This window comes from Cryptomeria japonica, chromosome 11 (assembly GCF_030272615.1).
Source record: "Cryptomeria japonica chromosome 11, Sugi_1.0, whole genome shotgun sequence".
Classification (NCBI taxonomy): domain Eukaryota; kingdom Viridiplantae; phylum Streptophyta; class Pinopsida; order Cupressales; family Cupressaceae; genus Cryptomeria; species Cryptomeria japonica.
The window spans coordinates 601,119,459-601,191,547 of NC_081415.1; positions in this window are offsets into that span (position 1 = coordinate 601,119,459).

The following is a 72,089-nucleotide window of genomic DNA, read 5'->3' on the forward strand; positions in this document are numbered from 1 at the left end:
ACAAGAAGTATTCAGGGAGATCGGTACTTCATGATTCTTACCGATGACTGCTCAAGAATGATGTGGGTCACATTTTTGAAAGAAAAGTCTGAGGCATTTGGAAAGTTCAAAGCCTTTAGAGAATTGGTTGAGAAGGAGAGCGACAAAAGAATAAAGTGTCTTAGAACCAATCAAGGAGGTGAATTCACTTCTGATGAATTCGACAAGTACTATGAAGAGAATGATATCAAGAGGCAGTTGTATGCCCCAAGGACACCACAAGAGAATGGCATAGCAGAAAGGAATAACATGACTATAGTTGAAGCAGGCAGAACTATGCTGATCCAAGGAAAGGTAGCTCACACTTTTTGGAGAGAAGCAGTGAGAACTGTAGTCTATAGTATGAACCAGGTACTCATCAAGAAAGGTAAAGACAAACCCCTTATGAGTACTGGAATGGGAGAACTCCTAATGTGAGGTATTTTAAAGTGTTTGGTAGTAAGTGCTATATCAGGAGAGGTGAGCATCTGAGCAAGTTTGATGCTAAATGTGATGAAGGAATATTTCTGGGATATTCCACTAAAAGTAAGGCTCTCAAATGCTACAACAACATGACTCAAAAAATTATTGAGAGTATCAATGTCAGGGTTGATGAATCCCTTGAGGAGCTTGAGGAAACCTACATCAAGCAAGCGGAAGATGAACCGGGTGTAGCCTTCTGGGAACCAGTTAAGAAGGAAACAAGTTGCAAACACCAGAAAGACCTCAGTGTGTCTATACTGGTAGAAGCTGCAGCAGGTGAAGAAGAAGATGAAGTGGAAGAAGAAGAGGAAAAGCAAGCAGAACCAACTAGGGGCATTCCTAGGTATGTGAAACTACATCATGATCCAAAGCAGATCATAGGAGATAAAGATGCATGGATACTCACAAGAAGAAAGGTGACTGAAAACTCTTGCATGATTTTTGAATTTGAGCCTAAGACCACTAGAGAGGCACTTATCGATGAAGACTGGATAAAGGCAATGGAAGAGGAGCTGGACTAGATAGAAAATAGTGCAACATGGTCCTTGGTACCCAAACCGGAACACAAGAATGTAATAGGTACCAAATGGGTCTTCAGGAATAAGTTGAATGAAGAAGGCACAGTGGTAAGGAACAAGGCAAGACTTGTATGCAAGGGATATGCTCAGGAAGAGGGAGAAGACTATGGAGAAACCTTTGCCCCAGTGGTTAGACTGGAAGGTGTCCGAATGCTACTTGCATTTGCAACATTCAAGGGATTTAAGGTATACCAGATGGATGTGAAGTCTACATTCTTGAATGGAATCCTAGAAGAAGAAGTGTATATTGAGCAACCAAATGGATTTACTTTGTCAGAAGATAGTAACATGTTGTGTAGATTAAACAAGGCCCTATATGGATTGAAACATGCACCAAGGGCATGGTATGAATGGTTACACTCTCATCTTGTGAAAATAAGATTTTAGAGAACAAGTGAGGACAACAACATATACCTGAATTCTGAAAGTGATTAGATATTGATCTGTGAAGTATTTGTAGATGACATAATCTTTGGAGGAGATGATGAAATGAGTCATGCATTTGTAGATGAAACAAATAAAGAGTTTGGGATGTCTCTCATTGGAGAGATAAAGTTATTCATTGGTCTACAGATTCAACAGATGAAAGAAGAAATCTTCATTACCCAATCCAAGTATATCAAAGAGGTATTGAAGACCTTTGGCATGAAGGAGAGCAAACTGGTTGGAACACCAATGGTGATCAACTACAAACTGACTAAGGAGGATGACTCAGTGTTGGTGAATGAGAAGGAGTACTGGTCAATGATCGGTAAGATGCACTATGGGGTGCATAGCAGACCGGACATTGCTCATGCAGTGGGCATAGTAGCTCATTTTCAGAAGAGTCCAAGAGAATCCCACTTGGTAGCAGTAAATAGGATTCTTAGATACCTAAAAGGGACTATTGACTATGGATTGTGGTATCCATACAATGGCGACTTTTATCCCAAAGTGTTTACCGATGCAAATTGGGTAGGTAATGTGGATGACCGGAAGAGCACAATGAGTGGAGCATTCTTCCTTGGTGGAAGACTAGTCTCTTGGATGAGCAAGAAGAAAAGTTGTATTTCCCAGTCTACAACTGAAGTAGAATATGTGGCAACATTTATGCACTGCACTCAGGCAATCTAGATGAAGCATGAACTGAATGGCTTCAAAGTACCTATATTTGAACTGGTGAGTATTTTCTGTGATAATACTATTGCAATCAATATTTCCAAAAATCCGGTATTGCATGCTACGACAAAACACATTGAACTCAATTATCATTTCTTGAGAGAAAAGGTTCAGAATAAAAAGGTTGTATTAGAACATGTTTCCAGTAAGGAGCAATTAGCAGACATATTCACTAAGCTCTTACTGAAGACTACATTTACCTATTTGAGAGGTGAATTAGGGGTTCTGCCCCTTCATGAAGTAAACTAAAGTTGTGTGCTCCACATCAGTCAGGTACTATAGTGACAAATCTTATAGGGTTGATGTGTTGAAGGATGGTACTCCACAGGGGGAGCAACATAGTGGAGCTTGGAAGCTTGTGCCTCCACTTTGGCATTATTGTCAAAGGGGGAGAAGATATCTGATGATGAAGATATATGGCAGAGTACTCACTGACTAATCCAAATGGTGGTGGTTGTGATCTTTGAACCAGTATATGACAACCGATATATGTTATTGAGCATGGTGCAGATACTGAGCAATGATACACTAAGTATTGCCATCAATGCTAAAGGGGGACATTGTTGGCATATGATGAAGCGGTGACAAAGTATGTTGTCATTGATGTCAATAAGTGCTCAAGCAGATACATCAGTATGAAAATTGGAAGCGGTTTTGGTCAACCGAGATGGAGTGGACCGGTGTCGGGGTTCACTAAGTGTAATTACCGATTGGTAGTCTCTGTTCATTTTTAGGGTTTCCGGTATGGCCTGTGCGGTGCAACCGATGGTGTTTTGTGAATGTTAAAGATAAGGATCAAGATGCCACATTAGCTATGTGCATGTGAAGGATTTCCTTGAGGATTTTACGCATTGAGATCGAATGCATTGAATGCCTACCTCAAGAATGCATGATTTTCTGAGCGGTGTATGAAGAGCACTTGATGGGTTACCATTTTCCAGATGCGGTGAAGATCACACGATGCAGAGTGACTTGAGATTTGTTTAGATCATTTCATTCTATGTAATGTGTTTGGACAATCAGATTTGGACCGCTTGAAATTGTAAACCTAAAATAATTAGGGTTTAGGGTTTATATTACCGACCTAATTTTTGTCTATAAGGTCGATGAGTTTTGATATTGTTGTTGTTGGCAAATGTTGTGTTTGTGTCTACGTGTTGAGATACTTGACAAACCAGAGTGTGAAACCTGCAGAGTGTGATTGCAAAGGAGAGGAGCTGAAAAGGATCTACCTTAGCAAGTAGTGCTGTTATCAGAACAAAGCTTTACCTGTTGACTTCTAACCATTTCAACAGAAGGAAAATCCGTTGACCGGGTAGCTTTAACAGGCTTGTTGTAAATCCTTTAACCAGGTGACTCAAGTTCATTGAGTTCTTTAAATCCTCTAGCGAGGTAACCTTTAACAAGGTATATAGCCATCCCTTAACCGGTTGATCTTTAACAGGATCGGTTCCTAACAAAACCTTATTGTAAAGTCTTTAACCGGACTAGGCTCCTAACAGAGCGGACTTCAAAAGAGTTCAAAACAAGCTTGTGGGTATTCATCCCCACTGTGGTTTTTCCCATTTGGGTTTCCATGTGAAAAATCTATGTGTTATGAGTTGTACATTTTTCATGTAATGATTGAGTATTCTTTGTTTAGGTGATTATGCATGCAGAGCTAATAGTTATGGTATTACTGATGTTAGGCCCAATATGGAAAGCTAATGTACTGAGAGGGGAGGGGTGAATCAGTACTCCAAAAATTCTCTTTAATAATAACCTTACTGTTATGCATAAACAGAATAGTGCAGTAACATAAAATAAAGTTAAAACAAACAGATAACAATCATACATGATTCACTCCATAACACATATATTTTGGTTATGCAGAAACTCTTGGTTAGAGAGAAACTATGGTGGGGATAGCACCCACAACTTCACTACTGCAATAATAAAGAAGGTTAGAGCTACATTTAGCTATTTCTAATAGCTTACCCTGTTAGGAGTAATAAGATCTATTAGATCTACCTTGCTAAAGGATTTCACAACATTTATTCTGAATGTTGCACCTGGTTAGAGGCTTTACACTTTATAGACTTGGTTAGAGTCTTTTACCCTGTTAAAGGTTTCTCTTTCAACTTCACAATATTACAATAAAATCATTACAAACATCTGCAACTTTACATCTGAAATGTTATAGCAGATTCTATGTGCTCAGAATAAGATTACCTTGCTTATAGCATACCTCCGTAACCCATATAGTAACTCGGTAAACCCTTCTGTTTACTTTGTTCTTCGACTGTTCTCTAAAAACCTTCTCGGTGACCTTTGTGTCTCTGTAACAGTCTTCCTTCATACATATATGCACATACCTTGCTCTTAATTCATGCTGTATAAATAGATCTCTTAAAACAGTGATCCATTTCATTACTTCGATCTTACAAACAAGATTCCTCAAATGAATAACTAAACAAAATATTTCATTGGTTAGATTGTCCTTGTAATCATACACAATCTTCTAGTGCAATTTCCAATGTAATAACGGTTAGATGTGCCTCGATCTTGTAACACGTTTTCATATGCATGGCCAGGTTCAATGTATCTAGTAACACGTTTCACTCAGTGAATATCAACTCGGTGTGTTAACTTTATTGCTCGGTAGTCTCAAAAAGATACTCGGTAGATAGCTTCGGTGTATACTGTGTTCTGTGACTGCTTTCTTCTGTAACCGACTAGACTGTGCATAGCGACTTCTCTGTTTATACCGACTACATGATTCGGTAGTGCTAATTGACTAGAATATATAGTATGACTTTGAATATAAAAACTAATGGCAACTTGATAAGTAGTAACAACTGATACAACACATGCATATGTATATTGGTGAAGTAGTTATCAAGTGTTGAATGATATTTGAAGTATTCAATTTTATTGGTTTAGATGTCTGAAGTTTTACTGTGTTTAACCGGTATTTCCATGGTTAAGTTTAGTGATGAAGACAACCGATTATCATTGTTTTAACTTGATAAGTTGTTGAGAAGTTTTTGTCTATACTGATTCACCCCCCCCTCTCAGTACCAGTTAGGGTATTTATTGTTCATCATTATTCATCAATAGGGTCTCAGCAAAGTAGGGTTTTTACGGTCATTTAAATTTATTTTTCAATCACAACCAGATCTCCGATTCATGTGAGGTGTTGGATTATTTGATCCATACCTACATTCAATAGATCTATGCCCATAGATGTTGCATGTTACAATAACCTTCAAATCTCCTAGGCACAAATCTTTGATAAGTATTAGGTCCGTAACCAGTATCAACATTAGATATGCTTCTACAAACATTAGCAGTATGTCTTGGTTTATGATAATTGAAACATACAGGTTTATAAGGTTTCTTACTGGTGGATTTCTGAAGCTTAGGTGCAGGTTTACCTTCATGCATGTTGTCCTTTGTATCAGAAGACTCACCTTTCTCAAATATTGTATAACCTAATCCAGTTGTATCACCTTTCATCCTCTGAGCTTGGATTTGTTCATCAAGCATGGTAGAACTTTTGTTAAACTTTGCAAGCTTCTCATTAGCATCAACGAGTTCTTTTGTAAGGTCTTCATTCCACTTCATAAGAGTCTAAGAGACATTGCCATCTCAAGATCTGCCTTTATTTCTTATTTTTCTTCTTTCTCCTCATGCCAATGAGAATACAGGGTGCCAACTTCCTAATTCAACTTAAAGAGCTCATGTTCTTTTTCTTTGATCTTGTCTTCTGCAGTCCTCCTTGCTTCAAGTTCTTGACTCATTCAAATGGTTTGGGATTCTAACTCTCTCCTCAAATTAGCCTTCTCTTCATTCAATTTCTCAACCCCATCAACCAATGCATCTATGTTAGCCTCTTCAGAAGAGATGCTTTCAGAAACCTCCAACAGTTATTTAGTTAGTTCTTTCCTCCAAGCTTATGAAGCTTTATACTTGCCTGTCAATGTTTCTAGGGCATCCTTAGTTTCTGCAAGTCTTTTAGCCATCTCTCTATAGCTCAATCCTTCCCCCATGTCTGCCTTAGGGATCCCTTCCAAGTGATTAAGCCTCAAGGAAGTTAGGCTCTGATACGAATTGATAAAATTATAAGGCACTGAGAGGGGGGGTGAATCAATGCAAGCAAAAATAGTAAGAATCTGATTACCAACTTAAAATTATTAAAACTTATCAAGCATATAAGAAATATCACCATATATGCAATCACTCAATAAATTAAATTCCACATAACACAAGAGATTTATATGTGGAAACCAAAAATGGAAAAACCATGGTGGGAGTTAATACCCACAATATTCACTATCTTCAGAATATAAATCTTGACCGGTTAAGGTCTTACAAATATGCCCTATTAGGAGCAAACCCGATTAAGAGTCACCGATTAAGGGATTTCAATGATAAGCCTTTTTTAGGAGCTATGACCTGTTAGGATCAACCTCATGCAAGGATTTAGAACTCATATATTGAGTCACCCTATTAGGGGATTTACAATGTAAGGCCTGTTAGGACCTACCCGGTTAGGGGATTTACAATGTAAGGCCTTTTAGGACCTACTGGGTTAGGGGATTTTACTACTGCAAACTGTTAGGAAAACAAAAGTGAAAATATATTCATATAACACCTTCTATGTCTGGTAAGATCCGCTTCAGATCCTCAAAACTTCAACAACACTTCATTACAGAGCTTCCCTAGTTACCACACTTTCACATTCACAATATTCGCTAATGATTTCTCTGTTTTCACACACCGACTTGATACCTCATCACACTTTTTATAGACACTTAATTTTAGTTGGCTACAACCTTGGAACAATTTCCTAGGTTCAATGAATCTAGACAAACTTGCATTGCACTCTTTACTTATGTCAGCCACCGACATATGAAATCAAAACCTGTGCCATTTTACCAATTTAAATGAGTTATATCACTACCGGTTAAGTGTTCTTCCACTTTTACTGCTCTGTACATGAAATCTCACTCATCCAATTGAATCTTCTAATGCGGTTGTGGACATAGCTCCAAATACCTATCTCCAACATTTCTTTGAAACCGTATCACGCAACTCTTCAAGAATCGCCTGTACTGGTTGCTTGAATGTAACACTGTCCTTTGTTTACCAGTTAAAATCCTAATTATTGGTTCTCTGTCAAACTGTCTTCTGTATCGGTTATACCTTACCAATTGGATTCTAAGACTTAGATGACTAAAAAAACATTGTTTCCATCAATGAAAACATAAAAATTAGTCATCAAACATGAATCTCAATCTCTTCAATCTATCATCTACCATTTGCATATCAACAACAATCTTTACTGGTTCAGTGAAATGCCAACACGTGGGTGGCAAGCCTTCAAAATGTTCTCAAGGTTGATGCAGTGTGATGAGGTTTTAACTATCCTTCATGAAGTGGCACGTGCAGAGGTGGGTAGAGAGTTGCGGCCGAGACCCAAGACTGCCCAAGCAATGAAGTAGCTCTCAGAATTCTATGATGACCTGGAGTAAAGGCCATTTCTGGGTTAATCCTGCTATGGCCGGTGGTGTTTGGTATTGTTTGTTTGTATCTTTTGTTCCATGTCCGTTTTCTCCCCAAATTTGTATGTATGAGGGGATGTTTGTTAACAATTTCGGTACGCCGAATTGGAATTTTGGGGTTTCTACATGTAGTAGGGTTTTATTTTTTGTTGGGAATGGTGGTTTTGACCCTTGGGGGTGTTTTTTGCGGTGGTAGAACTCTAGTGGTTTTACTATACCACCTATACTTGCATTTTTGTAATATTTTATTTCCAAGTAATACAATACAAAAATTATTGATAAAAAAAATAAATATCATGCAAGTTTTGAAATTACATATTTAAATTATATATTAAATTCATATTTAAATCCTATTGATAATGGGACAAAAGACAACTGGCAATGGATACTATCGTTTGTTAGATGAGCATGGATCAATGAATTAAGGTGTATTTTGGGCTGAATGTGGGATCTCTAAATTCTTTTGCAAACTTTCACCAGAAACACGTGTCATTGAACACCGACATGATATAAATTTAATGGCCCATGGGACGATGAAGTGTCAGGTGACGTGACATTTGGGTGGCATAAATCCTATGTATAATGGGACTCACGATAATTGACAAAGGATACTATCATCCGTTGGATGAGCACATATCAATGATGTAAGGTGTATTTTGGGTCGAATGTGGGAACGATATACATTTTTTGCAAACTTTTAAGGGAAGACTTCCATAAACGATAAATGTTTAATTAATTATAGTTAAATTCTAAATTTGTAATTGTATACTTAATTAACTGTAATAAGCTCTATTTTGGGTAGAAGTTGTAAAGGATTAAAAAGTCTTCAAAACCATTCTCGAAAAGTGACTTGTGTCTTTTGATGTGGCCAAAAAATGGCAAAAGTCCTGGGGCCCATGACAACTGACAATAGATACCATTGTCCATTGGATGAGCACATATCAACAGTTTAGGATGGATTTCGACCCGAATGTGGGAAGTAAACACATTTGTGAGAACTTTTCCCAAAATCGAACATTTTACATTTAATTAACTATAATTAAGTCTAAAAAGCTTTATTTCGGGTGGAAGTTGAAAATGGTTAAAAAGACTTCTAAAAATAGTCTAGAAAAGTGACTCGATTCTGGTGATTTGATAAAAAAATGGCAAAAGTCCTGGGACCCATGACAACTGACAACATATACCATCGTCCATTTGACGAGCATAGATCAATGACTTAGGGTGGATTTCGGCCCAAATGTGGGAAGTAAACACATTTTTGAGAACTTTGCCCGGAATTGAACTTTTTACATTTAATTAATTATAATTAAGTCGAAAAAGGTCTATTTCGGGCGGAAGTTGAAAATGATTAAAAAGACTTAAAAAATAGTCCGAAAAAGTGACTCGAGTCTGGCGACATGTCCATTGTCCTTAGAATTTAGACTAAAGCAATGAATATTTTGTCCTTCGGCGGCGAATAGATATTAATAATAATTTTTAAAATTACAACAAGATTCTAGAAATTTTTCCTTTTAGGTATTACTTTTGAACTTTTCTTTTTTTTCAAAATAAGTGACTCATAATCGTATTTCATTTCATGGACAAACCAGTAAATCCAGGGAGATTCAGAAATGACTACTAGATTGAGGAATGGACCTTCAAAAGGATTTGACAACCTTCGATTCATACTAGACTCTGCGTGTGTCTCACTTTGTTGGTTTCTTTGAGAGCGAGTAACAGGCATTTTAGTAGAAACTTTCAGTGACGAAGGGGACAAAATCCTCGTTGATATGTTGCTTAGGAGTGGGTGGTTCTAGTCAAGGTGTGTTATAAGTGATACACTTGTCGGGCAAGAATGCTAGATTGATCTTTCCTTCGCGGTTTATGATTTGATTAAAAGCGGACTTTTGACAATATGCTCTTGTTTTTAAAGGCTCTTTGTCAAATTCGTTGGATTTGTTTTGGATATAATGTTTGATGTGATGAAGGAATACCCGATGAGATTTGAAGAGTTGACGATTGATGTATAAAAACTTATTTCTCTTGATGAATTTAGAAAAACTAGGTTGTTGTTTCTTCAACGTGATGTTACGATAAAGGTTCTTTCTTCTCAGAATATGGGGATTAGTCATGCATGAGTGATCAATGGTTTCCTTTGATTTGTTTGGATTCAGTTGATCTTGTTTGGAAAATTTCAAGTCTTACTCTATCAAAATGAAGGTTTAGATGCCCCTTCACAACAAAGCGTATCAAATGATATGGATAAAACCCGATATGGAGACTTGATTTGACAACCTGGAATTATTAAACAAGTGTTTTTGAGATGAAATCCGTAAGATGGTAAAGGATTCTATTGATACTTATGATGAGGTTTCCGGATTATGATAAGATAGATATGTTTTATCGTGTGATCAGTTTTGGATTTTTAGAACGTTTGTTTTGACACAAACTTAGCTCAAGAAATAGCTTTTAACGGTTTGTTTTCGCTACTCCGTTTTGATGAAAAATGTTGTTGATAAAAAGAGGCTTCTAAAAATGTTTTCAAAAAAATTTAAAATTCCTCACTGTTTTGTCCCCTGTCTATATGTTTTTGGTCATGCACTAAAACAGGGACAAAATGTGCTACCAAAATTACTCCACGCACTAAAAGAATGACCACACGTGCTAGGCTGCCCCTAGATACATGCTAAAGATTTGACTGTTCAAAATTTGTTTTCTGCCTGTTTAAAAAGCCACGTGCTAACTTGGGTCTATGACGCACTAACTTTTAAACCTGATGAGCTAATGTTTGGTTGCTAAGTGCTAAGATGATGCTTTCACGCACTAGACTGTTTCTGTGATGCGCTAAATGTTTTAACACTGGTTTGATCTTGGGATAAAACGCTATTGTTTGGAACATACGTGCTAACTGGATGGTTTGATGCTCTAATTGAATTACTCTATGCGCTAAGGAGTTGTCCGCACATGCTAATCTACCCTGTTTTTTCCTTCAGTTGGTTTTTCTGCAAATTTTGGTTTTGATAGCGAGTTTTTCAGTCTAGATGGATGATTTTCTGAAGTAATAAATGTAAGCACAACACAAAAAGTACAACCATTTTGCCTAATCTAACAAAAAGTGTATGTTCTGCGAAGATGTGTTCAAATCCCCAATGTTTCAACAGGTTTGGATACGAATAATACACTTCAGAAAGACTCTTTATTCAAAGGTCATAAATAACATCATAGCCCACTAGTCTTGATACTCAGTCAGCTCAAACAGTCATGTCACACCCTAGAGGGCGCCCATTTTTTTGCCTTTTGCTAGAAATTAACCCAAAGTGAATCGCTTCACAGTTGAGTAGTTATCTTGGGAGATATATGGTGAGTAATCTTGGGGGCGGATTCTTCCCCACCCTTGCACTATGATGTTATAAATGTTTGGTTACTGACTCAGTTCAAAGTTTCTATTTCTATGGCTCGTAATCAAGCTTCCTATTCGGCCATCAGTGATAAACTCCCTCAGGAGGCTTCCCAACCTTTAGAACAAAGGCTTTACGTATCTCGAGGATACTGGGGGAAGACTAATCGCTGCACGCAACCGTTGAAAAGGACTTTCATCACTTTTCACTTTTGATTATAGTGGGTTGGAATACTTGGCGTCAAAGCCGTTCCCCACTTAGGTCGTTCCCTTCACACTAGCCATAAACGACTTTAAGAGTTGATTTCAACTCCTCGGGAAGGCAGGCCTGCTAAAGGATGTAAATGCTTTTGAAGGAAAGAAAGCTTTTTAAGAGAGGTCTGGTTTTTTGGATCACCCAGTTAAGGGGAGAGTATATACCTTCCTCTTTTGGTTCAAGGCAATCAAAAATTCTTTTTAAACCTTCAATTCAGTGATTTGCTAATCTCTACTTGGAGATGTTGCTCCAAGAAAAGCATGGTGTTCCTTTTAGTTCCTCAAAGCAATGATTATTTAATCTAGTGAAAGAATCTAGTCAACAAAGCAAATTTATCGATGTGGTCAACAAAATAAAATCGAAAAAGGGGAATAACTTCCCTCTTTTGATTTTGAATAAAACTTCGTAAGTGAGGTTCTTTCCTTTGAATTTTTTTAAAAATGAATCTTTTTATGCACCAAAGGATGGTGAGGTTCTTTTTAGAGCTAAGTTTGCAAAAATAAATTTTTGTGTTGTTCTTTTTAGAGCTTAAAATAAAGGTTTTCTCCTATGAAAGCAAGAAATTTTTTGATAGTGGTTCTTTTTATAGCCCAAAAAAACAAGGTGAGTTTAATTTTAAGAAAAGAAAAATCAAATTTTAAACTAACCTAGGTAAGTTAGTAAAAATCTAACTATCTTAATCTTAAGATGAAGCTCCTATCTGCAATGAAGTTGTTAGAAACCTACAAAATAACCAGTTAGATACCTCAGTGGACTTCTACAAGTCTAATTTTGAACTTTCGGTTACAATGTTTGTTTTTCTTATTTCGGTCTGTTATGCGCTACAGAACAAACTGTACGTGCTACAAAATCACAGTAATGCACTAAAATAAGCCAGTGACGCTCTATACTATCTCTAGGATGCGCTACTCTATGTACTAGAAACGTTGCTTTGTTTTTCTCCCGTGCCGAAACCTACAGGAAAAATTAGTATTCTTAGGCGCTGATAAATGGACTTTACGCGCTAGGTGATGGACCCCATGCGCTGAATAGGGAACTGGATGTGCTAGGCTATTATCCAGATGCGCTAGGGAATAATTCCCACGTGCTGATTTTCATTTTCCGCGGACCTGCAAAAGTGGACATATTTCAAAACCGATTAGATATATGGGGTAATGCCCCACTGTGGGCGCCAAAAATGTATGCGAGAAAAGCGGGTCGATAGAACTCAATATGCAAAAAACGGAGCTCTAGGGAGCCTTACTCACACACCCACAGGACTTCTTGGTGCAAGCTATGGAGTTATGAAGCATAACTCAGCTTCCCAAGGTGGGTCCCATGGTTCTATCTTACACGGTCCCTAACCAATGTTTTTTCTCTCAGATCACTGAGGAAAATGGTTTAGGGATGACAAATGCAAGAACGGGGGATGCTTTTGTTGATTTTAATATGAGATGCCTCCTAAGCTATGCATGATTCTAGAAATGCAATAATCTAATTATAAGATGACAAGGTTAGTAAACAAACTATCCTAGCATACTATATTAGTTAATGATTTAAGCTAATGATAATAGAAATACTCTAAAATGCATATTAGATTAATTCCTATTTTAAAGAGAGGCTTAAATGATGAGCATAAATGGTATATGAAAGCTTGAATGTATTTGAGCATAAGTATGATGCTACAAACTTGGATTCTTGAAAATGGAGGGATGAGAGCTCTATTTATAGCAAAAATAGGGCAATGGATGGTCAGGATTGAAAGAGTTAATCAAGGGTTGAGTTTGAAAGTTGGGAATCCATGTTTGCAATTTGCACCAATGAAATGATGACAAATGTCAACATAAGACTGGTTGAGAAAAGGGGTTGGAGACATTAAATGCCTGAGAAGACCTCATGGTTATCTAGAGGGTAAGGGTCAAGCTTAAGTTAAGATTACGCATTGGATTAAGTTTTAATCCAAGGATAAACTCTTGTGCAAATGATTAAGGGATAACCATGGTCAAAGAAATGAATGCTTGATGAGACCCTTGGGTTATATGGAGGTTGAGTTTAGAGAATGTCTCTAATCATGCAAAGGGGGTTGAGTTAACCATTAATGGTTTGTAAGAGAAAGTTGTTGGAGACTTGGAGCCTTTAATGGTTATTGAAGACTTTGAGGGTTTGAGAAGTGACTTCCCTTTGTTTAGGGATGTGACAAAGTTTAGAAGATGGGTTAGGTTAATTTAGAAGTGATTAGAAGGGTCTAGAAGAAATTAGGAATAGGTTTTAGAATGCAAGTGGGAGATGTAGGAGAATGCAAGTGGATGGAGGGATAATAGGATTGAATTGAAATAAAGTTAATTTAATTCAATTTGGTTGTAATCAAATAAATTAGATTTATTCAATTTAGGATAAACTTTTTAATTAAATTTGAATTTAATTAAAAGTGGATAGAAGAGATTTAATTGAATAAAATGATTTATTCATTAAATGGTAAAAAGAAGTCTAGTGAATTTAATTTAAATAAATTGAGTAATTTACTTAATTTAAACAGAAGAATGTGGGTAATTTAATTAAATTGGATTTAATTAAATAGAGAAATGAACATAAAATATTCATTTAGGAATATGGTCATTTTTATATGTCTACACTGGTAACCTCTGATAAACTTCTGATAAAACATCATAACTGATGTCTCATAAATAATGCATGAAATGAAACATAAACAAGAACATCACATGAAAAAAATTCCACACATGAACACCATAAGTTTTTGACTTGGAAACCCAAATGGGAAGAACCATGGTGGGAGTTAGTAGCCACAATAATTTGTACTCTTTTGAAGTACGCCCAATTAGGAGCTTACAATATGCCTTGTTAGGAGTCACCCGGTTACGGGATTTGCCTAGCAGCCCGGTTAGGAGCTTGATGACCTGTTAGGATCAACCTCATGAGAGGATTCACCACAATTTTTGAGAGCTACCTTGTTAGGGGACTTAATTGTTTAAGGCCTATTAGGACCTACCTGGTTAAGGGATTTAATCTGCTGCAACTGTTAGGGAACAACAATGAAAAAGTGATATGTTACTTGCACTTCTCAGCTTGCTAAATCAGACCCAATTATGCTCAACACTCTGCAACTCTTAGGAAGATCTCAAACTACTCTTGGAAAACTCAACACATTCTTCTAAGACCACCGACATCATAAACATCAATTGTGCCATCCTAAATAGCCATCTCAACTAGGTCGACCACTAAACCCTAATTACCTCATTAATTTACAATTAAAATCATAAGAGATCATCTCAAATCAATCATACATGATCATTACATCAAATTATAATACAATATCAACCATTGGTTGATCGTAACTCATCACAAAAATCTTGATCTATAACAAAGTGTAGCATCCTAAAATTGCGACACTTGCAATTTCGACTGCATTTGGGTCTTCACGATGGCAGCACAATGTTGAACCTGAATGGAGACCCCAAAACTTGCTTACGACACCAAAAACTGCATATTTCTGCACCTTGGCCTGATCCTTCCTTGCACCCTGTTGTCCCGGGAGGTGGGACCATGGCGCCCAGCACCCTGGTCCCTGGCCCTATTTTGGGCCCAGTCTCTTGTGGGCATCGGGTCTTTAAGTTTGCAATTCAGAAAATGATGTTTCTAGGTCAGCCTAAGGTCGGAAAAATCAGTCTCTCAACCCTAATTGACAAGTATATAAACTACTTTTCCTCTCCTAGAAGAGGAGGAAGGAAGTAAGCAAGAGCAAGATGCGGAAGCGATATTCAAACATTCAAACATTCAAGCATTCAAGCATTCCTTCAAGCAATTGAGCATTCTAAGTCTCCATTCAAGGCTAAGTGTTGCATTCAAGACAAGGATTCAACCATTGAAGAGGAGATCACTTACAACATACAACATACAACATTATTACACCTTCGCATGTAAGAATACAAACATTCTTACAACAATGTATCAGTACTTGTTTACATTACAAACATTTACATTTACAACATTCTCATTTCTTGGTTAATTCCAAAACTGGGGTTTGACCTAAAGGCAAACCCCTAATCCCTAACCCCCCAATCATCCTCTCTTTTTTGTGTGTAGGTTGCAGGTACGCGGCTGTAATTGAAGATCTGGAATCCTTGTGCAGAGATGAACAGATCCCCCTTCGTTTCGCAGATTTTTCGGAGGACCGTGTGCACTCCGGGCGCCATCGTCCTGTCAACTTTCACTCAAATTTGCAGGACAACATCATCTTGACATTTTACTACTAATTCCAGGTCCGTAGCTTCATCCCGTATCCTTATCTCTGTCTATAAGCGAATCTTTCCTACTTTACATGCATTCCTAGTTCAATCATTCTATCTACATTCTTTACAAAAGAGGGTATCCTTGATGTCACAACCCTTGAAACTCATCTAGAATTCAATCTTGCATTGTGTGGGATTGGATCTTGTGAGTTTCAACCCCTCTTTTGAATGTAAAGTCTCTCCTAAGTGAAAACCGTCAACCCTAGTGACCCTCCTTTCTCTCTCCTTGGAGTGGGGGGGGAAACACCTAGGGTTCGATTTTTCCGCTTTACATTTTGGTGAACCCGATGTGAACATCCTAATTCTGATTATTCATGGTTAGATCTGAAAATTTTGCTTCCTTAATTACATTTCCATGTTTGATCTTTTGCAAATTTTAGAGGTTAATTGCATAAAAACCCTAAATTTTCTTTTTAGTAATTGAGCTTGTGAAATGTTTAATGCTTGTTTCAGATCTACCCTTCTATTGCAAATTGTCAATTCATATTTGTGCTTTAATTCTGAAAATTAAGTGGTTAAGTGTCAAAACCCTAATTTTTAAAGCCCTCTTGATTCAACCTTTGACTGATAATTTCACTGATCAAAACACCTCCAAATTAGCTGTAACTTTGGATTCCGCAACAAAATCACAATATCTTTCATCCCTGAAAATTTCAAAAAAAGTTGCGAGGACCGTGTGCACCCCAAGCGCCATCGTCCCCGACATTTTTTCCAATATTTCGGGAGCTAGATCTTACTGTATTTTTCTGCTAAAATCCAGAATTTTGGCTGATTTTATCAATTCTAACACTTTCAAAATTAAAGTCAAAGTTAGTCTAGTGATTGCTTGGGTTAAGGCTTATAATCATTCAAAAATTGTTGAAATTGAAATTTGTATCAAAATTGTGTTTCTTACTGTCCTAAATTTGAAAAGTGTGTTGGCATTCATTCGAAATTTCAGTGCTTTATTCAAATTTTTGCAGTTTGTGACTTTTGAAATTAAGTGTTTAAATTACAACAACCTTGATTTCCACTTTCAAAATTGAATTTTGCATGAAATCGAGTCAACTTTTAAATTTCAAAGCTTGCATTGCTTTTGGTATTCCCTCTAAAATCATAAAATTCAAAATTTCAGTTTCCCTCTCTTTTTCAAAATTCAAATTCTGCATTTTTTTCAACAATCTTGGTAGGGTTCAATTTTGAGATTGCAACTTTAATTTGGCCTATCTACAGATCGTAAAATTGCTCAATTTTTTCAGATTAGCTTTAAAATCACCATAGCTTTCTTCCCTGAAAATTTTGAAAAAAGTTGCGAGGACCATGTGCACTCCGTTCGCCACGGTCCCTGACTTTTTTTCCGAAATTTTGGGAGATTGTCCTGATTGCATTTAACAGCTTAAATCTAGGAGATTGGCTGATTTTATTGAAATTTGCTACCTCTAAAATTCAAAATCTTCTCTCTCTCTTTAGTGCATGAGTTTTACAACAATAAGCCCTACTTACACTATTCCCGTTATATGAAGCCTTAGAATTAAGTCTTTCCAAGGTTTAATTATTGAGGAGATGGAACCTAATTTGAATGGCCTTTTTAACGAGGACATGGGTAATTCCTCTAATCCTCTTAATGATGAAGAAGCTCTCCATGAGGTTTCTGTAGAACAACTTTCGAAATTGGATAACCAATTTGATGATTTTTGACAATGGATGTCTCAAGAATACCCTGATAGTGAAGCTCTTTCATTAATTGAGGGTCTAAAATGTATGGTTCAAAGTGATAAGAATGGAATTGATATTTTGCGTAGTATTGCACACATTGTGGATTCGAATGTGATGCCTATGAAAAGTTGTGCCGAAACTTTAGGTTATACACAAACCTCCTACTCAAGTCAATCATTCTATTCCTTTGACAACTTCTATTGCTAGTATACCTACTTTTACATCAAACATAATGACTACTTCAATACAAGACATTCCGCCTATGATCACTAGTCATGGGGGCAATCCTTCTTCTTCAATCAATCCTCTTCCTTCCTTCAATCCAACTTCTTCATTCATTCCTTCAATGAGTGTCCCTATTACATCTCCACAAATAAACACGACGCAAGGGGGCAATTCATTTAATTATTCCATTCCTCCTTGTAGTGTTCCTCCTTTCCAATCATCTCCTATGACTAACTATCATAGTGTCCCACCACCTTACTCTCAATCAATGCCTTCTTTCAATAACATAATACCTCCATCACAATCTAACACATCTAATATGAACTCTTCGACTGAAGCGACCATTAACAATCTTGCACAAACTGTCTCTTCTTTACAGCAACAAATTGCCTCTATGAATCAATCTAAGTCTAGTGTGCCCACATTTGATGTTGCGAGCCCACTTTCTCTTGACATTGTTTGAGCTATCCCCCCTAAACATGTTGAAATCCCGCAATTGGAGCTTTATAATGGTAATGGTGATCCTCTAACACATGTTAAGACCTTTCAAACAATATGTACCGATTTTGCTTATGACCAAAGGTTGCTTGCAAAACTGTTTACTAGAACATTAAGAGATAAAGCCCTAAAATGGTATTGCTCGTTGCCTTCTTATTCTATTACTTCTTTCAAACAACTGGCAAATGCTTTTATTCAACAATTTCAAAACAATATAAGTCCTAAAGTTACTTTGATTGATTTAATGCATTGTAAACAAGGTGTTAAAGAAAAAGTGACTGATTTCATTGGTAGATATAAGCATTTGTATGCTCAAATTTCTTTTCCAGTACCTGACAATGATATTCAAAGAATCTTTATTTCTAATTTACAAAAAGATATTAGAGAAAAACTTCTATTTTCTGAGTTTACTTCTTTCCAACACTTGTGTGCAACTCTTCACAATTATCAATTGACTATGAGTCAAATGGAACAAGCGAATCCTATGGCTCCGAGTGATAAGGGTGATAGCAGTCGACAACCATTTGGGAAGTTTAAACCAAACAGAGAGTCCATTAAGTTCAATGAAAACATCATCAACAACAATGTGAATGTAGCATCAGGTGTGCCTCCTATTTCTATGTTTTTCAAGAAAGAAAGAAAGTTTACTCCTTTGAATGAATCATTGCATAGTATTGTGAATAAGTTATTGGAACAAAATGTGCTTACTCTCCCTCCTATAAGGCAAATAGATCCTGTGAAGATTAATTCACCCTATTTTGATAACAAATCTTTTTGTCAATTTCATCATCAACCTGGGCATGATACCGAAAAATGTTTTGCTTTAAAGGGTAAAATTCAAGATTTGATTGATAATAATACTATCTCTGTTTCTGGTGTGAATGATAAAGGCAACACATCTGTAGCTCCTCCTAACCAAAATCTTAAGATTTTTATTGATCCATTACCTTCTTATACCTCTAATGTGGTAAAGACTAATGATTCCTCTTTCTCACCTGATAGTCTTGTGTCTATGACTCTGAATGTGATTAACTTTGTGGAACAGCAGAAAATCCCTAAAGAACCTTCTATCACATTTGATTCCAGTGAAACTATCAGGGCACCTGATGGTCTGTTATATATAGTTGCAAAAGTCAAAAATACACCTTGCCATGGAGTGCTTATTGATCCTTCTTGTATGGTTAATATCATTACTGAAGAATTTCTTTTTACTTTGCAATTGAATCAAGTGATCTATGATGAAACAAATGTGGTTGTGAAGTTATTTGATGCATTTTCTTCTCCTGCAATTGGTTCTATTACATTACCTATTGAGGTCCATAACAAATCCCTTGATGTGGACTTTGCTATTATTCCATCGTCCGAACAATTTCATGTGAAGTTAGGCTATCCTTGGCTATCTTCCATGAAAGCTATTGCTTCTCCTATTCACAAGTGTTTGAAATTTCCCCATAATGGTGAAGTTGTTACTATCAATCATAGTCTCTTTAAACCTGCTAAAAGAACTTCTAGCTTTCCTATTGATTATTTTTGGCCTAAACAATTCCAATCTCTTCCACCGCGGAGTGATCATCTTTTCAAATCTTATCAAAAGTGGAAAAAAGATATGATCCTATCTCTAAGTGAACCTAGAACACCCAAACTTGATATTCCTATCATTCTTGAGAAGGAAGTTCTTCCTTTGAAAGATAAAACTAATGTCTTTCCTCAAGAAGATTCCCAACCCATCCCTATGAATGTGACTATGTCTATATCTAATCAACTTCCTAAAAGTAGACCTATACCTCCTCGTCATGATGGACTTGGTCTCCTTCCTAAACCAAATATTCCTCCTTTATATGGAGCAGTTCCTCCTCCTTCCTCTTATGGAGAGAAGAGACCTTCCTCTTCTCCTATTGTTCAACCTAAGAGACCACAACCTAAACACCCAAGTGATAAGGATGAGAACATTCCTCCTCCTCAATCTTCTCAACTTCCTACTAAGACTAGATGAAATTGTTTTGCACTGGAACACCGACGAAAGCGTTGTCTTAGAGCTCAGGGAGCTGCTTCTCAAACTTTGCAATCCCCAAAAACACCTTCAGCTAGTATTATTCCATTTTCTCCTTAGCCAAAAATTGAGCCAAAATATCCTAAACATAAGATGCATGATGGTCTTGATCCTGTGTGAGTTAAAGATCCTATTTTTATAAATCTTGATGATGATATAGATGAAAATGTTATTCATGATGAAAATGTTACTCCTCTTTCTTCTGATAGTGAGTATGAATATGTTGATGTTGATAACCATTTATCTAATGAATTTTCTAAAGCACTTATCCTAGCTCCTAGACAAGAACAACGTGGCGTGGAACATGAACATAGCCCTTGTTTGGATCTTGTGATAGCTCCAATTGTTGTGTTGGATGTTCCTCCTCTAGCGTGTTTCCTACCTTCCCAAAATATTGATCAGCAAGATCGGGGGGTGGATGACGTGCTAGACTAGTTTCATTAGCATAGTAGACTCTCTCCTCCTCTCTTGATCTCTTTTGTTACTTCTTCTATGTGTTATTCTCATTCTTCTATTTGTTGTCCTTAGTGTTGTCTACTTGAGGATGATGCAAAGCATTGAGATCTCTTTTGGTCTCTCTCATGTTGACTCAAAAGACACATGTGTTCCCTTCTTCTAGGTGACCTTCCTTGATTGGAGAATAAAGAACAATTATGCATACATACATATGATATACATGAATTATCATACAACATACTGACCCCAAGGAAAGCAAAGTCACCTCGTGCTTTGTGTTTTGTGTCTATTATCCTTTGGGTTTATCTCACACTTGGGGGCTAAATCCTTGTGATAACGTGCTCCTTTCCCTTCTCATTTCTTATATGTATCACTACCTTAAATCAATCACCCCCGATGAGGCATGTGCGATCGCTTTAACGTAGGGGGGCATACACCCCGTTCATATCTCTTCAAGATACTTGAAAATTTCTTGGTGAACTTAGCTTTGCCTTGAAAATTTTTGGTATTTTTCTTGCATGACTCATAGTGAGGGAACCTTACTACTGATAGTCATGGTTCTCCCTTGTGATCTTCCCTTTTACTTTGTCAATCAAAGTTGGAAGATCCTTAGTCCACTGGTGGCTTGGTGTATCTTGCCTTCTTGACGTGGTGAAAGTCTTTCAATGTTGTTTCCTTGTACTTTACCAAAAGTATTGGCGTACGCTTATACTCCCTCTAAAGTGGGGGCTAAATGTAGCATCCTAAAATTGTGACACTTGCAATTTCGACTGCATTTGGGTCTTTACGATGGCGACGCAACGTTGAACCTGAAAGGAGACCCCAAAACCTGCTTACGACACCAAAAACTGCATATTTCTGCACCTTGGCCTGATCCTTCCTTGCACCCTGCTGTCCCGGGAGGTGGGACCATGGCACCCAGCACCTTGGTCCCTCAGGACCATGGCGCCCAGCGCCCTAGTCCCTGGCCCTATTTTGGGCCTGGTCTTTTGTGGGCATCGGGTCTTTAAGTTTGCAATTCGGAAAATGATGTTTCTAGGTCGGCCTAAGGTCGGAAAAATCAGTCTCTCAACCCTAATTGACAAGTATATAAACTACTTTTCCTCTCCTAGAAGAGGAGGAAGGAAGTAAGCAAGAGCAAGATGCGGAAGCGATATTCAAACATTCAAACATTCAAACATTCAAGCATTCAAGCATTCCTTCAAGCAATTGAGCATTCTAAGTCTCCATTCAAGGCTAAGTGTTGCATTCAAGACAAGGATTCAACCATTGAAGAGGAGATCACTTACAACATACAACATACAACATTATTACACCTTCTCATGTAAGAATACAAACATTCTTACAACAAGGTATCAGTACTTGTTTACATTACAAACATTTACATTTACAGCATTCTCATTTCTTGGTTAATTCCAAAACCGGGGTTTGACCTAAAGGCAAACCCCTATTCCCTAACCCCCCAATCATCCTCTCTTTTTTGTGTGTAGGTTGCAGGTACGCGGCTATAATTGAAGATCTGGAATCCTTGTGCAGAGATGAACAGATCCCCCTTCATTTCATGGATTTTTCGGAGGACCGTGTGCACTCCGGGCGCCATCGTCCTGTCAACTTTCACTCAAATTTGTAGGACAACATCATCTCAACATTTTACTTCTAATTCCAGGTCCGTAGCTTCATCCCATATCCCTATCTCTATCTATAAGTGAATCTTTCCTACTTTACATGCATTCCTAGTTCAATCATTCTATCTACATTCTTTACAAAAGAGGGTATCCTTGATGTCACAACCCTTGAAACTCATGTAGAATTCAATCTTGCATTGTGTGGGATTGGATCTTGTGAGTTTCAACCCCTCTTTGGAATGTAAAGTCTCTCCTAAGTGAAAACCATCAACCCTAGTGACCCTCCTTTCTCTCTCCTTGGAGTGGGGGGGGAAACACCTAGGGTTCGATTTTTCCACTTTACACAAAGTCAAACCCGTAGAAAACTCTTCTAAGTGTTTCACTATTTCCCAACAAATTCCTCCATCATTCTCACCAAAACAACATTTAAATCATTCATGCGGGTTGTGCCATGTTACCACCAGCATGTAGACTCACTGTCGATCACCGCCAAATAAAAAATCATTACCGGTTTGATGATTTCTTGATCGGTCCTTAAACCCTACTAAAACCCTAGCAAAACTTCATCATAAATTTGAAACAAGTCTTCTGGTAGTCATCATAAGATGCGGTTTTGGTTAGATACTCCTTCCCATGATAAAAGCTTATATTCCAAACAAAAAATCACCAATAATTACTGATTGGCCGATTTAAGAAAACATCTATGTTTTACTGGTTGAAGTCTTATTTCACAGTCTTTTATATATTGCTGGTAAACCAAATCACTTAGATGACAAACCAAACATTAGAAAACACCAGTAATCATCATCAAACATTAGTTCACATCAGTTGCCATCAATGACAACACAAATAACTGATCATGTCATCTAACCATAAAATCGTAGTCTTCTATCCTCTACTGGTTCAGACACCATCCTTCAATTGCATCGCCTGCATCATCTCATCTGCATTAGTTATGCCAAAAGACAACATTCTCCCCCTTTGGCATTGATGGAAACTCCAATTAGAGTAACATCATCATCTGCACCTTTCTTGCCGGTATCACATCATCTGCCTATTCTCCTCCTTTTGTCTTCTTGCCCTTAACCAATTCTTCTCTCCATCTGATCTGTTTTCTACTTCTCCTCCAATCTAATCTTCAACTTCTCCCGTATCTAATTTTCTTTTCTTCTCCCCCTTTTACAACAATGCCAAAGGTATAAATGCATCACTTGTCTTTAATTCTACTGCTGCCTCTTCCATAATCTCTGTTAATTATATCAGAGCATTAAATCAAAACTTTTATATCCGAGCTGCTCCCCCTATGGAGTAGCCTCCACCTCATCAATCCTTAGTGAAGAATAAACATTAGATCCATAAGACCGATGAATCTCCATCATTATAGTTCTTCTGGTGTAGGGGTCTAACAGCTAGTTGACCTCTAAGGAACTCAAAGGTAGTTTTTGGTAAGGGCTTACTACAGATATCAGCTAACTAATCTTTACTCTTCACATATTCCATCTTCACCTCTTTTTCTTGAACTCTTTCCCTTAGGAAATGATACTTCAATTCAATGTTCTTGGTTATAGAATGAAGTACATGATTCTTAGAAATGTTTATTGCACTTCAATTATCACAATAGATAGTCACCTATTCAGACATATCTATCTCAAATCCTTCTAGCACAGGTCTCATCCATATGGACCGCGTGCAATTCATGGATGTAGCTGCATACTCTGCTTCATCTATAGATTGAGAAACACATGTTTGTTTCTTGCTCATCCATGCCACTAATCTTCCACCAAGTAGAAAGGCTCCACCGGTTGTGCTTTTTCGGTCATCCACATTTTCTGCCCAATCTGCATCAGTAAAGACATCCAAAGTAAAATTTCCTTTGCAAGAATACCATAGACCATAGTCTACTGTGCCTTTAAGATATCAAAAAATTGTCTTCACAGAAACCATGTGACTCTCCTTAGGCTCTTTTTGAAATTTTGAACCTAATCGAACAACATGAGCAGTGTCTGACCTACTATGAACAACATAGTGTAGCTTGCCAATCATAGATCTGTACTCTTTTTCACTAACATCAGGGGAATCATCTTGCTTTGATAACTTGTAGCCTGTTACCATTGGTGTTCCTACCAGTTTGTAGTCTTCCATACCGGAGGTCTTCAACACCTCTTTGATATACTTGGTCTAACAAATAAAAATACCACCTTCTAGTTGTTGGACCTATAAGCCAATAAAGAACTTTACTTCACTGATTACAGACATTTCAAATTCCTTTTTCATCTTTTCAAAAAAATTCATACACATATCATCATTGCCACAAAAAATTATGTCATCTACAAACACTCACTTCTGCTATCAGCATCCCAAATAGGGAAAAACCACTATGGGATTTTGGACCCACTAAGAAATATACTCTTCTAGAGTATGCTCAGTTAAAAGCAAATCCTATTAAAGATTACAAACACATTGCTAGATGTGACCTGGTTAATGGATTTCCCTTAGATCTGTTAGGATCTTCACCTTGTTAGAAGTGACCTTGTTAAAGGATTTCAAACACTCAATCAGAATGCCACCTTGCTAGAGGGTTTTACAAATAAGACTGTTAAGTCCACTCGGTTAAGAGATTTTCTGTCACTTCACAAAATAACAGTAATAAAAATCTATATGCAACTTCACATCTAAAATGCTAAAGAAGATTCTTATTTGCTCAATACAATAGGACTTATCTTGTCCATCTGCTGGGCTCTATACTCTATTATTCAAATAGGTCTTCAAGCTTCTATGCTTGGTAATCACTATGTAGCATCCTTGTGCATACACTTGCCCGCATACATTGTTTATCAACGGTTCCTTTTTTATAAACATTTCGCCAACCGCTTAATCTCCTTGATCACATTTCCCATGTTCAATCATAGCCATCAAATCTTCAAACTTGACCAGGTTTAATGTATCCTTTGATTTGAAAATGTTTTACCCTGCCTTGGAACTTGCATACATTTCTTGGAACTTGTGCTAGGGTATTGCAGTTCAATCTGAGCTGTAGATCTTCCTGTCGATTTTGCTTTGCCATAGATTCTTTAACAAACTTCATGCATGACATACAAATCATTTAATCATAGCCAGCTCATCAGCTTCCTTCATTAAATAATGCTTTTATTCATTCAATGCATTCTGTTACTACTCAGTTGCAACTCAATAAATACTAAACTTCGCTCGATAGACATTCTGCCTTCATTAACTGATAGCGATAACCTTAGGGTTTACCGACTAGGTTCTTTACTCGGTAACATAGTATAGTATTAACCTTACAATCAATAACATATGCAAGACATCAAAACAATCTAAACATCATGATCTTATCATTGTCTAACTCGGTAATAGTTTCCCATTGAATAACTTATTCATCCCCTTATTCATCACATTCTTTTTGTGTCTTTTACTGACATCTTTATACTCATCAAATCATACCTTTTAAGATATGGAAACATCATACTGAATTAGAAAATCAATTTCTTGACATCAATGACAAAATAATAATATTAAGACAGTAAACATTCTTAATCAGTTATATCCATAATCATCAACAACCTTCTCAATATCCTTATTGAAATGTCAACAATCTCTTATTGTGTTATAATGCCAACAATCTCCCCCTTTGGCATTGATGGCAAAGCCAATTGATTTGACCTAATTGATTCAGATTGCTGTGAGATTCTGAAATGTTGAAATTCTCTCCCCCTGTCATCAGTCTTCTCCCCCATACATTAGTATCCACTCCTTTTCTCCAATCTTCTCCCCCTTTGATAACAATGCCAAAAAGTAAAGAACTAAAACATGATTTCCTACTGTTGAGTGTCAATTTAGTCTTGGTCAGAGCATTTTGTCTTTAATTCCTGTTCCCTGTATTGTTTCCTGCACACCTTTAGAAAACATCCTAAAGTGTGTAAATCAGCATCAACTCCTAAAAGATATTCTGTAGAGTCATCGAATTGATGCTTTCACTGAACTCAGTCAGTGAGTAGAAGATAGGGGTAGGACCCCTAACTTACTTCTGAGATACTCAAAAGTGTCCCTTGGCAGTGGCTTGGTGAAGATATCTGCTATTTGTTCCTTTGTGCTAACATACTCCAACACCACTTTCTTCTCTTGAGCTTCTTCTCTAAGATAATGATATTTGATAGAGATGTACTTTGTCTTAGAGTGCATAATAGGATTCTTTGAAATGTTAATGGCACTAGTATTGTCACAGAATATAGTTACTGGCTCGGTAACTTTCTCCTTTATACCTTCCAACAGTTGTTTGATCCATGCTATTTTGGTACAATTCAATGCTGCAGCAACATATTCAGCTTCTACTATTGACTGTGAAACACATCCTTGTTTCTTGCTAAGCCAACTCACTAGTCTTTCTCCTAAAAAGAAAGCTCCTCCACTTGTGCTTTTCCTATCATCAATGTTGCCTGCCCAATTAGCATCAGTATAAACTTTTAAATCAAAGTCATTTCCTTTCTGATATACTAAGCCATAATCCTCAGTGCCTTTCAAGTATCCAAAATTCTCTTGATTGCTGTCATGTGTGTTTCCTTAGGATCTGCAGAGAATCTTGCAACTATACCTACTGCATGTGCTATATCTGGCCTGCCGTGAACAACATATTGCAACTTTCCAATCATGGATCGGTAAAGTGTCTCATCAACAGATGCAAATTCATCATTCTTTGATAGTTTATAGTTGGTAGTCATAAGAGTACTTACTGGTTTTGAATCCTCCATTCCAAATTTCTTCAAGATTTCCTTTATGTACTTGGATTGAGTAATGAGAATCTCATCTTTCATTTGTAGTATTTGTAAACCTGTAAAATAATATATCTCACCGATTAATGACATCTCAAATTCTATGCTCATTTCATTTCCAAAGTTCTTGCATAGAGAATCATTTCCACAAAAGATAATATCATCAACAAATATGGCTGAGATCAGTATTCCATTTTCATCATTCTTCATGTACATATTGCTGTTTTCACTTCTTCTTATAAAACCAATCTTGATTAAATAAGAGTGCAATCTTTCATACCATGCTCTAGGAGCTTGTTTCAGACCATATAAAACTTTGTTCTATTTACATACCTGATCTTTATTCTTGTCTTCAACAAATCCTTCAGGTTGTTGAATAAAAAATTCTTCTTCTAATATACCATTTAGAAATGCAGATTTGACATCCATTTGATATACCTTGAAATTCTTGTAAGCAGCATATGCCAACAATGTTCTTACTCCTTCAAGTCTTGCCACAGGTGCAAAAGTCTCACCATAATCAATTTCTTCTTCTTGGGCATAACCTTTGCAAACTAGTCTTGGTTTTTTTCGAATGACCTCACCTTTTTCATTCAGCTTGTTTTTGAAAATCCACTTTGTACCGATTACATTTTTTGTCCTTCGGTCTTGGGACTAGTGTCCATGTGTCATTCTTCTTGATTTGATCAATCTCTTCTGTCATAGCATTTATCCAATCTTCACTGTTAAATGCCTCTTTCACTATCCTTGGTTCAAATTCAGATATCAGACATGTGTTATGTCTCAGTTTGTTCCTTGTCATCACTGGATCATCCTTATCTCCTATAATCTGACTTGATGCATGATGTCTCCTAACATATTTGGCTAATACAGGCTCTGTATGATCTTCTTCATCACTCAGTAACTGCATATTCTCTTCATTTCCTTCTGCAGTTTTCTCGGTAGGACTTGTCGGTTGAACATAGACAAATTCATCATAACCTTCTGGTTCTTTGGAGTTTCCTTCATCATTTCTTTCAAAGATTTTAAAATAACTCACATTAAGTTTCTTGTCATACTAGATTTCATATGGTGTCTTCAAAGTTCCTTTCTTTAGTTGTACTCGGTTCAGGGTGTAAACTATTGTGCTTATTGCTTCTCTCCAAAATGTTATTGGCACTTTCTTTTCAATCATCAAGGTTCTGGCGCAATCCGCAATAGATCTGTTTCTTCTCTCAACAATTCCATTTTGTTGTGGAGTTCTCGGTGTAGATACTTGTCTTTTTATACCATGATCATTGCAGAATAAGTTGAACTCATCAGATGTGAACTCTCCTCCTCTATCTGATCTAAGACATTTCAGTTGTCTTCCTATTTCATATTCAACTCTTGCCTTATTCCATTTAAACATTTGAAAAGCTTCTAATTTTTCTTGTAAAAACATAACTGACATCATCCTTGAGTAATCATCCACAAATAATATGAAATATTTATCACCATAATAACTTTGAACTTTCATAGGACCACAAAGATCAGTGTGCACAAGATCTAAAATCCCCTTAGAAGTGTAGGACATACTTGTAAAGCTTGATCTTGTCATTTTACCCATCTGGCATCCTCGACACATAGCATTCTCAGGTTTTTCAAGACTCGGTAGACCTCTTACTTGGTGTTTCTTGCTTATTTTGATCAGATTATCAAAATTTACATGACAAAACCTTTTATGCCATAACCAGGTATCATCTATCTTTGCATACAGACACTCGTTCTGAGTTGAGTCAAGGTGAAATGTGTTACCTTTTGTTTGTGTCCCGGTAGCAGCTAACTTTTCATGCTTGTCATAAACTTTGACAATTCCTTTTTGAAATTCTATTCGGTATCCTGTATTGTTTAGCTGTGCTACACTTAACAAATTGTATTTCAAACCTTCAACTCAATAAACATCAATGCATCTTGCATTGCCAAGAAGTGTTATAGATCCTTTACCTTTTATCGGACATGGTGCATCATTACAAAATATTACATAGCCTCCATCATAGTCTTCCAACATAACAAACTTGTGTTTATCACCTGTCATGTGATGTGAGCATCCACTATCTATGATCCAAGAATCATTAGTATTTATGTGAGATATTAGGGCTTTTTATTCATACCTTTTTTCATCTGATCCATCTTTGATAGCTACATAAACTACTTCCTCTATATCAGTTTCATCTGATTTATCATCATTGGATTCCTCATTGGCTATTAAGCATGGCTTTCTATCTCTTCTTCTGAAGTCTCAATGTCCTCTGTAATGATTATCTTTCTATCTATTATCTTGGTAATCTCTCTTTTCAGTAGAATCTTTGTCAGGACAGTTAGAAGCCATATGTCCTATCTTATCACAATTGAAACATTTCAAAGGTTGTTTTCCTTTATACTTACCTTTGCCTCTTGGTAACCTTCTGGCTAATAGTGCTTCAAACTCTTCTTGCTTTCTGATTTCCTCATACAGTTTGTGTACTTCTTCCATGTTCTTGCGAAATCTTTCACATGCTCCACTGTGATCCACTTTAGTGTACTTACTCATTCTATCATTGTAATCATTAGATTCACCAATATGAAAAGAACTAAATGTAGATTCAACTTTATTTACCGATGATCCACTGTTATCAAAGTTACTTAACTCAAATGCATGTAGCTTACCAATAGTAGCATCTAAAGAAACTAGCATATTGGGTACAGACCTTAATTCATTGATTGCAGAGACTCAGATTGCATAAGCCGGTAGAAGGGTTCTTAACAACTTACTTGTTATATCCTTTTCTTCAATAGTTCCACCAGCTCCTTTGATTTGATTGACAATCTCCTTTAGTCTTGTACTATACTGGGTTATGTTCTCACCTTCATTCATCCTCATAGATTCAAGTTGTCCTCTTAGACTATCCACTTTTGGTATTTGAACATGTTCATCTCCACCATACACAGATATGAGCTTGTCCCACATTGCCTTTTCCTGTTAAAGATTACAAACACATTGCTAGATGTGACTCGGTTAAGGGATTTCCCTCAGATCTGTTAGGATCTTCACCTTGTTAGAAGTGACCTTGTTAAAGGATTTCAAACACTCAATCAGAATGTCACCTTGCTAGAGGGTTTTACAAATAAGACTGTTAAGTCCACTCGGTTAAGAGATTTTTTGTCACTTCACAAAATAACAGTAATAAAAATCTATCTGCAACTTCACATCTAAAATGCTAAAGTAGATTCTTATTTGCTCAATACAATAGGACTTATCTTGTCCATCTGCTGGGCTCTATATTCTGTTATTCAAATAGGTCTTCAAGCTTCTATGCTCGGTAATCACTATGTAGCATTCTTGTGCATACACTTGCCCGCATACATTGTTTATCAATAGTTCCTTATTTATAAACAATTCACCAACCGCTTAATCTCCTTGATCACATTTCCCATGATCAATCATAGCCATCAGATCTTCAAACTTGACCAGGTTCAATGTATCCTTCGATCTGAAAATGTTTTACCCCACCTTGGAAATTGCATACATTTCTTGGAACTTGTGCTAGGGTATTGCGGTTCAATTTGAGCTGTAGCTCTTCCTGCCGATTTTGCTTTGCCATAGATTCTTTAACAAACTTCATGCACGACATACCAATCATTTAATCATAGCCAGCTCATCAGCTTCCTTCATTAAATAATGTTTTTATTCATTCAATGCATTCTGTTACTACTCGGTTGCAACTCGGTAAATACTAAACTTCACTCGGTAGACATTCTGCCTTCATTAACCGATAGCGATAACCTTAGGGTTTACCGACTAGGTTCTTTGCTCGGTAACATAGTATAGTATTAACCTTACAATCAATAACATATGTAGGATATCAAAACAATCTAAACATCATGATCTCATCATTATCTAACTTGGTAATAGTTGCCCATTGAATAACTTATTCCTCCCCTTATTCATCACATTCTTCTTGTGTCTTTTACCGACATCTTTATACTCATCAAATCATACTTTTTAAGATATGGCAACATCATACTGAATTAGAAAATCAATTTCTTGACATCAATGACAAAATAATAATATTAAGACAGTAAACATCCTTAATTAGTTATATCCACAATCATCAACAACCTTCTCAATATCCTTATTGAAATGTCAACAATCTCTTATTGTGTTATAATGCCAACAATCTCCCCCTTTGGCATTGATGGCAAAGCCAATTGATTTGACCTAATTGATTCAGATTGCTGTGAGATTCTGAAATGCTCTCCCCCTATCATCAATCTTCTCCCCCATACATTAGTATCCTCTCCTTTTCTCCAGTCATCTCCCCCTTTGACAACAATGCCAAAAAGTAAAGAACTAAAACATGATTTCTTCCTGTATGAAGTGATTTCCTGCTGTTGAGTGTCAATTTAGTCTTGGTCAGAGCATTTTGTCTTCAATTCCTGTTCCCTGTATTGTTTCCTATACACCTTTAGAAAACATCCTAAAGTTTGTAAATCAGCATCAACTCCTAAAAGATATTCTGTAGAGTCATCGAATTGATGCTTTCACCGAATGCAATCAATGAGTAGAAAATAGAGGTAGGACCCCCAACTTACTTCTGAGATACTCAAAAGTGTCCCTTGGCAATGGCTTGGTGAAGATATCTGCTATTTGTTCCTATGTGCTAACATACTCCAACACCACTTTCTTCTTTTGAGCTTCTTCTCTAAGATAATGATATTTGATAGAGATGTGCTTTGTCCTAGAGTGCATAACAGGATTCTTTGAAATGTTAATGGCACTAGTATTGTCACAGAATATAGTTACTGGCTCGATAACTTTCTCATTTATACCTTCCAACAGTTGTTTGATCCATGCTATGTAGGTACAATTCAATGCTGCAACAACATATTCAGCTTCTGCTGTTGACTGTGAAACACATCCTTGTTTCTTGCTAAGCCAACTCACTATTCTTTCTCCTAAAAAGAAAGCTCCTCCACTTGTGCTTTTCCTGTCATCGATGTTGCCTGCCCAATCAGCATCAGTATAAACTTTTAAATCAAAGTCATTTCCTTTCTGATATACTAAGCCATAATCCTCAGTGCCTTTCAAGTATCCAAAATTCTCTTGATTGCTGTCATGTGTGTTTCCTTAGGATCTGTAGAGAATCTTGCAACTATACCTACTGCATATGCTATATCTGGCCTGCTGTGAACAACATATTTCAACTTTCCAATCATGGATTGGTAAAGTGTCTCATCAACAGATGCAGATTCATCATTCTTTGATAGTTTACAGTTGGTAGTCATAGGAGTACTTACTGGTTTTGAATCCTCCATTCCAAATTTCTTCAAGATTTCCTTTATGTACTTGGATAGAGTAATGAGAGTCTCATCTTTCATTTGCAGTATTTGTAAACCTATAAAATACTTTGTCTCACCGATTAATGACAACTCAAATTCTATGCTCATTTCATTTCCAAAGTTCTTGCATAGAGAGTCATTTCCACAAAAGATAATATCATCAACAAATATGGCTAAGATTAGTATTCCATTTTTATCATTCTTCATGTACATATTGCTGTTTTCACTTCTTCTTATAAAACCAATCTTGATTAAATAAGAGTGCAATCTTTCATACCATGCTCTAGGTGCTTGTTTCAGACCATATAAAGCTTTGTTCAATTTACATACCTGATCTTTATTCTTGTCTTCAACAAATCCTTCAGGTTGTTCAATAAAAAAATCTTCTTCTAATATACCATTCAGAAATGCAGATTTGACATCCATTTGATATACCTTGAAATTCTTGTAAGCAGCAAATGCCAACAATGTTCTTACTCCTTCAAGTCTTGCCACAGGTGCAAAAGTCTCACCATAATCAATTCCTTCTTCTTGGGCATAACCTTTGCAAACTAGTCTTGCTTTGTTTCAAATGACCTCACCTTTTTCATTCAGCTTGTTTATGAAAATCCACTTTATACCGATTACATTTTTGTCCTTCGGTCTTGGGACCAGTGTCCATGTGTCATTCTTCTTGATTTGATCAATCTGTTTTATCATAGCATTTATCCAATCTTCACTGTTAAATACCTCTTTCACTATCCTTGGTTCAAATTCATATATTAGACATGTGTTATGTCTCAGTTTGTTCCTTGTCATCACTGGATCATCCTTATCTCCTATAATCTAACTTGATGCATGATGTCTCCTAACATATTTGGCTAATACAGGCTCTGTATGATCTTCTTCATCACTCAGTAACTGCGTATTCTCTCCATTTCCTTCTTCAGTTTTCTCGGTAGGACTTGTCGGTTGAACATAGACAAATTCATCATAATCTTCTAGTTCTTTGGAGTTTCCTTCATCATTTCTTTCAAAGATTTTAAAATAACTCACATTAGGTTTCTTGTCATACCAGATTTCATATGGTATGTTCAAAGTTCCTTTCTTCAGTTGTACTCGGTTCAGGGTGTAAACTGCTGTGCTTATTGCTTCTCTCCAAAATGTTGGTGGCACTTTCTTTTCAATCATCAGGGTTCTGGCACAATCCACAATAGATCTGTTTCTTCTCTCAACAATTCCATTTTGTTGTGGAGTTCTCGGTGCAGATACTTGTCTTTTTATACCATGATCATTGCAGAATAAGTTGAACTCATCAGATGTGAACTCTCCTCCTCTATCTAATCTAAGACATTTCAGTTGTCTTCCTGTTTCATTTTCAACTCTTGCCTTGTACCATTTAAACATTTGAAAAGCTTCTGATTTTTGTTTTAAAAACATAACTGATATCATCCTTGAGTAATCATCCACAAATAATATGAAATATTTATCACCATAATAACTTTGAACTTTCATAGGACCACAAAGATCAGTGTGCACAAGATCTAAAATCCCCTTAGAAGTGTAGGACTTACTTGTAAAGCTTGATCTTATCATTTTACCCATCTGGCATCCTCGACACATAGCATTCTCAGGTTTTTCAAGACTCGATAGACCTCTTACTTAGTGCTTCTTGCTTATTAAATAATGCTTTTATTCATTCAATGCATTCTTTTACTACTTGGTTGCAACTCGGTAATACTAAACTTCACTCGGTCGACATTCTGCCTTCATTAACCGATAGCGATAACCTTAGGGTTTACCGACTAGGTTCTTTGCTCGGTAACATACTATAGTATTAACCTTAGAATCAATAACATATTTAGGATATCAAAAAAATTTAAACATCATTATCTCATCATTGTCTAACTCAGTAATAGTTTCCCATTGAATAACTTATTCCTCCCCTTATTCATCACATTCTTTCTGTGTCTTTTACCGACATCTTTATACTCATCAAATCAAACTTTTTAAGATATGGCAACAACATACTGAATTAGAAAATCAATTTCTTGACATCAATGACAAAATAATAATATTAAGATAGTAAACATCCTTAATCAGTTATATCCATAATCATCAACAACCTTCTCAATATCCTTATTGAAATGTCAACAATCTCTTATTGTCTATTATAATGCCAACAAAATGTAGCTGTCCTCATTGGTACATTGGAATCCAATTTTAATCAGATGTGCATGTAATCTCTCATACCATGCTCTCGATGCCTTCTTAAGACCATACATAGATTTATGCAATTTACACTCTATGTATTTATCATCAGTCAAAGAAAATCCATCCGACTGTTCAATGTAGACTTCTTCTAGAATCCCATTCAGAAAGGATGATTTGACATCCATTTGGTAAAATTTGAATCCCTTATAAGCAGCAAATGCCAGTAGCATCCTTACTCCATCTAATCTAGCAACTGATGCAAAGGTCTCTCCATAATCCTCACCTTCTTCGTGCATTCCCTTTTTAGACTTACCTCGCCTTGTTTCTTTCAACTTTTCTTTCTTTATTCAACTTATTCCTAAAGACCCATTTTGTTCCAATCACATTCTTATCCTTTGGTCGAGGAAAAAGTGACCATGTTTGATTCTTCTCAATTTGATCTAATTCTTCATCAACCCAATCATCATCTTTTAGTGCTTCCTTTACTATCTTGGGTTCTATTGTAGATATCAAGCATGGGTTTTCTTTGATTTTCCCCCTCGTTTGCACACCAACATTCTTATCACCAATTATTTGCTCTTGGGAATGGTTTGATCTGACATATCTAGGTATTTCCTGTGCTGGTTCTACATCTTCTGCATCAGGTTCTTCATTTTCTTCCTCACTGTCATCGCTTACTGATTGAGCATTTGATTCTCCATTTACTGGTTCTTCATTGTTTTGTGTTTCCGATTCAATAATCACAAGTTTCTCATCATCTTTATCAGGATCAGATCTATTGGTACCTTTTGAATTATCAGATAGATCATCAAATTTTACATTAGCACTTTCAATGATCTTCTTAGTTCTCTTATTATAACATTTATTTGCCTTACTCTTAGAAGAGTAACTAAGAAAAATTCCTTCATCAGATTTTGCGACTCCCAATTTTTTTGAAATAACTTACACAAGGAGTTTTTCCATACCATAGCTCATATGGTGTCTTATTGTTACCTCTTTTTACTAGTACTCAGTTTAAAGTGTATATAACAGTACTGACTACTTCTCTCCAAAACATTTTAGATACATCACCCTATAATAAAATGGTTCTAGTAGCATCAATTATTATTCTGTTCATCCTTTCTGCTATGCCATTCTGTTCTGGTGTCCTCGGAGCTGACATCTATCTCTTGATACCCAGTTCATCACAATACTTAATAAATTCATCAGATGTGAATTCACCTCCTCGGTTTGATATTAAACATTTCAAGTTCTTATCGGTCTCATTTTCAACCAGAGCTTTAAATGATTTAAATTTACTGAATGCTTCTGATTTCTCCTTCAAGAATGTCATCCACATCATTTTAGAATAGTAATTGGTAAAAGGCATGAGATACCTATCACCATAATAACTCTTTGTTCTCATAGGACCACAGAGATCAGTATGTATAATTCTTGCTTTTAAAAGAAATAGAGATCATCTTACCAATTTGACCATCTTTGCATATCACATTATTTGGTTTGACAATTTGTGGCAATCCTTTTACAACACTTGACTTACTTTAACAAATTATCAAAATTAACATGACAACATCTTTTATGCCACAACCAACTGTCTTCCATTCTAGCAACCAGACAATTATTAACATTACTATTCAAATGGAATAAGTTACCTCTAGTTTGCTTTCTGGTAGCAATCAGTTCACCATTACCTCCAAGAATTTTGCAGACTCCACTTTTAAATTCAAGCAAATAACCTTTTATCATTGAGCTAACCAACACTTAAAACATTATGCTTTAGACCATCAACCCAAAATACATCATCAACAATACTATTCCCATTTAGAGAGATTGAACCTTTACCTTTCACCATGCAGGGAGAGTTATTTCCAAATCTAACAACACCACCATCAAATTAATCAAGAGATGAACTTATTTTTGTCTCTAGTCATGTGGTGTGAGCAACCATTGTCTATAATCGATTCATCACTATTCTCCATATGAGATACCAGTGCCTTTTCATTTGACAGTTCCTCTTTCATGGCTAGAAACACAATTTCCTCATTGTCACCTTCTTCTGATTCATCATCAGTCACACCTTCATCCACTATAACATAACAATGTTTCTTTCCTTTTCCTTTGAATTTCTTGAACTTCTATTTCTTGTCAGTATTAGGGCAATTAGCAGCTATGTGTCCAATTTTACTACAAGAGAAACATTTGAAGGGCAATTTACCTTTATATTTTTCTATTTCTCTAGGGAATCTTTTAGCCAATAATGCCTCAAGTTCCATCAGATTCTCTTCTTCATCACCATCGCCTTTGCTACCGCCATGACTAGACCTGTAGTCATGATTATAACAAATATATTTTCCTTTCCTCACTGATGTACCGGTTATAGAAGCTTTAAAATCAGATTCAAAAGGTTTAGAAACACTATTATCAAAACTATTTAGTTCAAATGCGGTAAACTTTCCAATAAGAGAATCAACAGTGACTTTATCCTTTGAAATAGATCTAAGTTCTTGAATTGCAGATACTCATAACATACTAAGGTTGAAGAGTTATAAGCATCTTAATTACTATTGCATCATCATCTATTTTACCTCCAACACTCTTTATGCCACCAACAACTTCTTTGATTCTCTGACCATACTGTGCAACATTTTCTCCTTCAAGCATTCTCATGTCATCAAACTTTCCTCTCAAGATTTCCTCTTTGGTTCTTTCTACATGCTCATCTCCTCCATAGATTATATCTAACTTTTCCCAAACCTCCTATGCAGTTTCCAATCCTTGAACATCAATATATTTGAATAAGATAAAGTACTTACAATAGCTTCTAAGGCTTGCATGTTTTCTTTTCTACTCTTTGAGTTCATCCAGTGTCAAGGGAGTAGTTGTAAGAGAAACATATTTGTTTTCCACATGCTTCCAATATTGTGCACCAAGACCTTTAATGTAGATCTTCATTCTATCTTTCCAGATCTTGTAGTTATCCTTGTTGAACTTAGGAACCTCTTTCTTCATCATCTTGTCTTCTTCAGAATCTTTCCCTCAAGCGGTTAGGCTTTCTGCATACAAAGGACCAAAGCTTTGATACCAATTGTTAATCCTATAAGGATCTAGTTAATACTGAGAGGGGGGGGGGGTGAATAAGTAATAAGACCAACATAAACTTTAAACCCAAAATCAAACTTATATCAGATCTGAAACCATTTAACAAATATGCCAACTTCTTTAATTAGAGCTAACAACCTCTTGATTAGATTTTCTTAACACATTAATCAAATCATTTACAACTATCAATACTTTCACCACTTAAGCAATCATATCAATTTGATCATATAAAAACTTATCAACCTTATCAATCAAATCAAATACTTTTTCTAACAAATTCTTATTAGTATCGGTAACCTCTGATAAAATTCTGATAAAACATCATAACCGATGTCTCATAAATAATGCATGAAATGAAATGTAAACAAGAACATCACATGAAAATATTCCACACATGAAAACCATAAGTTTTTAATGTGGAAACTAAAATGGGAAATACCACGGTGGGAGCTAGTACCCACAAGAATTTTTACTCTTTTGAAGTATGCCCCGTTAGGAGCTTAGCCCTGTTAGGAGCTTACAATACGTCCTGTTAGGAGTCACCCGGTTAAGGGATTTTCCTAGCATCTCGGTTAAGAGCTTGATGACCTATTAGGATCAACCTCATGAGAGGATTTACCACTCTTTTTGAGAGCTACCCTGTTAGGGGACTTAACGTTTAAGGCTTGTTAGGACCTACCCGGTTAAGGGATTTAACCTACTGCAACTATTAGGGAACAATAATGAAAAATTGATCTGTTACTTTGCACTTCAGAGCTTGCTAAATCAAATCTTGTTATGCTCAACACTCTACAACTCTCAGGTAGATCTCACACTACTCTTGGATGGCTCAACACATTCTTCTAAGACCATCGACATAATAAACATCAACTGTGCCATCCTAAATATCCATCTCAACTAGGTTGACCACTAAACCTTAATTACATCATGAATTTACAATTTAAATCATAAGAGATCATCTCAGATAAATCATATAGATCATTATATCAAATTATAATGCAATATCAACCATTGGTTGATCGTAACTCATCACAAAAATCTTGATATGTAACAAAGTCAAACCCTTAGAACATTCTTCTAAGCGTTTTGTTGTTTCCCAAGAAATTCCTCCATCATTCACACCAAAACAAAATTTAAATTATTCATGTGGGTTGTGCTGTGTTACCACAAACATGTAGACTTGCTGTCGATCATTGCCAAATCAAAAATCATTACCAGTTTGATGATTTCTTCACCGGTCCTTAAACCCTACTAAAACCCTAGCAAAACTTCATCAAAAAATTGAAACAAGTCTTCTGGTAGTCATCACAAGATGCGGTTCTGGTCAGATACTCCTTCCCATGATAAAAGATTATATTCCAAATAGAAAATCACCAATCATTACCGATCACCCGATTCAAGCAAAACATCTTTGTTTTACAGGTTAAATTCCTATTTCACAGTCTTCTGTATATTTCCGGTAAACCTTGTCTCCAATAAAAAAAATCACTTAGATGACAAACCAAACATCAGAAAACATTAGTAATCATCATCAAACATTAGTTCACAACAGTTTCCATCAATGACAACACAAATAACTAATCATGTCATCTAACCACAAAATCTCAGTCTTCTATCCTTTATCGGTTCAGACATCATCCTTCAAATGCATCACCTACATCATCTCATATGCATTAGTTATGCCAAAAGCCAATAGGGAGAATTTTCTCATTTTCTGAACCTAGGGTTTGAAGCACAAAACTCAAATGCCTACATTGACCTAGGAAAGTTGGTAGAGAAATATATGAGTCTCAATCCAAGTCATAGAGATTCATTTATCAAATGTCTAATAATGCTTGGTACTCAATTGGATCGGAATCATAAACCTCCTTATGATTATAAAATTTTTGTTCCATGGGTTCAGGATACTATTTCCTTGGTGAAATTTTTCCTGGGATTGGAAAATGATAGGGAAGTGGGTGCTAGCCTTCTTGAAATGATTTTTAATATCCATTGTGTAAGTCAACCAGTAAAATTTAATTTTGTTGAGCATGTTGTTCAATCCATGCAAAAACAATTACTAATGATAAAAAAAGGTTCTCGTAAGACATTTAGGTTCTCATCCTACTTGTTCTATCTTCTTCTATCCAAGTATCGTGCAATATTCGAGGCTGACAATCTTCACATTGTAAACTATAAGATTGATGAGAAGACTCGGAACATAACAGAGTGTCCAATATATGAATGGATACCTAAGATAAGGATGAATGATAACATAAAGAACTACAACCATTTTGTAGACTTTTTTTTGGCACCAATGTATAATGAAATTACAAGCACTCCAATGCCTAGATTGCCTGTGTCTTGTAGAGACTGCATTCAACTGGGAAGTCAAATACAATTGGTTGACTGGTTCTTCATGGAAGAATACACTGTGTTAAGGTTCTACGGATCAATAGTAAAATCCTACATACTTACAATACATATGACATAGAGGGTATTTGTATTGGAATATGTATGGTAGTTGGAGAGCACATATAGGCACTTTTATGGTCAACAAAGGAAGAGCATATTTCCTTCCTTGCCTTTCTCATGTGGAGGGTTCACATTTGAGAGAAAAGCATTCAATATGGCACATGATTTTTTGACAATTTTTAGCTTTGGTGATGAGGGTCTATGACAATATGATCCAATCAGTGTAGTTCAAGCAAGGCTTAAGAAAAATGGGAACTCTTCAGTGTAATGTCAATATGAAAGTAAACCATTGCTAGAAAAGCTTAGAAACATGGACTTCTGGGATGAGGTAAAAAAAGAGATGGAGAAAATTGCTGCTGATAATAACATTTCAATAGAAGATTTGTTATCACAAATTATGACATTGCACACATAGAGGAAAATAGAGAAGGGCATCCAAAATAGGAGGTCCTCCAATTTCTACCAAAAATATGCTAATCCATCTAACAAATATATTCTCAAAACAATTCTACAAGAATGTAAAGACAGTTGTTGGACTCAAACCAAAATAAATGATTTTTGGACTGTGAGGTAGAATCTCGGTGAACCAAAGACTAGTGCAGAATTTGAGTCCATCGATGAGGATGAAGAGTTTAGCAAACTGTGGAATATGGAGAATCCCACAATATCATATGACAAGAGTGATGATGAAAATTAGTATTAGGTTGAGGCTACTCCAACAACTACTACAATCCTTGCAATATTTGGTGGAGTCAATGAGTCCATGAAAGAAAAATATAGCAAAGGGGCAAAAATTGTGGAAAAAATGGGTTTTGAAGGTCATATTCAAAATTAAAAGCTCCTATTAAGCTAGTCATTGGACTTGATTTGTTAGATTCATCATGAAAAGGTACTACTCATTACCCTCCAGCTCCACTTGCATTTGTTAGAGGTTCAAATCCACAACCACCACCACATCATGGTATTCCTATTGGTGGCAAATCAAGTGCCACTACCACTGGTGGGGAATTTGGGGATAGTATTCCTATCAGTGATCAGTCAAGTGCCATTATGATTGGTGGGTTTGGCATGGGTACTAGTACCTGTTAGAGTAATCTTTTATTAGCTAATAATTATTTATTTAATTACTAGTCTATTACACTCTATGCTTAAGCTAAACTTAGGAATCTTATAATTCTTTAGGGTTTTCACCTTTAGGGTTTCGAGTATCCTTTTATAAGGAGTCTCTCTTTGTATTTTCATAACAACTGTAATTATTGAATTGCATTCTTGTTGCAAAATCAATATGAATCCTCTTTTCTGGATCTCTGAATTTTGGCCTCCATAGCTTTTTTGATTCTCTCCTTCTGTGACAAGTTTGCATGTAGGTGATCTTTGGGAGCTTTAAAGTTGATTTTTCCTCAACTCCAATATGGTATTAGAGCCTACATCTGCTGCTGCTTGTTCCTGATTTTTCAGAAGATTTTTTGGAGGAGGGTTTCAAGCTTTTTCAGAGTTTTTTTATTGGATCTGGGGTAGCTGTTTTGTTTTTGATCATTTTGGGCTCAAATGGACCTCACCGTTGAGCTCAGAATGCTTGGAAACCCTCCATTTCCACATAAAATTTGTCAAATTTGGGTTCTGGACTTTTTTTTTGGCACAAATTTTGAGAAATTCATTTGAAAAATCATTAAAAAATAATTTCAGAGCAGTTTGGGCCAAAAAGACCCCACCATTGGCTTCCAAAGGTCATTTCTAGTCATTTTGATATATAATTCAACGTATTTCGGTGACAAGGGCATCTAGGCCATGATTTTTTCATTGGCACATTTTACGAGGCAACAAAATCCATACAGCTATACCTGCAAATGTGTCAATTTTTTTTAACCTTCTTCATGCCCTACAAGAGGGGTTTTTTCTTTTGGTCGTAACTTGGGCAAACAGAGTTAGTTTTTCAAAAATGAATAGGCACCACAAAGCTCTTTTTGAGCTCTACTCAGATCTGGAGGTTTGAACTTTTGATTTTGCTTTTTTGATGGTGTTTTTTTTTTTTTTTCTATCCAAGCTAGAGGTTCTTTTTTGCACTCCAAGAGACATAACTTGAGCATCCAAACTCTATTTTTTGAAAAATTTATATTGTTGGAAAGCTTGTTCTATGTACTTTCCAGTCATATGAGTTTTCTTTCCAGATTTTTCTTGAGGTATATTTTATTCAGTTTTTTTTCTTTTCAACACTCTGGTAAATATCTTGGATGTTTCAAGTCCTGGGATCTCTTTCTCTGAGTAGGATGTCTCATTTTTGGCTATTCTTTTTGTTTCCATTCTTTTGCCTCTTCTTATCATTGTAGCATTTTATTTATGCAAACACACTGAGATAAAGTGCCATCATGCATTGTATACTTGAGATTTTGCACATCTTGTGCCTTATTGTACATGCACTACTTATAAAGTGCCATGGGGGGGTTGATGTTTGCCTTTGTTTTCCATCTACCTTTTTCATGTGAGTTTTCCTTACATGACATTAACCTCATGATGTGTTTCAAGTGAGTGTTCCTTCCATGACACTATGTACTTTCTCTGCACATTCGATGTTCCTGGTTCTTCGTCATGCAGTTCTTGTTGGTCATTCTTTTCAATGTACCTGTCCCTCTCCCTTTCAACATTATGGGGAGGTTTGTCTTGTTGTTCTAATGCTTCCTTAGTTCGATTGATCAACTCTTTAGGCTTTGGTGTTTCATGCCATCTATATCTTTGAGTTCAGTTGTTTGCCTTTGCTTGTCATCTGATTCAAGTAGTGTCATTTGAGGGCACTCATGCAGATTAATATTTTCTATATCTGGTCATGTTTTATTTCAGTGGAGGTTCTTCAAATCAATAGTTACTCTTTGATTGTGTTTGCATCTATATCATGCTTCAGTGGTGTTCTTCATTCTCTTCTTTTTGTTCCTATCTTCTGGAACACTCTTGTTTGGAGGCTTCTTAGTCCTTCACTTGAGCTTTCATCTCTTCTTGGAGAGTAGTTTTGTTCCCATAGGGTTTTATCCTTTTTCTCCACTTTACAGAGATTTTATTGTACTTGGGTACCTCATTAGGCCTAGTTGTCGGGACCCATTGTTGCTTTCCTGCATTTTTTTATATGGTTTTTTAGTCCTTAATTATTTTTTAGCTACTCCCTAAGTTCATCTTAAGGGGGGGTGTTAGAGTAATCTTATACTAGCTAATAATTTTTATTTAATTATTAGTCTATTATACTCTATTCTTAAGCTAAACTTAGGAATCTTATAATTCTTTAGTGTTTTAACCCTTAGGGTTTGGAGTATCCTTTTATAAGGGTTCTCTCTTTGTATTTTCATAACAACTGTAATTATTGAATTGCATTCTTCAATATGACTCATCTTTTCTGAATCTTTGAATTTTGGTCTCCATAGCTTTTTTGCTTCTCTCCTTCTGTGACAGTTTTGCATGCAGGTGATCTTTGGGAGCTATAGAGTTGATTTTTCCTCAACTCCAATACTATTGATACTAGTTGTCTTAGTGTTGGACAAGTGCAACAATAAAATAGCTCTTGCAAGAAGCCACTAGTGGTAGATACTCATACTATTCAGAATCCTACATCAAGTGCCATTGCCGCTACAAAACTATCATTTGCAGCTTCAGAATAGACCCCTTAAAAGACTATAAAAAACTACACATGCAAGTGCCAGTGAGATAGGATCAATAATGGTTGTTGGTACTCCTCATAATGCATTAGTTAAAACCACAGACATAGGTGGAACTAGAGCCTTTGCTATTTCACCTTTCAAACATTCAATTGCTTTAGCAAGCCCAAATTTTCAATTTCGTGATTACTATAAAAAATTTGAACACACAAGAAATGCAAATAAAGAAAAAAAGAGAGCATTAAAGAGGGTTTCCTTGACTGAAGTTTTAGAGGAACAACCTATAAGGAACAAGGTATTTACAACATATGACCCACACAAAGATATGATGGAGTTCATGGTTGTTATGCCCCCAAATAAAGATAAAAATCCACCACACAGTTAGATAGATCCCTCTGAATTTCAAGTTAGCACCCTCCAAATGGATTTTTCCAAAGTACAAAATGTGGACAAAATTAGTGTGTCAAAAAAGACTAACGAACTAGTCTACACTTCACTGCTAAGGTGGAGAGAAAAAAATAAGCTGGAAAAACAAATAGAAAAGTTACAGGTAGACCTGGCAAACAAAAAAATCAAAGAGGAAAGAAATAGATAACAAGTGCAATGATTTACAGAAAAGGATAAAAAATTCAGGCTCTGCAGTAGAAATTGTAGAGCAGGAAAAGATGGAGGCAAAATTGAAGGAACTGAGGGAAAAAATGGCTAAAAGCAGTAAAAATATTGATGATGAAAGAGCCAATTTACAAAATTTATACAAAATTTATGAGTCTTCTGTTGCCGAAATAAAAAAAATACAGGACCTATTGGATCATGAGAAGGAAAAAGAAAAACATTTGGAAGAGGAAGTAGAGGAAGAAAGAAAAAAATATGCACAAATGAAAGAAGACCTACATAATGCAAATGATAAAATTAAAACTTTAGAGGATAGATTGAAAGATAATTTATGAAAAATACAACAAAGTATATACAAGAAAACATTTGGGGGCAAATAATGCAGAGGAGTGAAAAGTTGTGTGAATGGTTTGAATTGAATGAAAGTATGAGATTAATTTATTGCAAGATCAAAGGGAACATTGAGAAGAGAATACATGTTTATTCAAAGGAGGATATGACAAAATAAATTTTGCAAGTATTCTACAATACTAGTTACAACTATTTGGTATCCAAGGGAATTAACAACCGCATTGATGCCACAATTAAGACATCATCTATCCTTCAAAATACCAAAAAATAAGGGAAACATAAAAAATTATGGATAAAGGTGGCAAAAAGATATTGAAGCTACAAGAAAAGATAACCACTTTGATTAAACTTGTTTTGCTAAAGTCCATTGACCCATCAAATAAATTCATTGGAAAAGAAGCTTACAAAAAAAGCATGGAGGAAAAAATGAAGTTTGATCTAGAATTTCTTCCTAAGGACATGACTCCCCAAAACTTTCTGAAATTCATCAAACTATTTACAACTTTGAATGCGGTATTGGGTGAAACAGTGATGTCAAGTCACTCTTCTAAATATGGACTTTTGACAAAGTTGTAGTTGACTTTCCATAGTTTAAAGAATATTGACCTTCTATTAGACGAAGAGTGGAACACCCTACAAAAAATGACACAAAAATCTCAATAATCATAGTATGTATTGCACAGTTTTATGCTTTTATTCTAAATTTCAAGGTTTTATATTTTTTCTGTTTGGAATTCGACATCGCTTGAAATAACTCTATTTTATGAACAAGAAAAAACTAGCACTCGCTATTTTTGGCAAATGCACACTCCAATGATAAATTGTAGGTGATTGAAGGTATTGTCATTGATGGCAACCTTACAATCCTATGGTAATTACCGACACCCCAGCCGACAGGATTTTATTTTTTATTTAATTGTAAAATCTTTTTGTAAGCCGACAAGGCAAATTGTAATAGGACTCATATAAGTATGAGATCTTGTAGGACCATTTATGTAAGTATGTATGGAATGTAAAAGGCAGATGCAAATATTAAGGCAGATTGTGGAATAAGGTTTATGGAAGTTGTATGAGCTTAAACTGGTACTGAACCTGGCATAGAAGATGCTGAACTGAAGCAGTACATGATATTGGATTTGCATAATCCATTTTTGTAAGTCAGTGAGACTTCCCTTTTCGTAATTAAGCAGTGAGCTTAGGCAGTTGGCCTTCCTACATGTGCAGGCCCCTATTGTAAGTAATATTAATTTATTGGCCAGTGAGTGAATATTGTGGGTCACAAATCCCATCGAGGTTTTTCCCACACCGGGTTTCCTCATTAAAAATATTGTGTTATGGCGTGCTTTCTATGTTGTGGTTATTGATCTTATTTACTACATTATTTTTGGTTTACTGGTACACTATTTTGGAATCCAATTTGTTTAATAAGTTTAGAAAATCTATTAACCGACAAGATACTGATTCATCCCCCCCTCTCAGTGTCTTTGGGAATCCTAACAATTGGTATCAGAGCCTGGTCCTCTATTTTTGAAAGCCTAACAGCTTGAGGAAGATTCTGACACTGGTACAGATGAAAAACTTGAGAAAGCAATTGGAAACAACTCTTGCAGATTATGATGCAGAAAAGTTGAAAAATATGAGACTTGAAGATGATCTGAAGGTTGCACAGGAAATCATTCAAGGACTTCAAGAAAATCTCACTATTGCTAGGAACAAAAGAAGAGAACTTCATTAGAAGATGTAGAGTGATGATGATGAAAAAGGAACTCTTAATGATCTTCTAAGCAAGATGAAGCAGGAAAACATGGCCTTGAGGAATGAGATGCAATATATGACTATGAGGTTTTGTAAAGACATTGAAGATCGAAAGAAGAATGAAGATGACTTGACTAGGAGAATCAATGATGCTGGAAATGAAAATCTAAGACTTAGTCATAAAAATGATATGTTGAAGACAAATATGATTCACTTGGAGCATGATAAAACTGAACTCATGAGACAAAAAGATTTCTTAGAAAATGAGTTGGCTACTACAAATCAACACAAGGAGAAATTCAAGAAAAGATCAGAAGAACTTGATGACATGCTGAAAAATCAGAAACCTAATGGAGATACTAATGGTCTCGGCTTTGAAGTTGGTGAAAGCTCCGGTACTGCAAACAATCATGATTACAAATCGATAAGACAACCTAATGCCTACAAATTTAATGGGAAATGCTTTAATTGAAACAAGAATGGTCATAGAGAAAATTAGTGTAGATCTAGAAACTAACTAATTGAAACAAGAATGGTCATAGAGAAAATTAGTGTAGATCTAGAAACTATCTGAACACCAATGCACCCACCGGTCAATGTTCTAAATGCAACAAAATTGGTCATAATTCAGAAAATTGCAGAATGAATGTAAGATGTTATGTTTGTGGAAGATTTGGACACTTATCTAATCAATGTAGAACACATACCGACATAGGATATGGAAAAGCTATTCAGAAAAATAATGTGACTTGTTATGCTTGTAACAAGATTAGACATATTGCAAAATTTTGTAGAATTAAGGCACCATTGGCAAATAACAAAGGACCTAGTTTGGAAGGTAAAGAGAAGATTGAAGAAGTAAAGCAAGAATTTTCAAAACAATGGATTAGAAAGTCGGATCAGAATGTTAATGAAGCTATTCCTTCAATGGTAGAATAGAGTATTACTCCACCGATAGGAGATTCTTCATCTAACTGAAAAGAAATCCTCTTGGGGGTATGGCAATGAATTGAAAAACATGCTAGTTTACCCTCGGTTGATGGTGAGAAGTTGAATTACTTCTTTACCGATAGATGTGTTAAGTTTCACTTAACTGGTAGGCATTTAATATGGTAGTTGAAGGAAATGACATTATAAAGAAATTTTTTTTCACTCTTTTTCATTCACCAAGCATTCTAAACTCCTTAGAGTGCGAAAAACTCGAGCGAAGGCATCCACAATGAGAAGTGAAGCAAATCATTCAAGCATTTAAACCTAAAGACAGATTAAGGTATTTATACAATGGCTTCCTCCTTTACACCTAAATTCATTGCAAACCCTACTATAATTGAAGTGATTAAATGCCCTAGGCCTGTATTTAAAATTATTCCTGAAGTAGAAAAGAAGGATGATACCCTAGGAGCATTTTCTAAAATACCCAAAGGAGTTGCTTATGCTAAGGATCCTAGAATTTACATATATTGTCATATTGAGGAACTAGGTGCTGATGAGATTATGAATATGTATAGGATAGTAAGATGTGATGAAAATAGTAATGTAAAACCGGAACACAAGATAATTGAAACCCTAGGTTTTGTGGAGATACTTAGCATTCCTGATTTTCCCAAAGAAGTTATAAGGATTGTATTGAGCAGAGCTCATGGGGAATTATTTTGGCTAGATTCCATTCATAAGATAATAAAAGAAGCAGTTAGGGAAGTGACAGGCTTACCTTCCACTGGTAGCAAGCCTAACAAGACTAAAAAGGTTCCAAACAACACTGTAATGACCCTAACTAGTGCAACCTTTGACAAGAGATCCCTAAGAGTCTATGATGTAAAGGATATCAATGTAAGATTCATTAGCATGATTCTTGGATACAAAGCTACACATGCCAACAGATTAAAATGTATTTCTAGTTTATGTATCAAGAGTACTTACGACTTAGTAAACAGTAATGCAAAGATTGACATTTGTGAGTGGTTAAAAGATGAGCTAATAGACAATCGAAAGAAACTTAAGGGTGACAAGAAAGACACATACAGATTTGGTAACTTACTTGTATGTCTATTGCTGTGTATCACTAAGGAAGTTCCTAGTATTGGTAGAAAGGATTTTGGATTTGACATTCCAGTAGGAAAACAACTTTTGGATATTCTTAATAACATGGGAGATGAAAGGGAGAAGAACATAATTGAACACTTTCAGGCATTGAAGGCTAGAATGAAAATTAGGGAAAGACTATCTCAATCCATAGTTGATAAATATCAAAATGAGATATGTTTTGTTATAAAGAAGGATGAAATCTAGATGGAGGCAGTGATTCCGAGGATAGTTTGGGTTACAGAGATGGGTTATGAGGCTGATGAGAACATAATAGAAACTTATGCAAAAGCACTTCTAGAAGCCCCTAAAGAACCAACAGAAGAAGTATTTGGAAATGCAGAAACCATTGAAAGTAAAGTTCAATCACATAAATGAATAAAGAAAATAGAACAAACAATTAGAAAGGCAACCAGATAGGTAAAGGAAATCAAGGAAGATATATTGAATATGACTGGTATTAAGGAGAGTGACTTGGAAGGATTACAACCAGAAACACATCTTTCACCGGTTGGTACCTCCCCTGATAGTGAAGTACCAACTGAATTCAAAAGGGTAGTAAGAAAAAGAAAACCTTCACCGATACTCACTCCTACATCTAAGAGAACAAGATAGAAACAATAGGCAGTAAGGCCTCCGACAAAGAAAATAACACCCAGGAAGAAAAAGGTAAAACAAGTTGTCCCTCCCTTAGAAAATCTTTTGAATGAAATAAATGAAGATGGTAACTTGTCAGATGTCAGCAAGTTGTATAAAACTTTCACTAATGAAGAAAAGGAAAGCATAGAAAACAATGTTATCCTACACTTTGACATTTACAAGAAATTCTTGATAGAAGTTGTAAATGACTTGCCTAGTGACTTGTACAGAAGGTTAGATGCAAAAAGGTTAGCAATTGTTGAACTAGATAAGAAGATTAAGGTAGAGAAATTACTTGCAGTTACCCAGTAAGATCAGCATAAGAGATTGGTGAACTGATAAGTGAAGCAAATGGGACTGTATTTTCCATTGGTCACCGACATGTAGCATTAATGGCTGGCAAAGTAAATGAGATCACTGAAGAAACATCAGACAAATGGGATATCTTCTTTGTAGAGAAGGAAAAGAAAGAAGAACTTAAATGACCAAAGACTTTCAAAGTCTATCAAAAGGAAAAGGAAAAAGATAAAGGTAAAGGCAAGGTAGGTGGTCCTCCGAGCATAAAAGTAATAGATAACTTGCCCCCACCTCCTTCTGATACTCCACCAACATAAACTGTTGATACACCTCCGATAAAAAATAATGTGGAGAGTATGGAAACTACACATGAGGATCCTAATCCTGATTCAGAGGTGTTGTATACCATGAATATTGACACACAAGAAGTCAACATTGTGGTTGATAAGGAAACAACTGAGAAGAGAGATGTGGCAATTGAGCCACTGGTTGAGTACATTGCAGTTGAGACAAATGTTGAGGATACAGTTGGAAACATTGAGATTGGGATTGAAACACACACTGAACAATCAACTGATCCCTTGGATACTGGAAAGATAGATACCACAGATGTACAAACTGAAAAACCTACTGAGCAACCGACTACTGATAAATCTATTGAGATACCGAAAGTAGACAGTTCTGAGGTACTTACATAAAAACTGGTAGTTAACACTGAGACAAAATCAGAGAAACCAGAAGTGGAGAGCATAGAGAAACCGACAGAGGTACATTCTGAGAAACATGAAGAGGAAAAGGTTCAGACAGAGACTATGCCACCAACAATAGCTGAGAAACCCAAACCTTTGCTAGTAGAAATGTAGACTCAAACTGACCTACCAAAGGTCAACATAAGCAAAGAGGTTACTCACACTGATGGATTGCAAATCGTTAAGGCAGTTGGACAATCTTCTGGTTCCTTCTTAACAGAATCAGACCGACAAATGTAATAGAGGTTTTACTGGATTCCATCAAGAAAATCACAGAGTGTAATGCACAAGCATATAAGGCTATTGATGACACTATTCCTTTATTGAAATTGATTTTACCCAAGTGCAATGTAGAAAATAAATATTCTTTGAGTCAACTCGACACATTGTCTAAGTACATCACCGACAATCTTTTGACAGTTGATCATATTAATGAGACATTCAGTGAGAAAATGAACAAGGAAAAAGAAAAATTCTTTGAAGAGAAAATAAAGAAGTGCATAGAATAGATTGACACCCTTCTACCGACACTAAACAAAACTTTAACAATAAGGAACTGTACGGAGACACCTGCAAGATTGATCTTCTGACAATGGATATTGACAAGGAAATCAACATAGCACAAAAGGAAATAAATGATATAGCTGATAATATCATTGGTTCATCAGAACCCATATTAGTTATAGAACAAGAGTTAGCTGGGTTTGAGGAGAAAATTGAGAAATTGGAGAAGGAGAAGGAGAAGGAAAGAATAAAATACAAGGCTAAGGAACTCAAATGCAGACTTGGTCTGAAACTAGACGTCCTCATCTCTTTGAGAAAAGAGATTTCTAAGGCTCTTGTTCCAAGACTTAAGAAACTAGAAGAGAAAATGCACATACTCACTGGTAGCATCCAAAGGACAGAAGAAACATTGAAGGATAGTGAGAGGTTCACTAACAACTTGAATTTTGCATTAGCGGATATATATCAGATTGTAACCCACTAGTTACAGGGATTTCGACAAGAACTACACTCAATTGACATTAACTGATAGCCTTTGTCATTGATGCCAAAGGGGGAGTAGTAGAATGAGAAAAATGATTGACATAAGAGATCATCTACTCAGGGGGATCACACAATTTTGGAGCACACAGTTTTGGCAGATTTTTTTGGACAACTCATTTTGGATACAATTTTGACTTTTTCTCATGAGTGTTGCCATCAATGCCAGAGGGGGAGATTGTTGGAAAATGCACACTCCAATGAGAAATTGTAGGTGATTGAAGGTATTTTCATTGATGGCAACCTTACAATCCTATGGCATCAGTAGGCACTGACACCGACACTAGCAGTGACAAAGATGATTACCGACACCCCAGCCGACAAGATTTTATTTTGTATTTAATTGTAAAATCTTTTTGTAAGCCGACAAGGAAAATTGTAATAGGACTCATATAAGTATGAGATCTTGTAGGATCATTTGTGTAAGTATGTATGGAATGTAATAGGCAGATGCAAATATTAAGGCAAATTGTGGAATAAGGTTTATGGAGGTTGTATGAGCTTAAACTGGTACTGAACCTGGCATAGCAGATGCTGAACCAAAGTAGTAAATGATATTGGGTTTGCATAATCCATTTTTGTAAGTCAGTGAGACTTCCCTTTTCGTAATTAAGCAGTGAGGTTTAGGCAGTTGGCCTTCCCGCATGCGTAGGCCCCTATTGTAAGTAATATTCATTTATTGGCCAGTGAGTGAATATTGTGGGTCACAAATCCCACCAAGGTTTTTCCCACATTGGGTTTCCTCCTCAAGAATATTGTGTTATGGTGTGTTTTCTATGTTGTGGTTATTGATCTTATTTACTGTATTATTTCTGGTTTACCGGTACACTGTTTTGGAATGCAATTTGTTTAATATGTTTAGAAAATCTATTAACCGATAAGATACTGATTCACCCCCCCCTCTCAGTATCTTTGGGAATCCTAATAGATATTTCTAATCCAACCTTTGATGCACAGTGCAAACCTTCAACCTTGTAAATTTGTATTCTCAAATTCTCCCAAGTTTTAACATTTCTGCATTTCTCTATTTCTAATTTCTAGGTTTTGGGCACTGCTGTTATCTATATTTAATTTGTCATGGCTTCAATTAATATTTAATTTTGAACTCTATTTTTTGAACATGAGACATGTAGTAGTTGTTAAATTGCTAAATTGCTAATCCAGCCTGTGATGGCCATGTAAATTTGTGCTTAGTTTGTGATATTGATGGCAGTCGGGGTGATATATTCACTGTTTTGTGCCTTAATAATGGATTTTGATGTTGAGTCTTCACATGTTGCAAATTGACCTGAGGCTGTCATTTCTCCCTTGTTTCTATAAAAGGGAATTCAGGGTCATTTGCAAAGGGTTCTAAAACTTTGTAATGATTTTTGCATGGAGAATCACACATAGTGGTGTATTGAATGAATTATATCTAAATAAACATCTCTACATTAATAAACACATTATGGTCTTTTATTATGCTATTTTAAATCTGGAAATAGAAAGTTGAAAAATACAATTACAAATCAATATTAAATTCTAATTGCAAAAAGTTGACAGACTCATAAAATATCATCAAGTTATCAACCATAATAGTATGATTTTGTAATATGAATGATGAGATACAGTAATAAGATTAATAAATACCAATCTCTTACAATTTCCATTCATCCTCAACAAATTCAGAGCTTTCTTGATTCTTGTCCGTGTTTTCTTCACTCTGAGTCTGCATACCTCCGCTGAACTGCATCTCAATGCTACCAGTAGGTCCTGTACATGAGTCAATAGTCCCACTGGCACTTTGGTTTTAAGTGTTTCCCAAACCTCTTCTTTCACATTTGGACCTCTAGATTTTTAGTGCCCTATTGTAAGTAAAAGTGTGGACATCATACCTATATGTATAGAGCCTCAAGCAATTTTCCAAATTTTTGTCTAGTTTGTTTCTTAGCTTTGATTTTAGGAACCCCAGAGCACTTAAAACTCTCTCATCTTCCACCGAACCCAATATCATGGTAAGACATAAATTAGAAAGCTTGAAATATTCTAGTATTGAATCATGCAACACTTCATTATCACCTAGATTTTCCAAAGCCTTGTTACTGATCCCTCTTCTTGGGGGTTCTCCATCCTATCATATTGTTCCCTCATGGTGTATGAAAAATGAGATTATTGCTCTCTAAGATGAGTTTCATCTAATATTCCATTTATAGTTACTCCATTCAATTATCTGGATATGCAAAATTGTTTTATCAAAGTCAGTAGCTTACTTCAAAAATTAGCTGCATTGTTGAGGCTTCAGTATTGAGGAAACACAATAGACATGGCTTTGAGTAGTTTGTTAGGAGGGAATATGCTTCTAATCTATGAGGATAGATCATAGGCAATTTTCTTCACAAAAGTAATGATAGACTCAACAGTCTTGTTGGAATCTTCCCATGTAACTCTTGCTGGTTTCTTCCTGGGGCGCTTTCATGGTTCCTCAGGGTTGATCATGGCATAGAAGCGCATTGGTTTCTCAGCTCCCCATACATTGACACATACCTCCCTGTTTGCACCGATTTGTAAAAATTTATCAGGATTGTTCAAATCTATGAGTGTCCGCCACTTAAGAAATTTTTCATTAGATAGTGTTGGTTGATTTTGATAGAGATTATTGAGGGCCATGCATGTCAACTTATGCTATGTAGCATATTTTGCAATATACATAGCTCTTTGTTGGGAAACCTTCATAATATTCCTCATTTCCTCTAGCATGGGCAAAAGAGCTGCTAAAGTTAAGAGTGTCTCTATATTACTTAACCTCTAAAGAAGGTCAGGAAATTTTGGTTGCTCTAATTTGTCGCGAGTTGTGTGAAATAGTCCAATCAAGGATGGATATTTAGAAGAAACTCGATTCATTGGACTATCCAAAGACATCCATCTGGTATCATTATCCTTGAGAAGCTTGTTCTCATCAGTTATTCCATCAGCAAAGTGTTGAAATTCCATAAATCGCTTGGGACTTCGATAGAAGTATGAGTAGATCTCTCTAATTAAAATTTCAATTTTTTTTTGCTTGAGCATACTTGCTCACAATTCCAAAAGCTAGATTCATTCTATGAGCCATGCAGTGAATGACAGAAATGTAGGGTGCAAAATAAGTTTCCATATTTGTACAAAGACCGTTCAAACATATATTTGGGGTCTCTTGACTGACCACTTGGCACTGATGGGTCACCACTGAATAAGAATAAACTCAACAGTGCAAACAGATATAGATTAATTTAGAATAATATTATAACACTTCAAAAATATGATCGCTCACCTTTAGGTCACTAGAAGTCACCAATGCAGTCAACAACAATAATTTTCCTTGGTCTAAAACTTTTCTATTGATCCGAATTCAGAGCCTAGAACCCACCAGATTGTGTAGAGATAGATATGATCTTTGAATGTATTTATACCAATCCTTATATGGAGAATTCTGTAGGAATTTAATATGGTATACCAAAATTTAGCATATCCCGCTTAACTATAACACAACTTATGCAATTTTTGAGGTGATTATGGGTTGTCCAAATAATTGGCAAATACAATAGAGTTGGCAAAAATTGGGGTGAATGGAGACACACATTGGTAAAATGTCAGGCAAATTGGGTCCTCCTGGCCAAAAAATATTCATATGCCTATAGGCAAATTATGGTCGTCTATTAAGGCAACCTCAGAGAGTGTAGGCAAAAAAATTAAATTTACCGTGTGTCCACCGTATATTGTATTGGCAAAATACTCACATAGAAACAATTAATTACATAAAACATATTGAGATTAGGCCATGAATTTGATGGAAATTGATAATGTTCTGGCGACATGGCCATTCCGAGTCGGTACAATATATTCGCCATTTCCCACGTTGTTGATGTGAAAAATTTGTCATTGGTGAATATTCACCACTAAAGTAATCTTTGATAGAGTGGTGTAAAAATTCTCACCTTTATTGGATGGTGGTGTGTATTGATGTTCAAACTCTTATCTTGCTATTAAACTTGTGCTTTTTGGACATCAAACACCCGTGAGTGCCTATTCTTGCCATTTATGCTTCGATCTCGATATTTTGATATGACTGTAGACACTTAAAATTGACCTGTCATTAGCATTGCTAATTATTCCTCTATATTAATTAAGTAATTTTAAATTATTTAATTTATCTAATTTTTTTCTTCTAAATTAATATTCACCATTTTTCATCATAAACTAATTATTCAATTTATATTTTAATCATTTGATCAATTAACCATTTCCCTTTAAAATTAATTAAATAATTTTATTTAATTAATTATAATTATTTACCTTAATTAAATGATTTTAATTATTTAATTAATTTTAATTTCTATTTTCTCATAATTAAATAATTTCTTTAAATTATTTAATAATATAATTATGTGAAATTTATTGAATTTAAATTCCCCCCACTTTGAATAATTCAAATTTCTTAAAAATTTTGATTCCATTTAATTTCTCAATAATTTGCATGTCAAAATGCCAAATGCAAATCAAATGACATCATATGATAATTTCCTATAGTACATGCTAAAAATCTAACTGCCATTGACGTCCAACCAACTCTCAATCAACTTTTTCTTGCTAATCAATTAACTAATCAATCACCTTTCCTGATTGACCCATCTATTAAGTTAACTATTCAATCAATTATATCATCTGATCAAACAATGCTTTCAACTCCCAATCAGACCCATTATCTCTTCAATCAAATCAATTGATCTATCAATCAGATTCAATTAGCATGAGTGATTCTCTCTCACTAACTTGTTAGATGAAATCTTGATTGTTGATTGATTCAGTTCTCAAATTGATCTTAATGTCCATTTAATTTCTCCAAAATCTATAAATTCAATATCAATTCCCCTTTTTCAACAACCATGATCTTTGAATTCTTGCATCCATATCTGTTAGGTTTCACAACATGACTTTGAGAGCCACTATACCGTAGGAAGCAAAAGAATAATGGAAGTGACATGCATAGATGCAACAGGGAGTTTTTAATTGATTTATTTGCTATCTTGTTGTTTTGATCACACACTTTCATTGGTATTGTGATGGAATTTTGTTAATTATGTAGGGCTCAGTGGTTTCCCTATAATCTAATTAGAATAATTATTTAATGAATTTTCCCTGTATATAAAACGGTGAACCCGACGTGAAGCAAAACTTATGATTTATTTCATAATTTTCTATGTTGTAGGTTATAGGTACAAAATTTTGCATTTGTCTCTAGGTTGACACATTTGTTGAAAGCAATACTGCATTTGTTCAGACCGTGTTTTTCATTCGTCAACATAGTATTACACATTTGTCTTACGAGCTTTCCACATTCATCGCAAAAATTGTCATGCCAATAAGGGAAAACGAAAAAGGTATAAACATGGTCATTGTGTATTTTAATTTACCTTTTTGATTTTTCTTTTAGAATTCAACTTTTGGCTAAAAAACAAATCAATAGAATAGCTAGAAGTTATAATTGGGAATGAATTCAATATGATGCCTCGTAAGATAAAGGCAAAGCTTTTGAGTCACTATCAAAGAGCAGAACAAAGGAGGTTTAACAAGAAATTCCAGAGGATTTTACAAGCATATTGATTACTCAATGAGCCTGAAGAATACATGGAGCTTACAAAATATGAAATTTGCATCGTGACTTACACCTAGAAATATAACATGCACCCAAAAATGATTTTGATGTTTTAATTTCTGATTCTATTTTCTTGAAAATTCAAAGTTTTTATTTTGTAGATCCTTCTATCGGACAATTTTAATTTTCATTTTCACATTTCTCAAGTAATTGTTTCACATTTGTTAGTATTGCATTTCTCATATGTTTGTCAGGCACTTCACATTTGTCATCTTTGCATTTCACATTTGTCATCTTTACATTTCACATTCTATTTACTATTTTGCATTCAATTGTCAAATATAATTTCTTTTTTAGTTTTTGAATTTATATTTTGTTTTTCTCCTGTTACTAATGTCATATTTTCAATATGTGGAGAATGAAATCCCGAGGATAAAACCACACGATTGATCGAAGATAGAAAATTGGCAAAACTACTAATTCAGTATTTTGTAGGGGTAGTATAGGAGAGTGTCTTCTTTTTTCTACATTAGATCACACTTTGTTTGGTGCAAAAAATTTACAACATGTTTGATGTATTTGGGGAACTTTCCTATTCTATTTAATTCCATTAGAAGGCTTGCCTACTGAAGCATTATGCAGGTGAGAGGAAATGACCTAAGCGATACTTTATTCTGGTCCGCTATATAAAAATATTTGTGATGAAAGTCATAGCCCAACTAGTATTAGCTTCTACCATTCTTGTCAATTGGAAAGGGGTTTCATATCCTAAGTACGATTGGCTTGGCACATGTAGGGTGTTGATGACCCAAGATTCTAACTAGAAACCATTATTTTTAGAGGCCAATAACCCAATATTTGGTGGTTCAGGGAGTGCAGATTGTACACCATATATACCTCTCATGTACCCTTCAAAATGAGATAAATCCATTGATTACAAGATCTCTAGATTTTAATGGTAAGAGAAAAGGTGTGCTAGTGCTGTGGAGGGGAGCGAGTGCCACCTGATCTCTAGCTGTCCGTTCTGTTTGAGGTATTTTGTTGCAGGGGCTCCATTGGATGATTTCCTTTGTATCCTAAGTAGGCCACATGCTTGTCTTCTGAATGTCTGCAAAATCTTTGATGTGTTAAACCAGTAGAGTTAGTCCTTATTTGGGCCGATTTAGGCCCTTTGACGTGTAACTCTGATTTTTAGAGTAACAAAAATCTAAGGCTAGTATTACTTGTATTATTTTATGATTGTCTAATTATCACAATTTGACCAAAAGTCCCTGAAACACATCACACATTTTCAAACTCTATAAGGAACTCAAAATTTGACATATGTCCGTAAGCCATTTTGCATTCATCTAGTCTCCATTTCACATTCTTCCAGTTTCCTTTTCACATTTGTCCAAAGCAGATTTCCCACTTGTCATTTACCATATCACATTAGTCCTAATCTAAACACACATCTAGTTGGTATAATTAGTGCATATATAGACAATTGATGTGTTATCTTGGGTTTGAATTGCTCTAACCTTTTTTGATCAATAGTTTCTTAGAGTCATTAGCTCCCTATAGGTTGCATATCCATAAGAGTTCACAAATTTGTCCTCAATTTAGGTACATCCCAAATAGTCATCTGAGTATTTGGTTTTAACATCAAGCTAGAGAACCATTTAAAAATTTAGATCCCCTATTAGTCAATCCTCATAAGTCAATGCCCTTTCTCACAAGTCTAGCATAGGGTATCAACATTTGTTATCTTGCAACCAGTATCAACTTTATCTTGGGTCAAAATAATCTTTGATATCTCTCACTAAGTGTCTATAACCTTATCCTTGGGTATAGTTGACAATAACATCATTCATATCAATAGCTTTTTATTTTAGGAATCATATAGTCTTATTTATGAAAATTGTCTAGCATGAACCAAAATGGTGTTATCTCGTAGAGATATAATCCTAGTCTTATAACCCAAATTAGGATTTAATGATGATTGAGAAGATATTAGCTCAGGGCTAATTAATCTCACTTGGAAATTAAAAAGGAACACACCTCAATATATGCAAGCGAGCTTCATGTTAGATGAGGAATAAGAGAAAGCCCAATGAATTCATCCATAGTTTAAATAGAAATCCTTTAGCAAAGAATTGAAATAATGTGGCTCCAAGAAGGACCTCCACCTCCTTGTGTGCATCCTCAATAGAGTGTCTTAGGAATTCCCAAGAGTCTTGTCCAATTGCATCCTTAGTCCATCACAAACAACTTGTTGGCAAGAGACACTATTCCAGTGAAGATTGATGCATGAGAGATGTTTAGGAGTTGTCATTGATGGAAGCTCAGTTCAAAAATCATATTAGGTATCATAGATTTGATTTACTGGAAGTTGCATTATTCATAAGACATAAGTCTGGAAGGTGGAATACAGTGTCCGATAGAGTATGAGTACAATGTGTAGATCTTGACTTTGGTTGCATAAATTTGGTTATGATAAGAGAGGCAAATGATTTGAGGTTAGAGGAAATTTACTTTTTAATCCTAGTATCCGATGATTCATGAGCGAGATTGAAGGTTTGGTATCTGGTAATTCTGGAAGCAGAGAGCTATTTTGATGTAACGTGTTATGCAGAATCTTTGGGATGATTTCGGTGATTGGTTTTGAGTTCAAGGTGATTGAGCCAACATGTGTGAAGCTTGTTATCATCTTGTTTAGGTCCACATATGGATTTGTGTACAAATTGAGTTGACTTGTTACACATTTCATGTTGTGTGTTATGTAGTTTTTGGAAGCCGACATGGGAATTGATCTATTTTGGCGGTGCAGATATATAAGACTGATTTGTTTGAGCAATTTATGATATGGAATGAGTGTGTGAAGATTGTATGAGTGATTGTGTGAAGTTTTGTGAGTGTGTTTGTAGATTTGGTGCTCCGATATATGACTGTGCAACAAAACAGAGCGGATAAGCAGAACAGAGGAAGTTAGTCAGATTGAGCTTAACTGGAACTTCTTTTTGGCATAAGTTGATGCTACTATTCAATTCAGATATTATTGTTATCAATTGTAATCGTTTGTAAGGCAATGAGCCTTCCTCAAGGTTGTAGTCCTCTTTTATATTTGAGCAATGAGCTCTAGGCAGTGTGCCCGAATGCAAGTGCATTCCCCTTTTGTAATATTATCATACTCTTGATCAAAGTATAATAATATTGTGGGTTCAAATACCACCATGGTTTTTACCTTTTTGGGTAATTTCCATGTAATTTTTTTGGTGTTATCCAGTATTGTGGTCGATTGGTTTATGTTTTCGCACTTTACTTTCATTCTTATGCATCCAGTGGTTTAAGAATCAGGTTAATAAATTTGTGAATTGCATAAAATTGATTCACCCCCCCTCTAATTGTTCATTGATTCCAACACAACCTTAATATCTACACTATGTCTTTAGCATGTCACAACTAGTCTTAACTCTCGCATTTCATCTCTAGAGTGTCTTAGGAGTCATTTATGCTCATTATTTGATCGCAAAAGGCTATGAGTCAAATGAACCTTAATAGTGACCTGAGTTTTCAATCCCACTAGCACTATGAACCTATCAACATATTCACGTGGATAGCCTAGAAGGGGCGCAACCTTAACATCGAATACTAATGATTCATTTTCAGTAGACATCCTTTAGTATAATTTGACAATCGACAAACTCGAAGCTTTTTTCATACACTTACACTCTTGAACGGTCTTCTAAATAATGATTCAAATAGATACCTTCTATTTCTACTTCAGAATGGGGCCAAATTACCTCCCAATTTTGATGGCATGACCATTTTTCCACCTTGGACTACACTTCATATAAACACGGGACAAAAATCAAGGTCATCTTCTCAGTAAACTCAAAGTGACACTACATCTTCAAGTTCCACCCAAATTTCTATGAAAAGCACACAAGCAACATTGACTCAAACCACAATCGCTTCAATCCAAAATTTAGATTTTGGCACAACATCTACAAGCACTCAGACAAACAAAAAAACTACATCTCAAAGAAGTGCTAGTATGTCATCACAAACATCGGCCCAAGCATTGGCTTGCACTTCACAAATCCCCGTTTTAACTCTTGGGGGATCAATGGAAAGAGCTATGCAATCTTCAATCTTAGTTTATGTGGGATCAACCCATAGTCATCAAAATTTAAATCAAGGTCCTCATAATTTATTTTGGTGTGACTCAACCCAACGTCATCACTCATTTTGCATACTTCACTCTACCCAGTGGGACTAGCAGTACAACTCTATAATCATTCAACTTTTTAACAATCTCCCATGTGCACCAATACCAACCCTTTTGTCAGCTCTCATAATGCCACACCAATGCCAATGACTCAAATAGATCTCCTTTTTCAACAAGTCTAAAAACTACAAAGACAGATGACAAATCTCCAAACATGCAACACAAAAGAGAGCTATACCATGGAAGATATTTGTCCATATGCCTTCGATCAAACAATATATATGCCACCTTTTTCCCCAAACTTTTAAACTCTAAATTTCGAGAAATATAAGGGGAAGGGTGACCCAAGAGATCACATTTGATAACTCTTCACTGCCTCTATAGAGGTTGCAAGGAATAATGCTTACCTAATGTGTCTTTTCCCTCAGAGCTCGGTGTGGTCAAGCTTTAGAGTGGTTCACTCACCTCCCACCAAGGAATAAGTTCATGGGGGGAGCTAGCTGAATAGTTTGACATTGCACGCTTTTCTCACAATATTGATAACCCTATGAAATTAATGGACTTGTGTGATACTAAGAAAAATGAGGGAGAATCTTTCACCTCCTTACTTCACTGACGCTCACTTGCCCAAAGGATTCCTTGTCATATTGCCGAGAAAGAACAAGTTGATATGTTCACAAAAAACTTAGTCCCTCATATAAAATACCCCTTACAAATTCAATGCCTTAATTCATTCGACCAGGTAGTGGAAAAGGGACTCAAGTGTGAGAAAGGGCTCTTTGAACAAGGTATTTTGAAGAACACCAAGGAAAGCAATTCAACCATTGAGACAACAAATGATAAACATAAATTCTTGTCCAAAAACAAGAATATTACTAACGATGGGGTCATGGATTCAAAAGGGACTCAAGTGTGAGAAAGGGCTCATTGAACAAGGTATTTTGAAGAATACCAAGGAAGGCAATTCAACTAGCGAGACAACAAATGATAAACATAAATTCTGGTCCAAAAACCAGAATATTACTAATGATGGGGTCATGGATTCAAGGGTCATAAATAGGGCCAAACCTGGTGTCTCCCTTTAGGTTCCCAATATACACTCATGCCTAATAAGAGTCAACCCAATGAAAATCATTGTTTCTACGAATACAACTCAGCCAAGTAATCAACGTCTGCCAAGGAACACCCAAAACAAAACTATACCCCTCTAGGAGAGCCTATAGAATCCACACTCATAAAGTTAATCAAATCCAATGTGATTATGTTATCAGAAGTTAAACCCTATGAGCTTGGCCAATTCAAAATAGCTTGGTAGAACGATAATGACTTATACGAAATCAAACCAAAGGGCACAAAACATCAAACTGTTACAAAATTAAGAATTTGATTTAGGACCTTATCGACCAAGGGGATATAAGTGTTGAAAACTCAAAAGAAACTTCAAACACAGATCACACAATTTTTAATAACCCCTTTTACAATCATGTAAAGGAAAGGCCTCTATTTTAGGTTCACAAGATAATAAGGCAAATTATACCCATGCCTCATGATTACACGATCAACCACATTACCTGAGTAGATGAGACTGTGACCACCATTACAGTTAAAGAAAAGAACCCAAACTATGCAATGATCACCCAATGATCAAAGGTTACGCTTCAAGGGGTACCATACAACCCTTCCCTAATAGGGAGCTACAATGTAATTGACCAACTAAGGAAGACTTTAACACACATATCTATTTTTGTGCTACTATGTATATCTCCAATTCACAAGGCAATTTTAGACAAAGCTCTTCATGAATTTGTTGTCCCCTAAGATATCGATGAAGAAGCCTTTCAAGCAATGGTGAGGAATTTAGCTATCGCAGCCCACATTGCCTTTACATAGCAAGGTATCCTAGTACACAAGCTGTTACATAACAATCCTTTTCATATAGAAGTATTTGTTCATAAACATAAAATTTGAAGGGTATTGATAGATGGCAGAGCTAGACTTAATATATGCACATTGAACTTGGTTAAAGCCTTGGGATACTCTAAACTCAGTATTGATCCCTCCAAGAAAATTTACATCAAGGCTTATAATGATGAGAAACACCCATCTAAAGTAGTGATTACTCTACTAGTAAAGGTTGGTCCAGTGACAATAGACACAACATTTCAAGTCCTAGACCATGAATTGGGTTATAACATGCTCCTAGGCCACCCTTGGAAACAACCAATGCAAGTAGTGCCATCTAATTTTCACTAGAGTGTCAATTTTCCATACAATAGCATTGGGATCACTATACAAGGGGATCCAAAATCATTCCAGCATTACATCAACCTAAGGGAAAGCATAGATAACTAGGTCCCAATAAATTAGGTATCTCCCCTCACCTCATGGTTTTAGTCTTTGCCAATAGAAAACACGTCAGTGCCTTCTACATCTAAATCTAATATGAAACTTCAAATCAATGATAGAGTATGTGGGGAATACTCCTATTCAGAGGCCCTTTGTAACAAGCATCTACCTTTGTCCCCAAAATCTTTTGTGAGGCCGCTACCAAATCATATTAACTAGTGCAAAGGTAACACATTAGTTCAGTATCCACCTTCTTCCTCCTTTATTCAATTGGGAGAATTGAATGGAGAATCACTAGAAGAAGATATATGTAAATGCCTATACAAGAATGAAGAAGACAACCCCTCAATCTAGATCCCCTTAGACCAATATGGCAAAGAATTCAAAATGCTGGAAAGACACAGTTATGATGTCACCATAGGCTTGGTGGCAGAACACCAGGGATTTATATAACCATTACTGCCAACAAAGAATCAAAGAAATTAGGGCCTAGGATATGGAAGGATAAAGCAAGGATCTGGGAGATGGGGTAATACACCAGTGATACTGAACATGCCTCTACCTAATTTATCTCCTTCAAAACATGTTAGTATAGCACCTAAGAAAGAATCCACAGATCGAAGTAACCTATCATTGGTAGTGTATGTGCCTCCTTCCCATTTGATTACATTAGAAGAAATGAGCATATCTCATATAGACCAAACTAATTTCAAAAGTTTAGCACCCATTATTGAAGAAATTGGTACAACCTCCCCAATAGAACAAGGTTCCACAAGCCAAAGTAGTATACCATTGGTGGTGAATACCATATAGACCTCCTAAAGAAGTGGGTGAGCCCTTAGAAGAAGAATTGGATGTGGAGACATACACTGATATTGAGACCAACTCCCATAGATATGAATGGCTATCCTTACATAAAGGCAACATATATGCTATAGATCAGTCTGATGATCATCGATCCCTTATCAATGATGGTTTGTTTTACGAGGATAAAGAAGTTGATCCTAATTCATGGAGACAATACTTCAACACTCATTCTTGCACTTTAATAACTACATCCTATTTTGATTGAGACATGACCTTTTCCTTATGTTCCCCCATCTTATAGGTTGGGAACAACAAGATAAGCCACATATCAACTGGTTTGAAAATGATGAGGTGATAGCTGAATTTATTGGCATCTTGGAAGGAATCTCATATGGGGATCACAAAGAAGGTTTGACAATATATTTGATAGGGAAACACATTTTGGGGAGGAAACTTCTTCCTCTAGTTAGGGAGATCAAGAAGAGGATGAGAAAAAAGTGAAACCAAAGGGCCTAGACAAAGAAATCAAGGGACATCATTAGAGCATAAGAAAGAAAAAATGGATGATAAATTAGAGGTCATATGAAGAGGAAGGTTTGACATATTACCAATTGAGAAGGAGAGATTTTCCATGCTATTGGAAAAATCAGAAGAAGTAGACATTGGATATGGTGAGAATGTAAGGAAAATCCACCTTGTAGAGCCACTAAAGCTTGTAGAAAAAGAAAGGTTTATCAAGTTTTTCAAAGAAAGGAAGATTGAATTTTCTTGGTCACATAGAGACATGTTGGCTTATATCATAAACTGGTTTTACATCATTTTCCATTACTCTCGGGCACAAAACCCTACAAGCAAAAATCGATAAATATGCACCCTCAAATAGCCCTCCTAGTCAAGGTAGAGTTATAGAAGTTATTGGATGTGGGTTTCATTGGACCCATATATTACACATAATGGATCTCAAACCTTGTACCTGTGACCAAGCTAACTGGAGGTATCTACATTTGCACAAACTTCAAAGATCTAAACAAGTCATGTCCTAAAGATGATTTTCCTCTCCCAAATATTCATATTATTGTTGACCTCATAGATGGAAATGAGATGCTCTCTTTAATGGATGGTTTTTTAGGATATAATTAGATAAGGATAGCACTAGAGGACCAACACAAGACTGCCTTCATCTATCCCTGGGGAACATATTGCTGAAATGTAATGCCATTTGGACTAAAAAATGCAGGAGCAACATATTAGAGAGCCATGACAACATTATTTCATGGCATGATACATGATATCATGGAAGATTATTTTGATGATTCATTGGCAAAATATAAGACTAGAGGCAGTCAACTTGTCGTCCTTGCTAATATCTTTAACCAACTTGAGTAGTATAAGGTCCAGTTGAATCCAAAAAAGTGTGTGTTTGGGGTGACAACGAGTAAACTCCTAGGATTTATAGTCTCCAATAGAGGTATTGAAGTAGACCCAACCAAGGTTAAGGCTATTCTTGAGATTCCTTTACCTGTTAATTTGAAGCAATTGAAAAGTTTAAAAGGTAATTTACAATCTATTAGGAGGTTCATAGCACAAATAGCAGACAAATGTCAACCTTTCCAACACCTATTAAAAAAAAGGAGTGACATTCAAATGGATGGAACAATGTCAAGAAGAATTCCAAACTTTAAATGATTACTTGCTATCACCACTTGTCTTAGTACCTCTAGCACAAGGAAAGCCCTTATTACTATATGCTTTTGTGACTAACTCATCCCTTGGAGAACTTTTAGCACAACATGATGATCAAGGGAAGGAAAAGGGCCATATGTACTATATTAGTAGAAAATTGGTGGGATATGAACTAAACTACATCCCAATAGAGAAAGCTTTCCTAGATGTGATCTTCACATCCCAAAAGCTTCGACAATATCTGCTAATTCACAAGGTGAAAATTATAGAAAGTATTGATCCACTCAAACACCTCTTGAACAAAGTGGCATTGACATGAGGACTGGAAAAATGGATCACGATCCTTAGTGAGTTTGACATTGAATATGTGGATTGAAAATCAATCAAAAGATAGATTATATTAGACTAGTTGGTAGAAGCCCCTCTTCAAGCCGATCACTCCTTGTTAACTGACTTCCCTGATGAGTTAGTATTCACCTTAACAACATCAACAAAATGGAAGTTATATTTTGATGGATCTTGAACCAATCATAGAGTGGGGGCAAGAGTTCTCTTTGTGACACCTCAAGGGGATTCAATCCCTAAACTATACAAAATCAATTTTCCTTGCACAAACAATATCCTATAATATGAGGCTCTCATCATAGGACTTCAAACTATTATGAAATGGAAAATCAAAGACCTTCATGTGTATGATGATTCACAACTTATAATCAATCAATTTAATGATGATTACACCAGTAAAGATGATAAGATTATGTCATACAAGTGCATGGTGGATGAATTTAAACAATAATTTGGTCAAATCATCTTTGAGCAAGTCCCTCATGTTCTAAATAAAGTAGCTGATGTAATGGCGACAAAGAGATTTTTCTTGGACATGCTAAGCAATTTGACACATTTCAACTTTTTAGTTGAACAGTTAATGATCTCGACTTATGAAATCCTGCAATCAAAATGTGTGTGTGTGTGTGTTATAGTTGGCCTTGGATCTCCATGGTACAAGGATATATATGCATATTTGCATGATTAATATCTATCTCTTGATCTTTCTTGCAATCAATGGAAGACCCTAATACGACAAGCCTCAAAATATGTCATCATAGCTGATACCTTATACAAAAAAAGTTTCAATGGTACTTTGCTCTGATGCCTAGATACAAAAGAAGCACAGTTGGTTTTGAAGGAAGTACATGAGGGAATTTGTGGTGCTCACTCCATTAGTCCTGTTTTATCAAGGTATGTGAGACATTCACAAAGAGAACATACTTATCACAAATACCCAAGACATACTTGCCATAGAATGCTAGAAACACTCCACAAATAGAAGACAAAAACAAAAAAGGACCTTGAGCCATCTCGGTCAATCTAAATCACTCAGTGACATCATTGAGCAACATAGGAACATGGTCAAAGATAAATCAATGAAAGATAAGACTCACAAATTCAAACCAGTCAAAAAAACATTCTGATTTTCATTGTCAAAAGTTGTTAATGTTGTAACAAAAGGACGATCATGCTGTCTGGTTTCAGAGAATGCAACACCCCGTATAAGACCCATGATAATATTGACGAAAGGACATAATGATATTGATGTTGTTGATTGATAAGACAACTGGATCAATTTGAATGCTTGATTGGTCGAATAGTTCATCTATTGATGTGTGATTTTGTTAAGCGCAATGTTTATTGTGTTTCTGTCTGACGTATGCTCAAATATCTATCTATGTAAAAAGGGGACAATTTATTAGTGAAATGAAACAAAAGCAATTATTTTTGAGATTTTGATGTTTTTTAATTTTTGAGAATTTTTTCTGCGCCTGTGCAAGGGCAGAACCTAAGGTATAATCTGTCAGTTTTATTTGCAAAATATGATGATTGCTCTTTGTTTCATGCATTTTGGCTTTCTATTTTATTGATTATTTGTGCAACATATTAGCATTCATGGGAAAAAGATTTCATTGAAACTATTAATTGATTTGGTGCAGGACGCGACCAAATAATCTTATCAAAACTGAGTGCTTGTGTTTTTTAGAGTAGTTGCACACTTCGATTTTCCTAAAGGTTAATGAACATCATGTTTTCCATGTCTTATTTTGTTTTGTGTATTTTTTTTACCTTTAGAAGTGGGTCTGCCTCCTGATTTTCCTGGCACTTCGCATAGGCATTGGTGAGAGGGAATGACCCAAAGTGACAACGGGCTGAAGCCAAGCTCTTCTAAGCCACTATACTCAAATGTGTTTGTGACAAAAGTTTTTAGCAATGGGTGATGGAATGGCACAATGATGATTAAATTCGCTGGATCTATGCCCACCTAGATGAATTCCTTGACTAAAAACCTTTTTACTTAGAGACCAAAAACCTTCTACTTGTTGAATTAGGTGTTGTGATACACGCATGCCAAAAAATACCTCATGTGCCCTTCAATTCAAGATAGTAAATTCTTGGTAAGTGATTCCCCTTGAATTCAAAGCTTGGTATGGCCGTAGAAGTGAGTGCTGTGGAGGGTAGCCAGTGCTACCAAGCTTCTAACTATCCGGTTGACTGAGGTATTCTGGGTAAGGGGAATCAACAAGTATTTTCCTTTCTAGCCTTAGGATTTTGTCATTGAATGTGCATGAGTGTCTTTTGTCAAAGTCAAACTAACATCTTGTCTTCTATTCTTGTCAAAAGGTGAATTAAAAATAATTTTCACAAGTGGTCATAAACAACCTTGATTTTCAAAAGCAAACAAGTTTTCAGCAAGTCCAAACAATTGTGCAATCAAGATTCAAGCAAAGTCAAACTTGGTCCAAAGAATTTCAAAGTATTCATCCAACAATTTGCAAAGATTTTATCAACATGGCTTGTCAAAAGATTGGACATCCTTGTTTCAATATTCATGCCATTTAGGGATAGGTTTTGCATAGTTCAAAACCCTAGGTCTTCTCCTAGGTTATCTTTGTCACATTTGCATACCATTAGGTCACATCATATCTTAAGTTTTGTCAATATTTTTGTTCATACCTTAAGCTCATATCATTGCATAATCGCCTTGAGTAATTTCATACCCTTAGGTCATTTCATTTCATCTTCTTAGGTCATATTCAAAACATATCTTGGGTCCATACCCCAGGTCCTTGTCAATAATCATTTCCCTCTTGTATATAGTCTCAAAATTAGGTTTTTCCAAACTTCAAGAATTCAAAATCTCTATATTAAACCCTAAGTTGTTGTTAGGGGTTCTTGATCTTGTCCAAAATTTGTCCTTTTGTCAACACCATTTTGTCAAACCTAGCTTAGTATCCAAGCATATAGGTGTGGCATTGTCATTTGTCCTATTATCATTTTGTCCTTTGTCCTTTTGTGAATTAAGGTCTTGACTCCATTTCAGCTTCCCAAGGTTGCATCTTTAGGTTTGTATTCCAAAGGTTTGTCCAAATTCAAAAAAACCAAAAGTATAGGTTGCATTTTTTTCCCCTATATTGCATTATCGTTTGATAAGGTTTCACTTAGTTGCATTTCATTGTCATTTCAAAAATTCAAAAAAACCAAAAACTTAGGTTGCATTGTCCTCTTAGGTTGCATTTGCAAAATCCATTAGGTGCATATCATTATCATCCTTAAAATCAAAAATCCCAAAAATATTGCATAGTGACATGTCTATTGAAACAAGGTTCCAAGCTCCTATATTGCAAAAAGGTTTGACATATCAACCGATGAATAGTCCAATGAATAACACAATGCAATCACAATTTTATCCAATACAACAACAAGGCAATTCAATAAAACCAAACTTTAATGCAAATGTTGTTCCACCTACAAACATGCTACCAGAGTATGTAATCATTCAGTTAGGATCGCCACCACACTTTGAATCAATTTTTCAACTAGGGTATGGTAATGTTTCACTAATGCCATCAACGAATGTGTCACCAATTTTTGATTCAAATCATTAAGTTAAGGTCCCTATTGTTACTATTTACTAAGTTGTCATTAGTTTATGTCCAAAGTCATTCTATATACTCTAGTTGGTTATTACTACCGAAATATTAAGTCGATAAGCACAGAGCAGTCAGTTATAGAAGAAGTCACAAGAGTTTAGTATACACCAAGCTATCTACCGAGTAACATTCTATGACTACTAAGAAACAAAGATGGTAGACTGAGTTAATACACACCAAGTAAAATGTGTTACCAGATTCATTGAACCTAGACACATATGTGGAAACATGTTACAAGATCGAGGAACAAGGAACCGTTAACACATTGGAAATTGCACTTAAGATTTTGTATGATTTTGAGAACATCTATCCAATGAAATAATTTTGTATGGTTATTCATTTAATGAATCATGTTTGTAAGATCGAAGCATGAACAAGATCACCGTTACAAGAGATCTATTTATACAACATGAATTGAGGATCAAATATGTGTGTGAAGCAAGAAATAGGTGAAAAAGCAAAATCATGGGAAAGCACTGAGTGTTATGACTGTTACGATTGATAGAGATACACAGAGGTCACCGAGAAGGATTTTAGAGAACAGTCAAGGAACAGAGTAAACAGAAAGGTTTACCGAGTAAATTTATGATTTACCGAGGCATGCTATAAGCAAGGTAATCTCATTTTGAGCACATAGAATCTGCTATAACATTTCAGATGTGAAGTTGCAGATATTTTGTAAGATTTTGATTGTAATATTTTGAGTTGTAAGAGAAACCTTTAATAGGGTAAAAGACTCTAACAAAGTCTATAAATTGTAAAGCCTTTTGTAGTACCCCTAAACTAGTCATCTTTGTAAAACCGGTTTGACCTTGGTTGACTTTTTATGTGGCAATCTTGAATGGTTGAATTACCATGAGGTAATGTTTAGTCAGATATTATGATTATTGTGTGTATCTGTTAATGTGCTTTTGCATTGATTCTTATGTAAGTTTAAACTGTCCTTCTGATTCTTGTTATTAATCTCAAGATAACATCTTCATTATATATATATATATATGTATGTATGCTTGTCTAACTCTTGGTTGCAGGAGATTGTAGGTACAATACCGCCTAGGTATAAGGTTCGTCTTCACCTGGATTCATAGGGTTGAGTATACCTCTGTCGTCCTTAGAATTTGGGTTCGGTGGTGTTGGTGTAAATAATTATTCATCATGGATATTATTACACTTAAGTTTACTTAGGAAATGCATTTCATAGTAGTTTGGGTATGAGACACTTGGGTGTTTGTGCCACATTGGGATAGTGTGTGTAGGAGAAATTCCACCTTTTATGGTGTTGATCTTGTTGTTACACTCCACATTCAGTGGGTGATCCACCTCATGTGGACTATTGTATTATTTCTCCTACCTACCCACACCTATTTCCTACCTACCCTTGTTTCTTATTGAGCCACATGTCATGTTTGTTTCTATTGATGAGAATATAGTTTATTCTTGTCCTATATTGTGTCTCTATTTTATACATTTCATTGAGCTCTTGATCTTGGCAAAATCTCACATGGTATCAGAGCCATTGGGGCTTCATTGATTCATCTTGAAGAGGCATTATTGCGATGTCAAGAGGCGGATTTGAGGAGTAGCATCTTTTGGAGGCGTCCTAGACTAGATCCGACCCCGCCATTGCATCCAGAAGGCTGTTTCCATGAATTTTGGTTATAAAGTCGGCCTATTTTGGTAAGAAATTTTTTTTCGCCAATTTTGCTAGTATTGTACGAATTTCGGAAATTTTTTATTAGATTTTTCGAAATTTTTTTTTTATTTTCTGAAATTTTTTTCAAAAAATCAAAAAAAAAAAAAAAAATTGAAAAATTTTGAAAAAATTCAAAAATAAAAATAAAAAAATAAATAAAATCAAAAAGTGCGTTTTGGGTGGTCCGCAGACCCCCCCGTGACCCCCGTACCACGTCTGCAGGTCTGCAGCACTTAACAGTGCCACCTGCAGCTCTATTCCCGCTGTCGCCTGTGTTGTACCCGCCACCATGTTGTTTCCTGTGCCGCCGAGTTTCGTCGTCGCCCCCGTCGCCGAGACCCGCCACCGCTGCCTGCAGCAGCATCGCCCGACAACTTCCTCTGGCATCTTCTGTGACCCCAATGCCGCTGTAGACTCTGGTCCCGCTGCCGCCGCCTCGCTCCGCATGTAGGTTCCCTCTGCACGTAGC